The sequence below is a fragment of the Haliotis rufescens genome, unplaced genomic scaffold (genome assembly GCF_023055435.1).
Source record: "Haliotis rufescens isolate VD_foot unplaced genomic scaffold, xgHalRufe1.0.p SCAF_17, whole genome shotgun sequence".
NCBI classification, from domain to species: domain Eukaryota; kingdom Metazoa; phylum Mollusca; class Gastropoda; order Lepetellida; family Haliotidae; genus Haliotis; species Haliotis rufescens.
Genome location: NW_025963857.1, coordinates 28,787,967 through 28,860,055, shown reverse-complemented (window position 1 = coordinate 28,860,055; position 72,089 = coordinate 28,787,967). Strand labels below are relative to the sequence as shown.

Sequence of the window (72,089 nt, the reverse complement as noted above, 5' to 3'; positions counted from 1 at the left end):
GTCATCCTCGTCCACGTACACCCAGTAGTCACTCATTGTCACTTGGTGCAGGGTAGTGTTCGACATAGGTGATGGTTACAGAACAGGCCCAGAAGGTTGTCACTTGGGGCAGGGTAGTTGGTAGATGACCTAACTAGCACATCTTGTGCCCCTGAGCTGGGAAAGAAATATTAAGTTTAGTCATGTCTACAATGACAGATCCTGTTTTTACGTGGTTCGCTTAGTCTGCTATATAAATCACTGACGTACATGAATAATCTGTGCCCACCACCAAGCTGTGGTCATCCTCGTCCTCGTACACCCAGTAGTCACTGCCTTGGTTATCACCGGGGCAGGGAAGTTGTCGATGTAGGTGATGGTAACGGGAGCAGAAAGTGTCTCACCATTATCAAACTAGAATCTATCACTTAAAAAAAAAATTACTCATGTCAAAATGTAACAAATGAATTTAAACAATTAATACTTACTATTATTATATTGTGAGATTTATGTTTAACAAAGAAAATAAGATAGTCCCTACTTATTCCTATCAGTCAAGTAAATCTGTAAATATAAGAATTCAATTTGATCAATATGTATATATTCTAATTATGAGGCCTAAGTACTCATTCATTGACTTAAGCAGTCGCAGACGTAACGTGTACGCGAGACGGGTGCGGTCCGCAGTACTCAGTGAAGCGCTTGATACTAATTAATTCAATCACCGTGGCTGTGCTTTCACCCGCGACCTCCGCGAAAGTAATTAAAGCGCTATGTAAAATCACCCACTGCCGAGAGGGACAACAATCCACCCAAGGTCGTGACTGGCGGGTCACGCGTGCATCGAGGCATCCGCCTTCCAATCTTCACATACCCTATTTTTTAACCTGTTAAGACATGTTAACATGTCATTCTGGACTGGATACACTTGAAAGTGTACATGTCGAAGCTAGCGACCAGTTATCGCCATTTTGTTCATGTTATTTCTGAAATATTCGGTGTATACTCGGACCTCGTGATACCGCGGCATTCTTCGTATCGCGGCATTTGCGATTTCGGGTCGCTCACGCCGGACACACCTTTTAGCGGGTGTCTGTTAATGACAATCTGTAACCAGGAAGTGCTCGCTCCGTAAACAATTTCAATTTCCTCGGAATGTTTCGTCTGCTGCAAGTTAGGGGTCATTATCGCATTGATACTTATATCTGGTATCTTTTTATTTTATTATTATCAGATTATTGCCCAATCTGTCAATGGACAGCGATATGATCGGCAGTTTCCTAAATAAACTTTCTCTCGACCTGAACTAGATCATCTACATATTCATGGCGACTAATAAGGAAACGGAAGTTACGTAGCCCGCACATTTTCCCGCGCTGTGGCCAGGATATATTAGGAGATAATAAGGGCCAAAATGTAATACTTAGCAGAACTTTCTTCACTAGTAGCCAAATCATAAATACATACTTGAAAGTGATATGGAGTGCTTTATATATATTTTTCACATGTTTCCATTTTTTTACAATTTATTTTCATCCAATTTTTATCACCAAAAATCTTAAAATATCATTTCTGATATTTTATAAGTTTAAAAATATTTTGTTCTAACTTTTCAGTTACTTTTCAGGAAATATGCTTTGAATACTTATTAATGATAACACATTCAGAATTTTACTTGTGTTGTCTTTGAACAAATCACTGAAGTCTGACATCAACAGGAACAATCATAAATGTTAGTGAGTGCAATTTGTTCCGTTTAGCGTATATGACAAGTACCGTGAAACCCGAGGCTGCAGGCTACAAAGTTGAATGTACCAATTTTTGTGAAACTATGAGCATATGCGCTTTCTTGAATAAGATTCAGTTGATTTCGGTTATACCGTTACGATGTCTGTCTGTGCTACGATAGGGAACAGTGAAAACTTTCCCAGTGACTTATTGTACCAGTGTTTTTGTTGTCGATAGTGATACACGATCATTATCATATTATGCGCAGTATCCTTTATTTTCTGTTTTGCTTGGCATTGTTTTATATGCAGATATTAAAATTATTTGTTCGGAAATTATAGGCAAACAGCTCTACCTGTTCGTTAGCGGTAATTTGACCGTGTTTCTGGAAATAAATCTGTTGATGCACGGTTTAGACACAATTTACATCTGAGTATTGAATGGAATAGTGTTAATAGTGTAAACGTGTAGAAATTGTTGTTCACTGAAAATCATAAATTCAGTCGATGGGATAGCAGTATTGATTCTTAAGTGAATAACACTATTGATTAAGTTAATTTGTTCAGCTTCGAGCTGGACACAATAGAGTACTAAATAACGGGTATAGCGAAAACCCGTGTGTACTAGCAACAACAGTACGGTTGTTAATACGCTTGGCCGCTCACGTGTCAACGATCTGCCTATCAAAATGCGCGTCTGTCAAACGACAATAAGCAATAGCACCGTGTCCTCAAATTACACCCTGAACTACTCAGGAGCAGTGATTAGCTATAAGACACATAGCTATGCCCCCTCCCATATATATGTTTTAGTCTGTTTTCAGTCGTACAATTGGGTACAATTGGGTATCTCATACCTCTAGTCGCACGTTAAAAGGAAGCCAGAAGCTGGAATGTAAACAATAAACTTGTTTCCGTCCGGTTGCGCACGCACCTCCCGATGACATGCCACAAATCTCTCAGCGCGCCTCTGAGCTGGTCGCTCGAGAAGGACTTTCGCGATAGACTGCTAGTTTGTATTCTACTAGTACTTATCGTGTGTCTACAGTTGTTGTTCTAATACAGTAATAATACTATGTCTTACCTGTAGACTCCTGGAATGTAATCCTTGGTAATCCATTGTTTGGGTTCAACACGTGTTTCACTTGATTATACACGTGGCAACATGTCGGGCATTTGTGCCTCATGTCAAGGAAAACTGTCTAAAGTAGATCCTCACAAGTATTGTCCTTCCTGCATAAATAAGGACGGGTTTCAACGTGTTCGTGGAATAAACGTTGTTAAGAATGTGAGCATTTGTCTTCTATCAACTTTAACTTGTATCTTCGTGCGTTGGCGAAGCGGGCTACTGATCAGCGCTACAAGCAGAGGAGGTCATCGGGTGGATCCTTGGACTCTGCACCCCCTACATCTGGCCCTGGGGGTGGCGTGTCGGCCACACCCAAGAAATCAGTTGAAAAAGACCCGCCTCAGTCAACTTATGTTTTCGACAAGACACGGGACCGTTCGCCTGCTGATGATACTACCCGCACGACTGATCTTCGTCAATCGGTTGATCGAGAGCGTCACTCAGCCACCCCCGTTACGACGGGACCGGGTGGTGACGAGGACCACGAGGGGACTACGGTCCCCAGTCGGTCCGTCTCTCGTCCTACCAACGACGATAGGAACGTCGTGCGGGTCGACAGTGAACACAGATCCCTCTCTAGAAGTCGTTCCCGTTCACGGGACGACAGGTCGAGGGCCTCGTCGAGAGACAGTAAACGACACAAGGACGTTCGTCGCCTTTGAGGTCGTCGGGAGTTCGATTCGGACGATAACTACGATGGGGATCCTAGTACTTCTACAGTTAGAGATCGTAGCCCTCGTCCCCAGGGAGTTTTTGGGAGATCAGCGTCGTAGAGATAGTGATCGATTGTCACCCTCGTCTCACTTTCATATCGACCCGGCTTTGATAGGCCAGATGACGGCGGCGGTACTCGCCTTGACGGCGTCTACCGAGAAGGGTTCGACTACGTCGGAGGTCCATGGACCATCGTCCTGTACACCGGTTCCTTCATCTACGCCTACACAATTGACGTCGACGATGGATTGTGACGACAGTGTCGTAGAGATAATGACCGATCGACACCCTCGTCTCACTTTCATATCGACCCGGCTTTGATAGCCCAGATCACGACGGCGGTACTCGCCTCGACGGAGTCGACCAAGAAGGATTCGACTACGTCGGAGGTCCATGGACCATCGACCAGTACACCAGTACCTTCATCTACATCCACACAATCGACGTCTCCTCCCGATGTCTTCAGAGCCATGGCTCGCGATATGGACCAGAACTTGCCTCTGCTCTGCCGGGATAGAGTTTCAGCAAACCACCTGTTCGATCACGTTACCCGATCTCTGGCATGCCGTTTTCGTCACTCATTCGTGTATCAACAGAACTGAAAAAGCAATGATAATGTATAGTATTTCGTATTTAGACGAGTGCATATTTTAACACCATTCAGTTGTATAATGATCGGTCACAAGGGGATTAGCCAATGTGAGACAGTCGGCGTTTAAATAGGCCGGGGCGCAGTTTGCATACAGAGAAACAACAAAACAATGACCGGTCACGAGATTAATAAAAATGCGCATTAATAAAAATGACAAAGCATTTCTCCAGTGGCACCAGCCCGAATTGTATGTCATTTTTACTAATGCGCCTAAATGCGGTTCAGCGCTATTCTCGCTGAGCCCCAGCGTCACCTATCGGAGAAACCGCAAGATTGATGTGTTTTTTGTAGTCAGTGTGTGTGTACATGTTCCTTATCATATTATGCGCAGTAAAAAAACGTGTCCCTTATTTTCTTGAATGATAGTGTAAATGTGTAGAAAGTGTTGTTCACTGCAAATCATAAAATCTATAAGAACTGAATGAACTTGTGAATACTGTTTTCAGGTGCTACGGTATTACGCTACTTTGCATCTTGTGATTATTGTTGCCATTTGTGCATATCATAAAGTTATTTAACCCACGCTGGCTTGTATATTGCCAAGGACAGATTCACGATGATCCCGCGTAAAAGTGCACACGTGACCCAAGGTACCAGTACCAGATATTGCGTACCCCGTACATTTGAGAGTGATCATCATGAGGGATCATATTTGTCCAGCTTATAGCTACCTCAGACAATGAATACACCGGAGACGCTAACAAATTTGCGGATGAAACGCGTATGTACTGGGTTCTGTCAACGACAATGTTGATGATGATCACTGAGCGGAGCTGCTCACGTGCCACCAATCTGCCTATCAAAACGCGCGGCTGTTCAAAGCGGCAATAAACAATTGAAGGCAATGGGCGTTGACACATTGTCCTCAAATTACACCATCAATTACACAGGAACAGTAATTAGGCTGTGGCAGTATACTTGCTGTAAGAAAACAAACGCGACCATTTGTTACCACTCATTCCTTGCTACTAAATGTAAGACTGTAAGGGGCGAGTGGGGAAATATGTGAACCAAATTTCAACGAGTTGGGGTTTGCCCGTTTTCGCCAAAATGACCATGAGAGGGGCACATATCACGAGTGGAATGACTGTGGTGGTATATTGGCAGCAGACCAAATACATTATAGTCGTGAATCACGAGAACATAAAACAGAATCAGTGATATAGCATGTATAATGTATTTCGTATTTAATACCGTATATCTGAAATAATAAGAAAAAAGGGTGCGTATTATACACGAGTGCTTAATTTTACAGTTTTTTTTTATGAATAGATCTAGATTACAGAGTTTACAATATATACAAATCTACAACAAAAATACATATAAAAATCTACAACACAACACATATACAAAAATCTACATTAAGTCTCTAAATTCTGCATAAAAACGGGAACCAGAAATCTATGTTTCTGGTGCCGCCAAAACCTTGATAATATCTTCGCTGTTGATGGTGTCCCTGTCATCCTGCTCTGGGAACCTCCAGGATCCTTTCGCTTTGTTGGGCTGGAGGTACTTCACCCTGAGTGGGTTCTCTGAAGTAACCTGTAAAGAAAAAATCAGCACATGTTTTTCAGGTAAGATTTGGTGTGGTAAGTGGTAAGTCGAAATCGATGTACAGACTTGCCATACAATGGTATCTAGTTGTAATGATTGTAAAGACGATGTAATATTTTCGGAAAATTTAAATAAGCTATATAGATGGGTAACTAATTTGTTAACCAACCTCCGTGACAAACGGCACAGCCCTGTTTGACTGGGTTGGCACGGAGACATACACGAATGCCCCGGGTCGTATGCTGGCGACACTGAAACACATATAATTCATTAATATATATATGAATATTAATATTTAAGATGAAATATATCTTGTTACAAATCTTTTCTGATGCAATAAATAATCACTTTAATGTCTTGTTAATTTACCTCATGGATCCAGTCGGCCCTTGGGCAGGATTATCCTGGGTTTCTGAAATATGAAAGTGAATTGTTTAGAAAAGGAAAAGGAAATGTTTAAATAACATATAAAAAAATGACCAAAACTAGTGGAAAATGTGGTGGTGTGAAAGTACTCACGTGATGCTTGGACGTCCTGAGCAGCGGCTCTCCTGGTAGTCCTGGTGGCTGCAATGCATTACGGGTATTGTATGAATAGCCTGCCAATATGTATGTTCTAGTATGAATCGAATGTAGTTGATATCCACGTAGGGGTCGACATTAGTAACTATCTTAGTAGAATTTTTTTTTAAAAGAGTCACACTTTCGTTCGTATTAACAGGAAAATGAATAGGTTTTACAATAAAGGGACCATGGGAAATGTGGTGGTGTGAAAGTACTCACGTGATGCTTGGACTTCCGCTGTGATGTCCCGAGCAGCGGCCCTTCCTCTGGTAGTCCTGGTGGCTGCAATGCATTATTGGCATTTTAGAATAAGTTGTGTTGTAATGTTGAATAACCTGCTAAACGTATGTTAACGTATGAGTTATTGTTATTGTGAGGAGGATGTAAGGTTACTCACGTAGTGGTTCTATGCCGCTGATGTTCCCGGCTGAGCTGACGATATCGTGGGCTATAAAAGAAAAGAAAAAAATATATAGCAAATATATAGAAAAAATAAAATATAGAAAACGTGGTTTGGCTATATTGATGCCGTAGTCCATATCTGGACCCAACAAACTAGTAACTAATAATGGTAGTAGTACGAACCTTTTCTGACTCTTTTAGGCTCCCTCGCTGCTGGTTCACTGTAACAGACAACACGATATGATTATAGCCTGAGAAAGGTTGGCTAAAACAGTTTAAAGTCATGTCGATGTACGGTAATGGTTATCAAAACTTACGGGTTATCATCCACGTCCAGTTGGGCGCCCTGTGGGACATCAGGTATTAATCTGAAAGTAAAAATGTTCAGGTACCTTAGTTGGCTGACTGGCCGATAGAAATGCAAAGCAATTGTCGTAATTTCGAGAGAATATACAGTACATATGTATGATGCTGAAGGCTCTGATCGAAAACCGGACATGTACATACGACACGACGTCGTGCTTAGCTTTCTTCAATATGCTTCAACGTGGGGAAAAGGGTCAGACATTGCGCGCCTGTCTTGAAGTACTGTTGTAACTGGACTCTTTATACTTACTGTCGTCTTACGCTGTTATACATCTCCTGTAGCTGTTCCCCTGTCGTCGCTGTCCCAAGACACTCAGGGGTGGCCACTTCCACGAAGGGTGGTGTTAATGGAAAATCTACAACTTCACTTTGGGTGTCTGCGGTGTAATTGATACGGGCTGGCTTACCAACTGTCAAGGGCTCTCCTTTCTTGAAGCAATCGAGCATTGCTCCCGAGCCGGCAAACTTCATACTACCTGGATACGAGAGAACAACGATAAACTCCATTTCGGGGACCTCTTTCTGAAGCTTTTCCGCAGCACGGACCATGGCCTTCATCGTTCTGTGCATTTTTCTCCATCCGCCTGGCGTCTTCGGTGACAACTTTCACACCAGGCTTCACACGAGAGTGATCACTGTCCATTATCTATAAGTGAGTAATACAACGGAATTAGGAGGTTGTGAAGGGATGTGAAATGCAGCATTCCAATAAGATTTGTTACATTCTATCATAAGACATTATATAATTGAGCTTTATCAATTTGAAATGTACGAATATCGACAGATCAGGGTCCCTGAGCACGATGCACCCGTCCCCTTTCATACAGGATTTCCCACATTCAATGGGGATCCCGGTCCGAGATTAAAAGAAACCAAATTTCTTTTTAAAATGTTTTGAGCTATAATGCGAATGCTTGAGCCCAATCAGGGGATATCAGATCATCAATCCGGGCTTGAACAGGGTGATTAAAAACGTTAATGTACTAATATATACATATGTACATGTTATGGATATAAACAAATAGACAGACATCTTGAACATGAAAACGAGCTTTATTTACCATATAATTATATTACATGCAGCTGGAAAAAAGAACAAAGCATTATATGTTATAGTAGGGCATGAATCTCACTGTATATAGTGAGATATATCTCCTTCTTCTGCCCCCTAGCCTTAAGTCGCTGTTCGAAGGCCGCACGGTGTGACTGGGTCAGACGAGGCATTAATTGTTTAATTTCTCGCTGTAAATCCCGTATTGTCAATGATTCTGGCCCGGAGTGCAGAATCCTTTCATCGCCAGTAATAAACAGTGGCTGTCTGAGCTGGGGCAGTATATCTTCGTATTCCCCCAATATTTTCACCTTAATGTAATACTGCCGCCGCAGGTTTGCTTGTTCGATGAAATCCACCAAGTAGGGATCGAGGGCACAGCCGATCATGCTTGTATGCACCTCAGTGCCCTCAATATACTCGCTTTGTCGCAGACAGGGCTGCCAAGAAGCAATGGCGTCCTCTACGTTGAGCGGTCTGAGCCGAGTGCCAGTTTGGGACATGCCCATCTCCGCCAGCGTCTTGTCCCGAATCTCGGTTAATAGCGCCTCATTGCGACATGCCGTCAGCCAAATGTCGTCAGTCGGCATGCCCTTCGGAATAAGATCTTTGACTCGTCTGTTTTTTTCTTCTAAAACAAAGTCGAAGCACTCCCCCAAAGATGGATGGCCGCTGGTTGTAATGGAGCTAAACCTATCAAACAAATCTTTGACTTCCGGGGGCATGTGCATGTATTGTACTACATCAAACACCTCTATGTCCCTATATTTTGGGTGGTTCCTACCATGGAACAACTCTTTTGTCATAAATTTGGCGCTATGAAGAAGGGGGTGGTTATTCCTGCCAACTGCCATTCGAAAGTTGATTATCCCTTGCGAATACCTAAACACTTGGTCCAAAAGGTAGCTCGCATTTGGGGAAGTGTATTTTGACTTTGCATATTTTAATAAACCTGCGGCCGAATGGGGTGCGGATTCTGAAGTAACATAGGGGGTGACGAGCTCACAGAGAGTGCCCAGATGGAATGCAAGTAACATGGCCCAACTTTTGTGATGGTCGTTTGCGTTTTTGGCTGTTTTTTTTGCTACCTCAGTTTCAAACCCCATTATCTCACAGAAATACTCCAAAAATGGTGTCCAATTTAGCTCGAAGAAAGATTTGATGAGATTCATCTCATAATGTCCAGAACCGATTTTCAGATACACCCAGTCAAATTCTAGTTTTGAGAATGCGTCTACACAGGATGTTTTGTGCGTTTCGAAAGACTTTTTGTTTATGAAACTGTTGTGACAGACCTGGCACACACAAGCTTCATCCTTCAATTTCTTTATGATAGAGAAGGGCAAACCATCACAACATACCACAGTCCAATGCCTCTTACCCCCGCCGTACTGAACTACATTGTTTTCCCTACCTATTTGCCTCAACACTTCCCTGACTGTCTCCGTGCTATTGGGGTTCATGTATACTGGGTCAGTGAGCACGATGTTGTGCGTGGTTGTGTGCCCAGATGGTACGTGGCCGTATCTCTCATCCTCAGTAACAACCGTGCAGGAATCGGAATTTGTAATGTTGAGAGTTATTTCCGTTGCGACGGGTCCCCGCTCGAAATGGTTTGATGGGACCTTAGCGTTTTTGGAAGTTTCTTTGCCCCTTCGTAATCCCTCCCTATCACCACACCCTACACATATCTGTTTCCTCAAAGAATTTCGAACCCCGCATCCCTCACAAACGACCTGTTTCTCTGATAAAATCTTCTCTAACGCTACGTCTATAAAATCCCCATTACTCCTGTGTTCCTCTTTAACTACCTTGATTGCCTTATCTATAAACAAATGAAGTTGTTCCCCGTGTAACAACTCGTATTCCCTGTTTAGCGGATTGGATGAGGAGGCAATGTCATTGATGGAATCGCAAATGCGTTTGCGAGCATCTGGTTCCAAACTGGTGGGACGGGTTGACTGTCTGGGGCTTCAAAGTTGGGTCATTCTGAATAGTGGAGGTGGCATCCAGTAAGACATAGCCCTTGTTGGTGATTACGGATAGTGGAGTGGCCTGATTAGGAGCTATCCTATTTTTTTTCCCGATGACTTGCTCATTGTCGAACACATTCACTACGGCACCATCGGGCACCAGCTGGATACCCGATCCATGCTCTTTGAGCCACTGTTGCACCATCTGGTAGCAACCAGCTGGACCTCCATGCCCTATGACATCTACCGCAAGGCGACTGCCCGTCACTGTATAAACAGTCAAATTTTGTAAGAAGGAGAAGGGGGAGATCAAACTGGGCACGTAAAGTTTATAAATTTGTTCTACTGCCCTTACTGTCAAAAATAAGTTTGTTTTGTTTGCGTCGATTGCGGTTTCCAAAAAAGATACCAATATTGGGTTTCTGTCCCCTATCCATTTTCTTGTGTTTACATTGGCCAAAAAGGTCCTGTCTTTGTACTGGTTAGCAAACGACATGGCATCGGGGTGTGGGACAGGCAGTCATGCCTACAAGTGACTCTCTCTCAGGCCGTGTTTCACTGCTGTGGGACAGGCAGTCACGCCTACAAGTGACTCTCTCTCAGGCCGTGTTTCACTGCTGTGGGACAGGCAGTCACGCCTACAAGTGACTCTCTCTCACGCTTAACGGGGCTGTGGGACAGGCAGTCACGCCTACAAGTGACTCTCTCTCAGGCCGTGTTTCACTGCTGTGGGACAGGCAGTCATGCCTACAAGTGACTCTCTCTCAGACTCTCTCTCGCGCGTAACGGGGCTGTGGGACAGGCAGTCACGCCTACAAGTGACATTCTCTCAGGCCGTGTTTCAGGCTGTGGGACAGGCAGTCACGCCTACAAGTGACTCTCTCTCAGGCCGTGTTTCACTGCTGTGGGACAGGCAGTCACGCCTACAAGTGACATTCTCTCAGGCCGTGTTTCAGGCTGTGGGACAGGCAGTCACGCCTACAAGTGACTCTCTCTCAGGCCGTGTTTCACTGCTGTGGGACAGGCAGTCACGCCTACAAGTGACTCTCTCTCAGGCCGTGTTTCACTGCTGTGGGACAGGCAGTCGCGCCTACAAGTGACTCTCTCTCAGGCCGTGTTTCACTGCTGTGGGACAGGCAGTCACGCCTACAAGTGACTCTCTCTCACGCGTAACGGGGCTGTGGGACAGGCAGTCACGCCTACAAGTGACATTCTCTCAGGCCGTGTTTCACTGCTGTGGGACAGGCAGTCACGCCTACAAGTGACATTCTCTCAGGCCGTGTTTCAGGCTGTGGGACAGGCAGTCGCGCCTACAAGTGACTCTCTCTCAGGCCGTGTTTCACTGCTTGTTCGGAGAGCCGTCTCTCATACGCGTAACGGGGCTGTGGGACGACTTGTTTAGCAGTGTCGAGCAGTTTGAGGAAAGTAGATATGTTTCAACGCGCTGGCACATTGGTGTGCCCAAAAAAGTATAGATATGTTGTTACACTACGACGAATAAGCTTTAAGAAAATACTGAAATTATGTTTCTGAAAAAAATGCACATAGGAGAAAATCGCTGTCCAAAATTGACAAATTTTGTCTCTTTAATTTACTTTTCAATATTTTATGTTGTTCGATACCAAGCATTACTCATTATTTCACAGAAATACTTTGTTTTCCAACAATTTTACTTCCACCTAAAAATATATTACCCACTGCAAAACTGTTTTCCTAATACGTGATCAAAATACATGTCCTCCTTGTTCTAACCACGAAACTACGCGCTAAATAAATATCTTGCATATATACGCTTCATTCTGTTTCAGACACATTTAGCGTAACCAGATAACAAGACGCATGTTCTGATTGAACATTTTAGTCAGGCATCGGTTACCTCCCTTTATCGGCTTGTCGGCCAGTCACTTGTACGCGATGGAAAATGGGTGTGCGTTGGTGTGCGTTGGTGTGCGTGAGATAATTTATATATTTTGTAACTCTACGATGAATAAGCTTTTAGAAAATACTATGTGTTAGTTTCTGAAAAATATGTACATAGGAGAAAATCGCTGTCAAAAACAGAACATTTTGCTCGATTTTTCCACATTTTTCTCCTAATTTGACCGTTTATTATTTTTCTTATGACATTTTTTTCATGTCATTCGATAACTAGTAGAATGATCAATAACTGTACTTAATTTTGTTTTATTATTTTCACAAATAACGCTTGTAGAGACATTTTTGTGCAACATGCAGAAATCCATGGTCCACTGACAGGCCGTCACGCATACGAGTGACCCCCTCTCAGGTGGTCACTTGTACGCGAGACGGGAGAGCCGTCTCGCGTACACGTTACGTCCTCTACTGTTAAGAGGATAAGGAGTCTTAAGTGAAAATAAAGGCAGTGTCTTTTTCAAGGGATGAATCATTTCTTCCTCCACAAGGTTGTCATCCTCGTCCACGTACACCCAGTAGTCACTCATTGTCACTTGGGGCAGGGTAGTGTTCGACGTAGGTGATGATTACAGAACAGGTCCAGAAGGTTGTCACTTGGGGCAGGGTAGTGTTCGACATAGGTGATGGTTACAGGATGGGCTCAGAAGGTTGTCACTTGGGGCAGGGTAGTGTTCAACGTAGGTGATGATTACAGGACAGGTCCAGAAGGTTGTCACTTGGGGCAGGGTAGTGTTCAACATAGGTGATGGTTACAGGATGGGCTCAGAAGGTTGTCACTTGGGGCAGGATAGTGTTCGACGTAGGTGATGGTTACAGGATGGGTCCAGAAGGTTGTCACTTGGGGCAGAATAGTGTTCGAAGTTGGTGATGGTTACAGGACAAGCTCAGAAGGTTGTCACTTGGGGCAGGGTAGTGTTCGACGTAGTTGATGGTTACAAGACAGGCCCAGAAGGTTGTCACTTGGGGCAGGGTAGTTTTCGACGTAGTTGATGGTTACAGAACAGGCCCAGAAGGTTGTCACTTGGGGCAGGATAGTGTTCGACGTAGTTGATGGTTACAGAACAGGCCCAGAAGGTTGTCACTTGGGGCAGGATAGTGTTCGACATAGGTGATGGTTACAGGATGGGCTCAGAAGGTTGTCACTTGGGGCAGGATAGTGTTCGACGTAGGTGATGGTTACAGAATGGGCCCAGAAGGTTGTCACTTGGGGCAGGATAGTGTTTGAAGTAGGTGATGGTTACAGGACAAGCTCAGAAGGTTGTCACTTGGGGCAGGGTAGTGTTCGACGTAGTTGATGGTTACAGAACAGGCCCAGAAGGTTGTCACTTGGGGCAGGATAGTGTTCGACGTAGTTGATAGTTACAGAACAGGCCCAGAAGGTTGATGGTTACAGGACAAGCTCAGAAGGTTGTCACTTGGGGCAGGGTAGTGTTCGACGTAGTTGATGGTTACAGAACAGGCCCAGAAGGTTGATGGTTACAGGACAAGCTCAGAAGGTTGTCACTTGGGGCAGGGTAGTGTTCGACGTAGTTGATGGTTACAAGACAGGCCCAGAAGGTTGTCACTTGGGGCAGGATAGTGTTCGACGTAGGTGATGGTTACAGGAGGGGCCCAGAAGGTTGTCACTTGGGGCAGGGTAGTGTTCGACATAGGTGATGGTTACAGAATGGGCTCAGAAGGTTGTCACTTGGGGCAGGATAGTGTTCGACGTAGGTGATGGTTACAGGACGAGCCCAGAAGGTTGTCACTTGGGGCAGGGTAGTGTTTGACATGGGTGATGGTTACAGGACAGGCTCAGAAGGTTGTCACTTGGGGCAGGATAGTGTTCGACGTAGGTGATGGTTACAGAATGGGCTCAGAAGGTTGTCACTTGGGGCAGGGTAGTGTTCGACTTAGGTGATGGTTACAGGACGGGCTCAGAAGGTTGTCACTTGGGGCAGGGTAGTGTTCGACTTAGGTGATGGTTACAGAATGGGCTCAGAAGGTTGTCACTTGGGGCAGGGTAGTGTTCGACGTAGGTGATGGTTACAGGAGGGGCTCAGAAGGTTGTCACTTGGGGCAGGGTAGTGTTCGACGTAGTTGATGGTTACAGAATGGGCCCAGAAGGTTGTCACTTGGGGCAGGGTAGTGTTCGACGTAGGTGATGGTTACAGGACGGGCCCAGAACGAAGAGAAGCCACAGCTACTTGGGTGGATTGAACGTTCACAAAGATGAGTGTCCCCTTTGAAATTCCCATGAACAATTCAAGAATTTATAAAGAATTGTCCATGAACTGTTCTTGAACTGTTCGTGAACATTAAATGGCACAATTAGTTCATGAGCAGTTCTTGAACTTGAGTTCACGAAAGTTACATTTAGTACATGAATAATTCAAGTACTGAAATACAAATCTCAAATTCAAAGTTTATTTCTTTTGTTGTTGCCATGGTTACAGCTTTCCATGTTTTGGATGTTTTACAATTTTTTTATGAACATTCCCCTTTTGAGGAAGGGGCATTTTTCCAAAACTGACGTTTCCAACGAAAGCAATTTGTTGCCATCCAGGGAAGGTGACAGGTGTCCCAACTCTTTTCCGATCTTTTCCTAGATCATGGCAACGGCGGTAAACAAACAAATCCACATGCAATGCATACTGATCCCGTAAGACTATTACAATAATTTTGTTACATCTAACTTAATTTTCTAGAATTATTGACACGGGTGTATAAATCTTTGTAAAAAAATATCTCATTATTATAGAGTTTGCAAATGGTTTCATTTGATAAACTTTCGGAAACATTGACAAGCCGACAAATGTCAGTGACACATTTTGGCGAAGCCTAACTCGCGAAGCCTATATGTGAACTGATTTACCCCTGATTTACATTCTAGGTAAACTGGATGAACTTGATGATAGTAAACAGTTTACAAAAAATAATAAAAATACTTGCAATTTTAGGCATTTTAGCTATCATTTCTGAAACCGGAAGCACGTACCACATGACACACATCGAAGCAAAATATGCAAAAGTTGGTAAGCTGTCATGAAAATAATTCCAAAATAGATACAAATTCAAAAGAAAATACATAATTTACTATTTTTGTCAACTGTTTACTATTCATTGATCTGGATAGCAGTCTTCACTTCTATTTGTTTCATATTTATTCGTGATTGCCGCCGGTGCTTAACATCAAATTTTTAAGTCTAAATCCGAAACCGTAAAGGATTTCACACCGGTTGATTTTAAAATTATTTTCTGAAAACAAAGGCAGCGGAGAGCGATATAACATATTGATATGCCATAATAATAATATTGTTATTTGTCTATCATTGGAAGAAAGACAATTTAGAATATTAAGGATTGTTTTTAAAACGTTTACTCCCCTTCCCCAATCTTCAGAACGGATGAAAATAGGTACATGTTAACTGGATGAATGTAGGGCCTATGTGATTTTGTATCCAAAGTACTTGGTGATTTTGTACCCAAGAAAACTAAACTAAATCTGTTTGATCATATTTATTTTTTTCATGTTTATTGCAAAAAATGAGCTGAACATTATCATGATTATGATTGAACAATTCATCAAGTTTATAATATGACTAAACTAAACATATGTGGTCCTTGAGTGAAGTCAGTGCACATTGGCACTGCTGAAATTGATTGATTGTGATAGGAAAGTAATAAATTCATGTCATTGAAGAAGAGGCCAGTAAATTGGGGAACTGTAAGCATGGTAAGTTAATTGTAGTGTTTTGACAGGAAAGTGATAATAAATTAAGTTTTTCATACAAAAAGTAATGTGTATCTTTGAAACTACAAAACTGTAATTCAAAATTATTCTGGGTACAAAATCACATACCTGTTTGAGTACAAAATCTCCAGAAATTGTATGTACAAAAAGCACATTTCAAATGGACTTTGTTGTGGAACAATGGGATAAAAAAAAATTTCATCAGAGGAATTCCATTACACATTTTAAAACGAGTATTTGTTTACGTAACCAAACTCGGGTAGACGGTTCATGTTTTGTCCTAAAAGTAGAAAAGGAAATCTTAAAAGTATGGACACCTCAGAAATGAGGGCTTTTAAAGTTTTAATTCTGTCTAAATTGTCAGATGGTTTGCTGTTGGTCTATCAAAGAAAAATCCTTATGAAATATTTAGAACATAATTTATGACACTGAATATTTCAAGCACTAAACCTAAGATTATTCAAGGAAAGACGTTTTTTGTATTGCAAATACTTTTGTTTTTGGCAATTCTTGATTCATGATGGCAAGGGCACTTTTATACACACCAACTGAGGAACTTGTGACACACCAGCTGATGAAGTTGGATACTGTGACTGCATACAAGGGAAAAACAGGGGAAAAATACTGACAGGATATTCAGAATCCCATCAAATGATCAAGGATGTCGGATCCAAACCTGGGGATGATCTGCATTTATTCTGTGCTGATGCATTGACCATTATTGTGGGGGGGAAAAAAGCTACTGAATATAAAAAATATATCGTATTTTAGAAGATGTGAATGGTGCACGACTGTCCACAGACAGGGCAGAAACAGTGGTGTCCTTACGGCACGTTTTGCCCTCTTTGTCTGACTTGCACCCTCAACCCTTTTCTGTTTTCTCTTTGAGCTGGTTCCCTTTGCTGCAACATTCAGAAGCACCACAGTGTCATTTTTGCTTTTTGATGTCATAGATATGGGTACTGTCACAGCCAAAGCATCTTTCACATCCTTCGAAAACAGTTCTTGCAATACAAACTTCAACCAGAATTTATCAATTTTTGCAAGCATATCTGCCCAATACACATTGTCAAATGGTACTCTAACAAGTTGATGTCCATGAAATGTAAATATGAATACGTCACAGCACATCCTATTCAGAATTCCTATGTGACCCTGTGTCTGCACACATCTGTCTGTTTTCTTAATACATAGCTCCCCATCATTTAGTTCTATAAAGTTCACATTGTCAACTGTGGGTATCTCAGATTTGATGGTTGCTGGGCATTTAATTCCCTTACGACAGCAATCACAATTGATTATTATATCAGGGCTTGGTGAAATATATGGCTTGTTGGGTAACACAACAATCCCAGAGTCAGATGACTTGAATTTCTTTTGGCTCTTTTTTCATTGCGTTTGGCTCTTTTTCATTGCTTGTACATATCGCCACTTTGCATAGGTCGTTCATTTGTATGTTCTCTCTGTATACCATGACATGACTGGTCAGTGGTGTGGGCAGAATCTTCCCTGTCAAGGGTCTCCATCCTGGTATAGACACGCCAGAAATTGTTTGCTGTTATTCAACCCTTCCTCTGCATCTTCCACTCATCGCCACCCTGATTCTCTGTAGCCGATGTTAGCTGGTTACACTGGGTCGACAGAAAAACTAAGCTGTGAATTCTCCAGGGGTCCTGCAATTGCCAACCACTTGTTTCGGATCTGAACTTTGTCCTTGACAAGATCTTGTTGCTTCTGCACAATGGGGTGAAGCTTGTCTTGTTTTTCACAGGAAGTTTTGTTGTCTTGCCATGCTTGTAGAAATGGTCCTTTGTCCATGAAAGGTCGACAGCAGGCGCAGGGTTGAGGGACCCTCTGTTTGGTCCATTCAGATTGCTTGCCTGTACATGTACATACAACTGCTTCTTCAACACGAAACAGAAGTCCGACAATGTTGTTGCATTTACCCAACATACCTGCAGTGCATTTACAGTATGCACTGAGGACTTTCCCACTCATTGCTTGTTTCCTGCAAATTTTATAACATGACATGTTAGATTAACCCAAATGTTTGTATTTCTGCAAACATCATGATGACCTCGAAAATTATTGTTTTTTTCTATTTAACGTTTGGATATTGAATTAACTGAAATGGTTCATGATTTACCATCATGCTGTTATTTGCCGATAAGAAAAATTGAATTTATATTCAATTAAAATTAATGCACAAATGTTACGATATATCAAGGTTCTTTGCATTAAACGCAAACCACCTTCAATAACGCAATTCAGGTAAGTTCAAGAAAAGTTACAAATTTTGTGTTTGCATTGGTCTTAACCTTGGTATGATTGAAAACATCAGGATGTTTTTATATAGTAATGTGTAGGAACAAATGTGCAAAATATTTCTTCAATTGTCCTTTGGCTTGTGAAGAACAAACTGTTTGAAATCACCCACCTTCTTCAGAGCGCCTTTTGCTAGAACAATTCGACAGGCTGAAGGTTAAATGTAAATAAGGTTGACTTGGTTTGACCTGGTTGCAATTTCAAATTGATTTTTGTGCATGTTATGCTTGCCATTCAACATTTGATTTTCAAATATTTATTTATTGCTACGTAGTTTAAAAGTGTTTAACCTCCATTTTCAAGTGAGTGAGTGAGTATGGTTTTACGCCGTTTTTAGCAATATTCCAGCAATATCGAAACATCCCCCCCCCCCCCCCCCCCCCCCCCCACACACACACACACACACACACACACTTTTTGGAACAAGTGATATAGGGGGCGTAGATCACGAGAGGCTATAACCGCACTGAGCCAGAGGGTCTCCGAGGATCCGAGGAGTGCGTGTGCAAATACTAGTATTATCGAGTAGTAAGGACGGACATTTTATCGACCGCAGAAGATAGAATCCGGACCGTTACTGAGCAGTATAACCGGAGGGCGGTCTAAAATCTCGAAGGCTCAATTGGCTAGAGATGCAGAACTTTGCCCAGTTCGGAGAACTGACTGACCAAACCGAGCATGCTTGCTTGAGTGTTTGTCGAGTTGGTAATGTTTGATGAACGTGTTCGGCTGGCTCCAAATAGCTGCAGAGCAGATCTCCTCAATGGGCAGAGCCGCGGCGTACGCTTGTGACGTAGCCACTGCTCTAACCGAATAAGCCTTCAACCTGGTAGGGGGGTTCCTGCCTTGAAGGGTGTACGAAGTACAGATAGTAGACACTATCCACCTGGAGATAGTTTGTTTGCTCGCAGGTGAGCCAGCCTTCCTACCGCCATCTTTTATCAACCCCCACCTTGAGTAGGCTCTTATAATGTAAGAGGTCGGCATGCCGCCACTTCATTGTCTTAGGCGTAAAGGCCCTGCAGATGGGGCATGATTGGTCATCATGCCCCTTTTCCACCAAACACTTTAGGCAATAATCATGCTGATCCTGGGGCGAATGTTTAGCCAAAATCCCGTACAAAGTTTGAAGGTCTGTAAAAAAGACCGTAAATACTGAGTTGGGTTGGGCGAGAAAAGTGTGTCAGTGTGATTAAAGATCGGAAAGATACGTGCTTTTTAAAATTGTGAAAACAGAAGCAAAGGAAATAAATGTACCATACATACAGTTTGGTCAGTCATGTTGTCTCAGTGTACGATCATGTAGTTTGAAACTTTTCTCACTGAATATTCACACGTCCTGTCAGGTGTATGACATAAAGAAAAGTGAGGGTTGCTTCCCTTGGCTTGACGCGCCGTGGAGGTGAGGCCCCGTAAGGGTGGTCGTATATCATACAAAAATGAAGTTTTTGGTGTGGTAACAATTTTTATTAAGGAAAATGGTTACAACTATGTCATGTAGATTTTCTTGAGCAAGGAAAATGCAATAAGTGCCCCAAGGAGGATTTAATCTGAAAGAGAATTCCTCCCTTGTCTTCCTCCCTTGCTCTCGGAGGTTAAACCTCCCTATGTGCTGTCGAGCCTGTTGGCCGACGGGTTCAAGCAGCGTCCGGAACCCGGATCTCTGATGAGCAACGTTTACATCTGGTCGAGGCAGGCCAGGGAGTTCACAGGCACAAGTTGGAACTGCCTGGGCACTGGCCACCTTTGGTGCCAGCACAGTGCCCGCAAATCCTCTGAGGCTTTCGGCAGACAGCTTACTATCCTCCGGGATGCGTGGGCTGACATTTGCCCTGTCCGTAAAATCTTCTAGGATTGCTTCTGGGTTGATTAATGTCTTGGCCAGATGTTGCAAGGCCTCTGTCCTGGGCCTCTTCCCTAGTCTCCCCTCGGTGAAATATAGAGGCAAGTGGGCCATCTGCACGTGTTGTTTCAGCTTCCGGGACCTGACGCCACATCCCGGTACTGGACAGGCAGAGGTTCTATACTTGGTCGCCCGACAGGAACGCTGGGCAACGGCAGGGTGGTTGGGCCGGCGCTGATCCTTGTCCAGATGGCTCATGGGGGCTGTTGGTACTTGAAATTCCTGATCCGCCATCCGGCAATGGGTGGAGTCAGTGTCCTGTAACCACTTACTAAGGAAACACATTTTTTGGAGTTTTGAACGTGACCACCTCAGTAGCTAGACAATCATAAACGATTTAACAAAGCCTGGGGTGGTAAAGACACAAGATCCTGACAGAAGAATAAATATACTATTTGGTCGAGTTTTCACTTGAATTAGATGGGATTGCAATGATATCTCATCGTTTGGGCAACTCAACCCTGATAGATAGGAAAATGTACTAAATATAACGAATAAAGTATTACAATAAATTTTCGAAATAACTTTCTGAATTATGCGCCTTATTACTGCAGCAGCCTTTTCCCATCCTCATATCATGGTTTAACAGTGATATCAAAGGCAAGTAATGCCGGAATATTCTAGAAAAGTGTCCTGAAAACGACAAAGTTGGCCTTATTGTCAATACATGTACTTCAATATTCTGTTAACAATGTGTTTTCCAGCTTTGAAGAGATAGAATCCGTAGCACATGAAAAACAACAACACGTAGACAGGATCCTAATGACAAGTACCAACGATAACCTCAATGTTATTTAGACATGCCTTTAATAATTTTGATTTAAATTATTAAACATTTTCCATTTAAACTTTTTCCACACATATTTCGGAACTGAAGAATGAATCGCTGTCGATATATACAAAGATACGAATTATAAAGAACCATTCTAAATATATAACATTGGTTTAGGAATTCACGGTTATTGTCTGCGTTATTCTGATCAGAAACAAAATGAATGTTTGACCATTAAAAACAACAACAATAATATTTATACAATTTCTATTTAATTTCAAAGATTTTAACTCATATTTCAATGGTATCATTCTGCGATGAGGACAACTATATAAAAATACAAATGAACTAGATCATAATGACTTATAACAAAGATCAAATTTCGAACCACTGTCTCATTCTACCTGGCGAGATATCACTATGACACTAGATACAACCAGATATACCTCTCAGCAGACCCCTATCTGGTTCTATCTGGTGAGATATCACTATGACACTAGATACAACCAGATATACCTCTCAGCAGACCCCTATCTGGTTCTATCTGGTGAGATATCACTATGACACTAGATACAACCTGATATACCTCTCAGCAGACCCCTATCTGCTTCTACCTGGTGAGATATCACTATGACACTAGATACAACCAGATATACCTCTCAGCAGACCCCTATCTGGTTCTATCTGGTGAGATATCACTATGACACTAGATACAACCTGATATACCTCTCAGCAGACCCCTATCTGCTTCTACCTGGTGAGATATCACTATGACACTATATGCAACCAGATATACCTCTCAGCAGACCCCTATCTGCTTCTACCTGATGAGATATCACTATGACAGTAGATACAACCTGATATACCTCTCAGCAGACCCCTATCTGTTTAAAGTCTACCGTATATCGCTGTGTATAAGGCGACCCCATGTATAAGACGACCCCCCCCTTTACAGGCCTTCGAAATCAACCCAAAATCCTATACTCCATGTATAAGGCGACCTGGAATGAAACGCATCACAAGTGCGCGCACAAACCTTATATGCAATAAAAATATGTTTTTTTCTACGATGACTGTCGCGTGTGTAACTCCAGCACATGTCGCCATTTTGTGTTTACACGGTGCGACACCAAATTGGTGTCCGTAAAATAAAATTCATTTATGAAGTAATAACATAAGAACATATTTCAAGTTATGAGCCATTTATTTACGCACGCCCATTTTTCTTAATTTAATTAATTCACATCTTTGTTTACATACATAGACCCATTCATCATTCAGAATAATACATACATCATTCAGAATCATAAACACGATAAATACATACATCATTCAGAATCATACATAAATACATACATCATTCAAAAAATCATACATAAAATCACAAACGTATTTTCCTGGCTTATATACAAGTTTGCTGTCATCAGAACAGAATCACAGATTTGCCTCGGTGAACCCATCAAATTCCGAGTCGGATTCTTCCGCGCAGAGAATGTCCAATGCTGTTGAATCCGTTTTGTCGTCATAATAATCGTTCAATTCATCCTCAAAATCATCAGGGATGTCTGCATGTGAAATATGCAAATGCTTACTGGTACTTCCGGCTCTCTACTCACGGATGTTGATTGTTTTACCGTGTCAGCTGGCTTGACATTCTGGAACGAGGCGAGGGTCATTTCGACTTCATTTGCCAAGGACTTTATTCAAGGAAAACAGATACAAATCATGTTTATGTATGGAAATAGTTATTGGAACAGTTATTTAGGACGAAATGCGAAGTTTTATTGTCAAATGCTGGGCTGGCTATCGGACGCCGGTTGACATCGTCAGTTGAAGCTGAAAGTGACACACCTGGAAAAAAACGTGAGATCTTCGACTCCGTGTATAAGACGACCCCCCTTCGACTCCGTGTATAAGACGACCCCCCTTCTTAACCCCCTCATTCTAGGTACGAAAAACTCGCCTTATACACAGCGATATACGGTATTTCTGACAGGCTGGATTGATCTTTTGTTTGTTCTTTCACTTCCATTTCCGACACTCTCAGCTGAGATATAAGCTTCTGTTTTCGGAAATGCATGCTGCCTTTATGACGACACTTTTTGGTCAAGGAATCCAGTTTAGTCATGACTGAACGAAGGCGCTTCCTGACTGAATGAATACAAGCCCCCGCAAGATGTGTGATCTTTGCCTGATCTGATCAATAATCGTACCTGACCGCTGACTGAGATGCTTATTAACCTGATGTTCCAAAACTACAAAGTGCTGTTGAAGATTTGCTGCCAATGGATTCAGAATTTTTTTCTGCTTATCTCATTTTGATACAGACTTCAAAAAGTCAACCAGCAGCAGATGAGTTCTTGTCTTATCATCTTCCGTCAGTTCAGGAACTTCTATAGCAGGTGCCTGCTCAACTAATGGTTCAGCTTCATCATCCGCATCCCTATCCTCACCATCACTATCATCTCCACTTTCGGTTTCCTTCATTTCATTGTAGTTTCTGTCCTTCTTGCAGCATGTTGGGTCAGCCATTGTTGGAAAAAAGGGCTCATGATAGAAATGATAGACTTCATCTGTGTGCTGTTTTGATGCAACGTCTTCCTTGTAATTCTTCACCTGTAGACCCTCTTTGCTGATGCATCTCCCTACAGCTACACCAAGTTGTCCCGGAAGGAAATAGCTTTCACAATCAACTATGAGAGGGTCGATGGTCATACCCTGAGCTCGATGTACTGTCAAAGCAAAGGCAAGGCGTAAAGGGATCTGTTTTCTGTTGGCTCGCACTTTCTTCTGGTTAGAGTCATAAATTTCAAAGTTCAGGGGTTCAACAAGTACACCGGCCATCAAAATCAACAACTGGACCCTTGTCTGTGAAAGAAAGAACAGTTCCTTTTGAACCATTTACCAAAGAATGTTTCACATTTCTTATGAGGATAACAGGTGCTCCCACTTTCAACTGTAAGTTCTTCTTCGCTTGACATCGCTGCAGCAGCAATGTCTCACCTGAGTCGAGTGCTCTATAACATCTTATGTTTTCCTGATCTTCATGCAGTGCCATCTGATTTTCATATTCTACATCAAAATTTGTCCCAAAGAGCAAGGTTGGACTTTTGTTTCTGTTAAGTGGTCTACTGAGATTCTTCATTAGTGTATGAGTTTCCTCCGATGGGCGTCCATTACAAAAGTTCATTGATGGCAACAATCAAATCCGCTTCAGCCTGGCGAACCACTTCTTGGAAATTTAGGTGGTGAAGAATTACATGTTTGAACACACAAGACTGAAAGCAGAAAAGTCCTGGATCATTATGAAAGTGGAAACTGGAGGAAGTTGCTTGAAATCTCCACAAGCGATGATCTGTAAGCCACCAAACCAATGTTCATTACTGCGGCATTGACTGCATACATATTCAAGTGCCTCAAACAGTTTAGCACTGAGCATTCCTATTTCATCAATGATGAGAACTTCTGATAAGGTTATGTTCTTGAGGCAATTCCCATATGCATCATTGCTGAGTACCTTTGTAAGGACCTCCTCCTTAGAAAATCTTCCGTCAAACAGCCCCAGTGATGCAGCGTCTCTCCTCCCAAATCCTGGTACTGTTTGCTGGCCAGACCTGAGACAGCAGTTACCCCCACTTTCCGTCCAGCTGACTTGAGAGCCTTGATGATATTCCTGTAAAGCAAACAGAACTTTAGTTTCATTCATGCAGATAATGAAAATACAAACCAAACCAAAAATGTTAATGTTTTTCAAAATAATTCAAATCTCTTTCTAAGCTGTATTCATCCTGAAGTTTGTACCTGATTTTGTATTTGAAAATTAAGACTAATGTAAAACCTAAAGACTGAAGCTCACCCCTCTAACAAAGAAAGCTCTTTTAACATTTACAAGAAATAACATGTTAAGTGTATATACTACCAGTGATGCTGGAGGACATTCTGAATGAACTCTTGATTTAAACAATGTTTTAATAAGTTTAGTTATGCACAGTGGCTATTCAGTTTTGCTTAAAACACACATTTTTACTTTAGGTCTGACAATTATATTAGTTTTCATTAAGACTCTTTGTACTTTTCTCTTTGCTTTTAGGTTAACAAAAACAGTTGAATATAGAGAAAGCTGCATATCAGTTGATCAACTACATCTTTATTCAGAAAGTTGTAGTAAAGACTCAAGTGTGAGATTATTGCGAAAGACAAATTTTCTAATGTAATCAGTATAAAAAGTATATATATTTACTAGCTACCTATTGTTTGTAACGGTGTAAAAGTGTAATATGACAAGACTAACTAGCTACAATTGTACGATACATGTACTACAATGGTAATGTCAATGAGCATGATGATCATGAAAAATATGGCTACTGTTAACAATCCATAGTTGGTACAGTCCATACAGAAAATAGAATACTCACTGGCAATTATAATACATAAACAAAATTAGTAATGATGGAAAAACTGACATTACTTGTGGACCAAAATGACTGATAAAAATTAGCCGGATGCCATCAGTTGGCTCACCCTTTGGTTTTTTTATCCTCAACTCGTCTGTGTTCTTTTCTTTTAAGACAAAGTCAAAACACTACACCAAGGATAGATGGCCACTTGTTGTGCTGGAACTAAATTTGTCAAATAGATTCTTCACTTCCAGGGGTTCATCAAATACCCCAATGTCCCTATATTTTTGGTGGTTCCTGCCATGAAATAATTCTTTGGTCATATATTTGTCACAATGAGGAAGTGGAAGGTGATTCATATGAACTGCCATTCTAAAGTTAATTATCCCTTGTGAAAAAGATAGTTAGCATTTGGGTAAGTGTATTGAGATTTTGCATAACTTAGGAAACCTATGTCCGAATGTGGTGCTGATTCACATGTGGCATAGGGGTTGATGAGTGCCGAGATGGAAAACAAGCAGTAAAGCCCAACTTTACTGTTGGTTGTTAATGGTTGTTTGCGTTTTGGGCAGTTTTATTAAGTTTCAAAGTTCCTTATGTCACAGAAATACTCCAGAAAGGGTGTCACATTTAGTTTGAAAAAGGATTTAATCAGATTCATCTCATAGTGCCCAGACCAGACTTTTAGATACACCCTTTTAGATACATCAAATTCTAATTTTGCATTAGCACAGGCTTTTTTTTTGCGTTTCGAAAGAATTCTGGTTTAAGAAACTGCTGTGGCTTCATCCTTCAATTTCTTGATGATCCAATAGGGCAAACTGTCACGACATACTACAGTCCAATAATGGTCCAGTGTCTCTTATCTCCACCACAATGAACTAATTTGTTTTCCCAACCTATTTGTCGCAACATTGTCATGTACATTGGGTCAGTGAGAACAATGTTGTGCATGTCTTTGTCCGGATGGAATGTGGCTGTACCTCTCATCCTCTGTGATAACTGTGCAGGAATTCGCAAAGTTTAGAGTCATTTGTGTGACATGTCCCCCCTCTAAATGGTTTGATTGGGCCTTAGCGTTTCTTCTCCGTTCGTAATCTATCCCTATCACCACACCCTACACATTTGTTTTGGATCGTAGCCATCCACACTGTAAAGATGTTTACCCTCTCCGCACGTGAACTCCTTTTCACCTCCATTCCTAGCGTGCTGGAGGTGCAGATCGGGGTCGGTCTCCATGAAATAACTGAACCAGTTCATACAGACCTGGGAATAGTTTCTCTTGGGTTGGTAGCCTTGAGGTGGAAGAATGGCTATGGTATCGGGTTTCAGATCAGGTTTTCGGAAGGATTTCATGGTGAACGCAGAGAGCGTCAACACCTACAAAGGGATCCATGCGAACCGTCTTGATGGAGTTCTGTCGGAAGTCAGCACATCCACGTCTCAAAATATCGACATCGCTCCGACAGTAGGCTAAGAGTTCTTCTTGCAAGTCAAACAAGGCTCCTTCTTGAACTTTCTTGGTATGCCACTGGAGGAAGGCAGTGTGTTCCGCGGGAGACATGCCATCGGGATCGTACATGACGGCTGGTGGATAGGAACCTCTGTAGGTCTGGTTGGCTTCGGTATTGAAAAAGTGAGGAAAATACCCTTTCTTCAGTTCATTCAGTCCAAAGGTCTTTGGAAATGCTTTCAGCAGGTAGGGTATGAAATTCAAACTGTCTTCAAAACACAATCGTCCCAGGGTCACCTGTAAAATCTGTTGTCCATTCCAAATCTTGGTGGGGAGTTTCACCAGATGTGGGTACAAGACCTTCATGATCAAGTGCAGATCATAGGCTCGCACGTTGTGTGCAATCACATAAATGAGCTCCTTCTCGGGCGGCTGGACGGTGATGTTCTTCTTCTTCATCTCCTTCTCTTCCTCCCTCCTCCAACGGGATGGGTGCCTCCACCTCCATGGCATCCTCCCCCTTCCCCTCCTCCTGGCGTGATGGACGTCGCCTACGTTTTGTCGGAGGATGGCCTCTAGAGGGTTCCGTCGTGTTTTCTTTTGCCAAGGTGTGCTGTTGTCCCCTTGCGTGCACCGCCCTCCTCCTCTTGGTTCTTCTTCTTCTTCTTTTCGGCCAGAGTCGTCAACCAGACACACACATCGCGTAGCGTGGTGGGGCCTCGAAAACACTTTCTCGCGGCTGGGACTGTAACCTTCTTGTCTCCATGGACAGTGTTAGCACAACTCCTTTGTCTCTTGACCGATGCATCGTCCACACCCTAACTGCACCACACACAAATTTGGGATATGCTCCCCCATGTCTTGCCTACATACAAAATCATAGAAGACATATTTGACGTTGTCTCGTCAGTTTTGGTTGTAGCATTCATTGTAGGCAGAGAAGCACTTTAATCTGAATAGGTAACTATTGGAATAAATGACAGCTTCACTATTTTCATGTACCTTTCTACACTAGGATAATACAAAAAGATACTTCATATACCGCATCCCATAACTTTGAGCTATGAATACTACAAAGAACACTACAAAGAACACAAACAAATATAAAACTACTTTCAGCCCTGACTACTTTTTCTCCTGCCCCTGCCTTCCAAAAGAAGTTGGTCCCCTTGGCAACCTACAAAGAACTACAAAGAACAAATTCACTAATGCATGTATTATAAGTATGTTGAAGCATTTTGAAAAACACTTACCTTATACTTATTTACATTTTGTTAAAAAGAAAAAAAACATAAGACGTTAATACAACATTTATCCCCGTGTTTTCGGACGCTTAAAAAACATTCATAGTTTTCTTACTAAAGTACTGTCGGAAAAGCTAGAAGCTTTTCTGGCTTCATTTAATAAATACGAGTCATAGGACTATAAAAAGAGCATATATCAAGACAAGCAAATTGCCCTAATCTAGCCTGTCCTAACTGACCCGACCCATGAAGATTCCGGGGTAGAATAGGTCTTCAGAAACCAATGCTTGCCGTAAAAGATGAATATGCTTGTCGTAAAAAGGCGACTAACGGGATCGGGTGGTGAGGCTCGCTGACTTGGTTGATGCATGTCATCGATCCCAATTGCATGGATCGATGCTCATGATATCAATCACTCGATGGTCTGGTCCAGACTCGATTATTTACAGACCGCCGTCATATAGCTGGAATATTGCTGAGTGCGGCGTTAAACATCAAACCTACCTAACTGACCCTGTGATTACCTTTAAAATGTACTTTTACAGGTAAAATGATGATCAAATTAGAAAATATTCGGGTGTTGTCATGCATGTATGAAATGGCCTATAACCTGAGGTAATTACCTAACACCTGTCCCAAGGTGATGACCTCACACCGTCCGTGCATTCTCACAGGTGCAAATGTCACCGAGTTGGGGGTGTTCTCAAAATATTGCTGTTATTGTACCTAATTGACATGTGCGTTGATGGAATGGCAATTTAGGATATGTACTGCATTATATTTGCTTGGAAACATGGTGGAATAGTTAAGAGCTATGAAACAGGATGAGTATTGGAAGGTTGCGGTTTTGGGATCCAGAAGTATTTGTTCTACAGATGATTTCTCTCGGTAGCATTTATCTCCTCTGATGCTTTTGAATGTTGTGTTATGTCTTGCCACGAACCCTTTACACTTAGCCAAGATGGGCACAACAGGGTTGAGCACACAATGTCTGACTGGCGTACGTAAGACAACGTAACTGTGTTGTGCCGCCAGCACACACGTCTTGTACTTTACAGGGTCTTATTCAGCCGAATTTTCTCCATGAGTTGAACTTTCGTTTCAGATGATCTGAAGTCGACAATGTCATATATTCCTGTATGGGCGCCTTCAGACTACTCATGGTTTGGGCGACAGTATCTGATTTCCGGACGTTATATTAACTGGCCTTATAATCTATGACAATGACACTGACAATAGCTAAATGGGCAATAGCTGAAAATCCAACCAGTCTATGAACATATCACCTCCTATAATTTCCTTATGAAAATCACCAGTTTTCTTTTTCACCTCGAAAACTAGCACATATCTATCAATGAGCCCCATATCATGGGTTGTAGCGTGCCTTTACCTGATGGTACCATGGGGGCTTTTTGTCCATCTGCCACATGTAGTCAGTGGAATGATTCATCAAGGTAAATTCTGGACACCCTGATTGTGATAGTTATGAATGGTTCGGAGATAATGTGACCTCATAGACAGGATGGAATATTTTCCCCTGAAAAGTGCTTGGTCATTTCCACGCGCAGTGTATCGAAATCCCATGGAGAGCAGTAGTTAGTGCAGTTAACATTAATTGTATCTCAAATTCCTCCCCGATTCTACTACAAGTCATGGTTACCTTCTGCTCTTAAAGCTTGTACAATGTACACTATACGCCTAATCACCCTATATCAAAGCTCTCTAATATTCTTTTACGTCCCAGTTTTGTTTTTGAGACCACCCCTATACCTGTTTTGTTTTATTTTATTTATCATACCGTAGACTTGATGGTATGAATTGAAAATCCAATAGCTTGGGCAGTTCGGTAATTCACCCTATCTAAATTAATGAATGGTTTCCCTCTATCTCTCTTAAGTGTAAAGAACTTGTATACATTTCCCAGTACAGACTGCATATCGTGTACCATAGTTATGGCTATGCAAGTGTAATGTAACATGCACCATGGGAGCAATGTTAATAAAACAAACGCAGCATCATTTTGTCATTTTAGAAGATGCACATCTAGAATTTTCTCAATGATTTTTGTGTGTGGATTAGATGTTTTATGAAGACTACATTATTATCATTATAACGGAGTCACATGCGCATATTTCTATAGTCCGTTTCAGACTGCCATCATTGGACATAGAATAAATGTAAACTTCCTGTTTTTGTTCGAATTTGTCTACTGTAAACTTGTCGATGGGACTCCTTGTGACTGAAATACTTCAAACCACAGGTAGGGCAATCAGTAGTTACTCAATATTTCAATAACAACAGTCTGTGAAAAATTATGTCCTTTTTTAACAGGCAAAAAGCAGTTTTCTAGCATTTCCGACAGTACCTTAATCACATGAACAATTGTAAACCTTCTCACTCATTTATGAAAGATAACTTTATCTTGAAAACAAGCCATCATCTGAGTATTTACAATTTTCGTGTGACGCAACACTCCTCGTTATAGTGCAAGTAATTGTGATAGAAAACGTATGTCCGAAAACAGATGATCTGATGATAATAGTATTGTGTCGTGAATAATTATGAAGGCATGATGCTGAGAACTCTGTGTACTGTACATTCTCAGAATGACCCAAAACTTTATAAGAGCATTTCATTTGTCATTAAAATCGATACCATAAGTATAATCCTTTCTATTTACTTTTTTATCATGAAAGTATGACACATATATATTTGTTTATGTATGTATATTTGTTTATATATGTGTATGTATGTATTGACAGATTAACTATAGTAATATGAAAGAATCAGGTGTTCTTTGACTTCTTTTGAGTAGTATACATTTCTTTCCCCAGTCAAAACTTCAGAATGGAATATATTGTTTATGTCCATAATGACTTCTATGATATCCTTTTGTTTCTTTTTATAGACCTGCAATGTGTCAAATCTTTCCCCAGACCTGCAACGTGTCAAATCTTTCCCTTGACCTGCAATGTGTCAAATCTTTCCCTTGACCTGCAATGTGTCAAATCTCTGTTGGAATGATTAATATGTTTGTGATTGTTGGCATTATGACGTTTCTTCAAGATGTCTGTTATGTTTTCAACTTGACTAGATTTGACACCTTGTGTCACATGCCTAATGGATACGTTTTGCACTACTCTCTTTGGGGATTTAAGTCATTTTGTTTTTCTTAACATATTATGATGTTTTTGTTGAGCAATTGCATTGCAAATAAATGTTTCTCCTACCATGGTTTGTTTTGTTTTTTCTTGGAATCTGTGACACACTGTAACAAACGTGTCTATTTTGTACCGACACTGTGGCCCAGTTGTGTCAGCCAATGCAATTCACTGTTTGGAGTTGCATGCCTTGGCGTACCAGGAACCTTTGATCATGGGTTTGAGTCTTGTTTTTCACCAAACTGCTAAACACCCAAGACCTGTATCACTTGGGGCTTTCATGTGACATGACAAGCATTGATATGACTGAAACACTGTTCACACCGGTGTTAAACCACAAACCAGTGATTTAGGGGCAATGTTCCACACTGCCAAAGCGGCATTAAACCCAACTCACTCATTGCTTATGCTATCAACCACTGGTTTGTTTGATGTTTACTTGATCCACTATCTTAAGTGTTGCCACTTAACTACAAACTTTTGTTGAACGCAGCAATTTGCAATATTCCAGCTATATGACGCCAGTCTGTAAATAATTGAGTGTGGACAAGACAATCCAGTGATTGACATCATGATCATTGTTCTTTGCAATTGGAAAACGATGACATGCATCAACCAAGTCAGCAAACCAGACCACCTGATCCCATTAGTCGCCTCTTAAGACGAGCATGGGTTGCTGAAGATATATTCTATACTGGATCTTAACAGGCATAACCGGTAATGCTTTAATCTTGTTTTACATGGTAGCTCAGGCTTTGCATAGATTTTAGAAGTGCTTGAATTTAACCATGCCTGAAAATTGCATGATTCTGTCATTAAATTTGCAGGATTTCGGTGTTGTTAAACAAGAGCCCCGGAAAACATGTTTTTCTCTGTAAAGTGCTTAAAGAGTGGTTGATTAGAGTCCAAAGATGTGTATGAATCCTGTAGCTGCACTTATTGTCAAGAGTCCAGCTCCCTGGGGATTAGAATATGTCACCAGTAACTTTTGTTTGTCGAATGAGGCCAATTAAAGATCAAGCTCATGACTGTTGGTTGTTGAGTATGTGTCATTGTACCTCATATCAATCACTGGTTTGTCTGGTCCAGATTGAACTGTTCATAGGCCTCTGTCTTATAGCAGGGAAACAGCTAGAAATTAGTTAAAAATACAATCAGACTGTTAATTGAAACATTGACACATTCACATAATTCATAGACATGGTAGATACATTTTTTTAGAAACAATTTACAGAGGTATAATGGATCAGGTGTTGAGGCTTTGGACTTGGTGGATTACTTGTCATCTCAACTAAGGTGCGTTAATCATTGCTCATTATATCAATCACAGGTTTGTCTGGTCGAACGTGATGAATTCCAGGCTGGTGTGAAAAACTGGAATGATGCCGAATGCTGCATCAAACAACTAAATACAACAAACACAGTTAAATAAAAGCCAATGTTTATTTTACTGTTATGTACAGTTTGAGCACCAGTAATCAGAAGCGGACATTGCATTGGTTGTCAAGGCAGTGAAAGCAAGTCCAACACAACACATGTCACATGACACAACCCATGACAGGTCACATGACAACATGGAATGATATGAAGTACACAACACGTAGAATTCACATGAGCATATCAAAAAAACATTGACAAATACACTGTTCAGGTTGAAACATAAAAAATGAATTCGATGGTTACAAAACTGTAAATGAAGTAATAGTAAAATACACCAATTATGTCAATGTGCCCATAAATCGATTTGTTTTAAACTGAATAATTTTATGTGGATTTCTTAATATGTCTCAAGAACAAACTTCAAAGGTCAAAGAATCAATTCTGGGTCTTGGCATGACCAACAAACACTTTATCCACTTGGCTACAGAACCGCCATTCAGTAATTTTTGAGATGAATGATTTTTAAACTCAACCAAACCATGATCAGTTCTAATTTTATTGTATTGTTAACTAAACGTTTTAAAACAAGTGTTTGAAAGATATCAATGGATCAATTTCCACAAGATAACACTAAATTGATATGGAAATAGAGACAGATCTCAGTTTTATCTCATATTTTCTATTTTACACAGGCCAGTGTGCCAAGAATAAACAGTTTCTCACTGTCACTAATGGCTCTGTGATTGGTACATTGTTCTCTTCCAGTTTATAAACAAAGTAAAAAATATACATGGATTTCTGGCAGCAATACACTGAAGTAAGTGTAATTACTGAGAACAAAATATATATAGAAATGAAGGACAAAATCAAGGATTATTTGGCACAATATGTAGAATCGTTAAAATCGCACAAACTACATAAATATATATTCTATAGACTTAGCAATCCAAGTACATCAATTTACAAAACTTAAAAAAAATATAAGATGCTAAAACTGGAGCAGTATTGAACACTGTGCAAGGGAAGTAACTATGTTCATTTTAAGTAACCATATCGCTCAAGGGTTTATCTCCCTTTACTGCTGGGGTGATTATTTTCCAGTATATCATTTGGTTTTGAGTTTTGCATTATGTATTTGCATGTAAATGGATATGAATTGCTAAGCAAGCAAAATAACAATATATATGACATAAAATCACAGATGAAATAGCACTTTTCATTTTTAAAAATACACCCTGCCATTTTGAAGCTAGAAATCAATCACTTTTCAATCAAGAATTGATCTGCCATTTTATCACAAAATCAAAACATATACAATATGTAAATTTGTTAAGCTATCTTTCCAATAACCATAATTTGAATCACAATGGAATATTGTGGTCAATGCCAAGCAAACAATATCATAGAGGTATCTTTTTTAAGGAACCCACAAGCTACTCTTATTAACTCATATTATATCAAAACGATTATACAGTTGAAACCCTATTAACTAATACAATGACATGACCGGATTGGGAAATTTCTGGATTTCTCCGTGAAAAGATTAAAGTAAACTCCTTTGTGTACATGTAGAGGATCCCAACAAGAATTGCCCATAATGAGGAGTTTCCGGAATAATGGGGTTTTACTGAGTACACCGTCAAGACAAGACAAAGTTCATTACAGACAGTGCTTACAGGCACAATTCATTCTCAACAATTCAGGTCACAGAAATAATTATGGCAGTCGTTTGTATTTCAATAGTCTTGGACTCAAAACAAAACTAGACTACATGACAATAATGATCTCACGTTGATAGATTCAGACTGTACAAAGGATTGTTTGATTTAAGGAACCTTGATTATTCTGTCCAGTTCGATTGTTCAGTTTACTGATATTATGGTCAATCGTTGGATAATATAGAACAGTATTTTACCATGGTCGCCCGGATTAGCAGGTTTCGGATTAACGAGGATTTGCAATTTGCAGGTTTTGTGATATCGCGATGGTACCTACTTTTGTAAGCGCCTTCACATGCATCGTCAACAGTTTATATGGACATACGGGCGCGGGTACACACAAATGCATCAGACATTATACCTTTCGGCAACACGAGATTTCTTCCAACTGCCAACACAAGGCCTGAGATCCATTCCTCTGTTAGAGTACGTAACATGTTAATGTTGAGACATAGTTTAAACCTCATAAATGACATGCTTAAATGTCATCGATATTAATAATGAAATAAATGCACGTCGGTAAATACAAAATAATATTCAACGTCCGTTTGGTCTTAATCTACAATAAGACTCAGGTTTTCCAAATATACAAATTTCCGATTGCATCGGAAAAAGAATGTCAGAAAATATTCGGATTAGTTGGGTTTCGGATAAACGGGGTTCAGCTATAGATTACGGGTCATTTACTTCCTTGGCTAAAATAGTATCAATTTTTTTTTGGTGAATCGCTCCGGATATGTCCTTGACAAAACACAATCTTCACGATGAAGTTAATAATAGACGACTTTTTGTGTCGTGTTTTGTGTTTAGAGGAACAGGTTCACCTAGCCGGGCCGGGAAGATATTTTGATAATTTTGACTCATGGAGAAGTTTAGTAATCCCCGAAAAGAATAATGTCACGGTGATGTGGACTTATTTTAACACATTATAGGTTAAAAATTACATTTTTTTATCCGAACAAATCGAAGTATATGGGCAAAAGAATGTCCTGTGACGTCTAAATTGGATACTATAGGCCAGTTTGGATTCAATGTCAGACACATTTCTTCATGCGTAACCTGCTTGAATAGTTTCATACCGCTATTAAAAATCGTCTGGCAATATCACGGCGGGGGCAATAGAAATGGGCTTCACACATTGGGCCCATGTGGGGAATCGAACCCGGGTCTTCGGCGTGACGAGAGAACATTAGGTTAAGCCAGATTTCAGAGCTTCTGAATTATACGAATACTGATGGACATTTTGTCTTCATCAGGAATTTCTCTGTGAGTGATTTTGAACAGTATTCCAGCTGCATCACGGCTTGTCAGCTTTATGTGTAAGGAAAATCCAAAGTGATACAGGTCTCAAATGTTACATGATCGGGATGAACCGGCATTCGAACCAACAGTCATAGGATACTGGCGTGTCCAAGGGACGCAACTCTGCATAGCGAATTGGGGCGCTTTACACGACTGGGCCACCCGTGCCCCAAGAAGTTCCTTAAATACCAGGCATGATAGTCAGAGCGAATTCTGGATTTGAACCAAGGATGAAAGGATATTGACACACCTCATGGACGCGACTCGTATCCCTGTTAATTTGAAACAAATGCATATAATATAGAACGAATGAATTAGTAAGAATTGTTTACAAACAAAAGTACATTTCAGCGATTGAGACTCAAAAGAGGTTCACTGCAGAAATAAAAGACTTTCTTTGTGAACGAGACAAGCAATGACCTCAAAAACATTCATGAATAACGCGGTCTTGCATTATGGAAAGGACCTACAGACTTGAATATAGGGAACAAACAACCTTTGGTAAACAATTGCATTGAGTACCTATGTCAAGAGACGCTTTGAACATCACATCAATGAATATGAGACATATTAATACTGAACACACACAGACATAGCGATGATTTTGGCATACTGCATAGCTGCATTCTATATAAACGATACAAATTGTGCTTCGGCGATAGCTGCGCAGTGTCTTATGCATATATTTTAGGGAATCTTGCAATAAACATGATATGTGCTATATATGATATGATTGAATATAGAGGTTGGATGCGCATGTCATATTTCGTATTCGGGTATTGTCGTTGCAGGTCGTTTAATCTCTGTAATTGTCCGATGATCTGCTGATGTGATGGAACAATGTTCGTGGGGGCGATATGTTGTCATTTCATATTCGGGTATTGTAGTTGATGCTCGTGTTTTCTCCGGAATTGTCCGATGTTCTGCGAACAATGTTCGTGGGGGCGATGAACTATATCAGATGAATCTTTAGGCTGAAATTGGGTGATGGTAGTTGGGTTGATAGGGTGTGGTTTTTTGGTTGAAAGCACATGCGAGGCGAAGATCGGGATACATTTGGTATGGCGGTGGTGAAGGGAAGTTGAAGTACTGCCCGAACGAGTAAGGTGAAAACTGATCGTATCTCGGCATCTGGGAAACGTCGAACTCGCCGCCATAAGCGAGATCGGGGTCGAATGGGGCTGAAGGCTCGGCGCGATCTGAGAAATGTCGCGGCGTGATGAATTCTCTGCACAGGTCGTTACAGACATGATTCGCAAACACCATCTTGATTCCCTTTTCTCCCAGATCCCACCCACCGTACTCTTTGGTAACCGAATGGATGGTTGGAGTCTTCAGACACGTCTTTCCCCTTTCGGAGCTCCCTTCCAATCCGCAGACGACAAGTTTCCCGGCAGAATTGTGGTACGTGAAGTGAACAAATGCTTCAAGGATTTTGGTTGCAGTGGTTGGATTGGCTTTTCCGGAATGGCTGACAAAGTTCTGAAAGTTCTTGCCAATTTTCTCCTCGATTAAAACCCATTCCTGCTTACAGAGCTTCCTCCCGCTTGATAACGCGTTCTTCATAAGACATACATCATCCATGCATGCTTTCAGGAGACTAGTGAAGTGAATCGGGAATTCTGGCGAAATCACGCCCGTGAACGGCACAACAAACGACTGGGCTGTTTTGGATTTCTTGATTTCAATATTGCACATTGTTTCCGTCCCGGTCTCATCCCGAAAGATTTTAATGACCGTGTGGTCCCCACTCCGCGGTCCTTTCCCGTTCAAAAGGCCGACGTAGGCCTTCAGGCGTTGACCCTTGGCGAACGACGTTAGGTCGAAACTGGACCAATAGCAGCAGCCGTTCTCATCCGGGCTAGATGACAGCGTGGTATTAGCAAACATGGCGTATCCTTTAGGACAGCTCACATCAGTCGGGCGAGAAGGACAACTCATGAAAGTCCTCAACTGTAACAAAAGAACACACATATTAGTGTTAGTAACAACTGAGATAGGAAACAAACTAAATAGAAACAATATCATCCTAACAATTTGAATCGGTTCTGTAAGTTCTCTTTTGGAAAGAAACTTTTCTCATGAATTGTGTCGTATTCTTAATCTTTACACAAAGTTTAAAAAAACAACAACTCTTTATTCTGTCCTCAGGATTACGTTAGGGAAGGATACTTTATTACTGGGATGTTAGTCAGATGTTTCTGATGCATTAAGTACTAATAATGATGACCCTCCCCTAATGCTTGTCATATTTTTCGGATGCCCCTCCCCATGTCCTTGTACATTGTCTTCATGATCCTCACCCAATATTTGTATTATTTTTTTACCCTCCTCTTCATTTTTGCTGACCGTCCCCTGGTGCCCCAATAATTAGGGTACTTAAAAACAAGGGAATTGTCATTGTGATCCATCTCGTCTAAAATGTTCCCAAATATACATTTTGCTACATCTCACAAGATAATTAAAAAATGAATGGAATGCTAATCATTCACAAAATAATTCGTTTCCCCACAATCTCATTAAATTCATATCATAGTTCTCGCTACCGCTAAACAAAACTTTGTCTTGCGGTAGCGAGAACTAAGATTTGATTTTAATGAGATTAGTTTTCCCCAGTTTATAACAAATTAATTGCTGTCTTTGATGGACAATCAGAAGTTTAAGGAAACAGGGATGTCAAGAGATATCTCTCAAACGTTGCAGAAAACTAATAACAACGTTGTTACGTACAAAGAGTCATGTCTTCCAAAAGAAGCTCTTTTTTCAAATTATTTCGGCAGGAGGAAGTTTAAGGATTTGACAACGTTACGAAGAAATACAATGAGTGATAACTGCATTAGAATCCATCTCCTAGTCGGTCTGTCTAGGCGAAGGTAAAACAAGGATCTTACTGAGACTGATGGAGATCAAAAACTATTACACACACATCTCTTAAATAATCACGACGTCAGGGTATCAAAGGAGTCGGACAAACTTCCTCATTCACTATATCAGAACCAGGCACTAAGGTTGGTAAGGGTCAGGAGCGAAGGTCGAGGTTGGATGGTCACGTGAGTGAGTGAATATTGTTTAACGCCGCAGTCAGCAATATTCAAGCTATTTTAAGACGACCTTTTAATAGTCGAACCGGGAACAGCAGCTCAGTGATGGACTGAATGAACCACCGGACGAACTGTCGAGACATGATGACACCTACTACATCCACCCAATCCTCATTTACGGCTTCACTTGCGGCAAACATTGGATGCCAGAGACCAATCTGCACCCCAAATCCCTTCATGGCGGGATGGTTGGTAACGGTATGTTGAGACTGAATTGTTGAGCGTTTGTTAAATAGGAGGCATGCATAAAACCACCACCTTCATCATCATCATCATCATCATCATGGCAGCCCTCGCCCAATATCGGAATCTACATCTTATAAAAAGTATTATCGTCGAGCCTGCATCCCACATCACGCTGACACACCGTTATATAACTTACATACTTTTCAAAGAAGTGTTAATCCCAACGCAATGATACCTGGGGCCCATTTCTCTGAGCCATTTAAGAGTACAACGATAATCGTAAGTGTATGTTATTACCAGACCTTCATTTTTAAAAAATATATACCGATCTTTGGCCCAAACTTTGGCTCGCTGACTTGGTTGATACATGTCATCGTATCCCAATTGAGTGGATCGATGCTCATGATGTCAATTATTGGATTGTCTGGTTCAGACTCGATTATTTACAGACCGCCGTCATAAAGCCTGAATATTACTGAGTGCGGCGTTAAACAACGAACAAACACGGCCACTACATCTACGGAATCCGTCCCGATAGTGACGAGGAAAATTACTTTTGAACATCCGCAGGTGTATCTAAATGTGTCCGGACAGCGACAGTTGTGTCGACGTTTATCCCCGTGAGTCGTATAACAGTGGCATTCCCTTTGTTAAATTCACATGGGATTAATTCAAATTGATTTGCTAAAATAATATTTCAATCATTCGCGTTCGAGATTAGCAAAAGAAATACCCAAGTGTATGTTCTTAAAAGAATGCAGTCGTCCTCAAGGTGAAGATTTACTACCCAGGGAGGGAAGACAAATTGTTAAACATTCTCAACTGACAAGTCAAGCCGATACCCCAGGATATTGTACCCCGTACTCCTAATTCTACCCCACTCTTGTCGCTGATCCGGGTAGGAGGCTGGTTGGGGTTAATCTGCAGGTGCATATCGACGCTGGCGGGAACACACTGTCGGGTTAAAGCATGTCAAGGGTGTGTGCATAGGGTGGATTCCTCTAAAGGGAGACTGGCCGAATCGTTATCAATGAAATACGGCATGACAACATGACAAATAATACTGACGTTGCGTGGTGCAATCTCAAGGGTGTTGAGGGGGTAGATGAGAGTGGGAGACCTCGTGGGGTACAGTTTGGGGGGTGGGCGTGGGGGTGGTGTGTAACTCAGACGTCTGACCTCTTGTGCGCTGTGTTGACTTGAAACGCAATTGGCGGCAACGTTTGAATTGATATAGGGTAAAACAACACGTGTTTAGTGACAACGTGCTGTGAGCTGGGTGGGAGTGATTAAAACGATTTCAAAAGTCAGGGCGCGGCGACCTGCTCTGCATGGAGAAACGGGGAACCAGACGATAGATGGTCAGCCTTAGCGGGTTTGCGTTTATTCACTCATGCACCGCTTTGTCTGTGGCGTGATGACATGAACGTGCGGGTGCGGGTGCGGGTGCGGGTGCGGGTGCGGGAGCGGGTGCGGGTGCGGGTGTATATAAGTGTGTGCGTGCGTTCGTGCGGCTGCTTGTACTAGCCCGGACTAATGTGGGTTTTATAGTGTTAGTCCATTGAGATACCATGCCGCAGTTTAACATGCACACCCAACTAAGACACAGTAAACTCTTCGAACAGTCCTTGTTTTATCCCCTTGATGCCGAGCCTCAGGCAGAGTAACAACAGTACCATCATTTTACGTCTTTTGGTATGACGCGGCCGGGGATCGAACCACTGACCTGCAGGTCTACCAGCAGTCAACAGTCTCCTTGATACTACAGCTTCCATAATGCCACTTACAGATATAACACTCTTAGAGATAATGTTACCCTGAGCACACTGAAACAACGCTTGTTTCACGCAGGACACTAATAACAGTGATCAGAACTATACCCAGACTGACATTTAGTTCCAGAAATAAAGTGATCTCATTTGAAAATATGTATCTACAAAATAACAAAATATACTCCAAATGGAGCTCAGCACAATCATATATGACCCGTGAAGATCCGGGTAGAGAACAGGTCTTCAGCAACCCATGCTTGCCGTAAGAGCCGGCTAACGGGATCGGGTAGGTCAGACTCGCAGACTTGGTTGATGCATGTCATCACATCCCAATTGTGTGGATCGATGCTCATGATGTCAATCACGGGATTGTCTGTTTCAGACTCGGTTATTTACTGGACGCCGTCATATAGGTGGAATAATGGTGAGTGCGGCGTTAAACAACAAACACAGAACACAACCCTTAAGCTCAGGAGCTGAGGCAATCTAGACTTGCCAAATCATGCTAGCCTTGCGTTGGACTCCTTTTTAATAAATTCCTCGGGTCTGGGAGACTAACCTATACCGAAAATGGGCAACACATCATCGAGCATAATCCTTCTTTAAACATTCGGGCCTGGTCGGGGCTATGCGTGAATATGGGTTTACGCCGCGGTTAGCACTATTCCAGCAATATCACGGCGGGGAAGACAAGGAATGGGTTTCACACAGTGTACCCATGTGTGGAATAGAACCCGGTCTTCGGCGTGACGAGCAAACGAGTTAACTTCTAGGTCTTAAAGCCCCAGTAAATGTATCTCGCCTATTCGTTAAATTATTTTTGCCATTATAGCAGTCTCTTTTACTGTTTCTACGTATAAAACATAATAAAACATAATTAACGCAAGACTTTGTCAGTTCCACATAACACCTCATTATCATCAATATTCAACTTTGTCAGCATTCGTGACTACTCGTGTCATTCCGGAACAGGCCAATGGCGACGATACGGAAAGAGACGAGTCGTAACGGATGCTTTGTCAGATGAAACATCCCTCGAAGCATTCAGGAAGGAGTGGAGGATGTGTAGAGTTACAAGCGAGCCTAAGTTAAACGGAAACAAGTCTTTGTACACGCGCGACCTTGACACCACGAGATTTACTGCTCGGGAAACTGTGCACAATGACCAAATCTGGTAAACAGCGATAGCGCTGAGTGGATGAGAATAATGCCCTGCATTGCGTGCTGTGTCGCAACCCCGGGGTAGGGCTTTGATAACAAGATATTCGCTGCTTTTCAGGTGTTTGTGTTACGGCTGTGTCCCCTAAGGGAGGTAGCGTGGGGATTTACCGTCATCCCATATAATGGTAGGGTGGTGTCGCCTGTCGCCATTAATTAAAAATACGACTGTCGGTAATTCTCGGGGCTGAAATCTGTGACCTGATTTTAGTTTAAAATCTTAACTTATATTTTGTTCTTCGTTTATTTACGGCTGTGCACAAACAGAACAGACAGTAATGTAGATAGATGACGGAGAAGGTTTAGAAACATTTAAGTAAATTTGGATTATGGTTAATTCGAAATGAGTAAAATACATTATAGAAATTTCCGACGTCTGTGTAGAAGGTCCTCATAAGTCGAGAAACATCTGTTATGTCGAAGTCAGTTCTTGCCCCGATCAATCTCATTAAAATCAAACCTTAGTTCTCGCTACCGCTAAACAAAGAGATCTTTGCTTAGCGGTAGCGAGAACTAAGGTCTGATTTTAATGAGATTGTGCCCCGATACACTTGTAGTTATATATTATTAGTTATTACAATTATCAATTCTTTGACTTCCAAATTACCTTTTTTACAAAGTTGTTTAAGCAGTTTCCCATGACGTCGATATATCCAGAAAAAAAACTGTTCGAAATGACACCTAAAGGGTATGTCGCGACCATATCGATATTAGCACAGGTTCAGCGCAATATTAGAATAATGCATTGCGACCATATTTACAAATATAAATTTTATATACAACCAATACACAAGGCATGACACTGGATGATTCAAAGGACAACAAGAGTTTGCCACTAACGTGGCTATATCCCCCGCCCCTGTTGCAGAATTTATGACATAATTAAATCAAAACAAACCCTAACCTTTTTTAACCGTGGAACTTGTCATGGAAATTGTAAAAAAAAGAGTTTGGAACCTAAGTCCATCTTGTTTCCATGGAAACGTAAAAAATATAAATTTCTAAATAGCAAAAGGCACCAGTTCAGCATGTACCTGACAGACCTGCAAAGTTTGATGAAAAAATATTGTACGGTTTATCGGAAACGAACCCTACCCTCACAGAACCTAAGTACATCTTGTTGCCATGGAAACGTAAAAAACAAAATTTTCTTAAATTTCTAAATAGCAAAAGCGACAGTTCAGCAGTTACTTGACAGACCTGCAAAGTTTCATGAAGAAATATTGAACGGTTTCTGAGTTATGCTCCGGAAACGAAACGTGATAGACGGACGGAGCCGTTTCTATATCCCTAGTCCTGCACCATGACCGTGGAATATATTTATTTTATGAAAAAATAATAATCTAGAAATGCATACAAAAGCAAGTCTAGCCAGCTCAAGCTAGCTCTATTCCACAAATCAGCATAGGGAATTTTTTTAATTTTTAGAGTCAAGAAGGATATTGTGTAATATAAGATTTCAGAGACTAAATGTCAGTCTACTATATCCCCCGCCAACTCTGTTGGGCGGGGGGTAATTAGTCGGGAGGACGCCGACGGAATATGTTCGGTGAGTATTTACAATCAACTCCGGATGTAACGAATTCGCGTATCGTGCCTCATCGGCTGAAACGAACATAAATTTAATCTAGCTGTTGTTCATATGAATATTATACCCCTTTTACTCGGAATATGGCGCACATATTATGCATGACCAAACACATACACTTCAAGCGGCTTTGAAGTGAAAGAGCTGAAAATTTATCATAATTTGTATTCAACGCCCTGAATAAGAAGCACCACTTTTTACAACATGGCTGCGTCTCCGGTCATCTTAGAGCCTGGTGCATGTTATCAACGTCCCTGAAGTGTAACGTCGCTGATGGTGCAACAAGGTTTGAGGCACGATTATAACACGAACATCAATATGGACGCCACTATAACCGTATTGTATTAATACTGAGTTTGGCACACCAACTGTCGTGAAAGCTAAACAAAGCTTGCTGACGGCGACATCAGTTGTCATACCTTGGCATAGGCAACACCGGACAACGTCCATTCCCACGGTATCTCAGTCATGACTAATAGTCACTTAAAACAGGAACAATTTCAGGCACTAGCCACAGCCCCCCCCCCCCCCCCCCCCCCCCCCCCCCCCGAATAATTTAGTCTTTTTGGCAAAGTTTCAGCCATATCACACAGGGGGCACCACCAATAGGTGTCATTGTACCAATGTATGGAATCGAACCCGTTCCTATGCAGGCAAGCCAACGCTTTAACCACCAGGCCCCACAGCATAGGCCAAGGTATTCTACATAATCATATATATGTTAAAGGGGTGTAGGAGTAGTCGAGTGATTAAAGCATTAGCTCGTCACGCCGAAGTCCCGGGTTCGATTCCCCATGGGTACAATGTATGAAGGCAATTCCTGGTGACAGTACAGGGATATTTCTAAAAGCGGCGTAAAACACAACTCACACACCCCATACATATATGCAGCATAACAGATTATTATCAGCGTTTCTTATCGTGACTTATGCTGACGTTTTAATAATGAGTATAGAATACAAAAAGAATCAATTCTTCGATTAAAATTTGTGGGAAATATAATTGTACTTTGTATTGTGGACCAAGCGGCTGACATTTCACATAACTCGCCACGATGCGGATCCAATGACTCCCACATAAATTTGAAATATGCACTTAATGTTACTGTATGAGGTGGATGTTTATAAACCTGCACGACTGTTCCACCGTGATAAGGCTTAAATTACACATTTTCAAATTGTGTAAATTCGTGTCAAGGTTCTCGCGACCATCCCCACCAAACAATGAATGAAATAGGACACAATTTCCTTTTCAACATCGAAATGAGGTCAGTATTTCCTTTCAACTGGGGCCAAATACGTCGTGTGCAACAGGGATTACGAGGGTGAGTGAGTGGATGTTTCTATTATGCCGCAGCAATCACAATATCCAAACTATATCACGCCAGCTTGTAATGTCCTTTCTTAGGTCCTTATCTTATCAAGTCTTTGGGTCTGTGTTCGAAATAAAAAATGAGACTTTTTCCATGATTGTTCTGTTTTTGTTAGTAGTGAGTGAGTGAGTATGGTTTTACGCCGCTTTTAGCAATATTCCAGCAATATCACGGCGGGGGACACCAGAAATGAGCTTCACACATTGTACCCATGTCGGGAATCGAACCCGGGTCTTCTGCCCCTTTTTGTTAGTATATATAGGATCGGTAACATAGATAAAATAACAATTTCCGATTTGAAAACTTTGCATTTTTGTGAAAATATTTTTTTTAAATGTTAACACTTATTTATTTAAAAAAACAAAAACATTGTTGACACATTGTTGTCGATTCCCGACATGGGTACAATGTGTGAAGCCCATTTCTGGTGTCCCCCGCCGTGATATTGCTGGAATATTGCTAAAAGCGGCGTAAAACCATACTCACTCACTCATAACATTTTTGCGTCGCTTAAACACTTGTTCAGAAAACTGAATTACAATTGCCAGGAACTGTGCCTTACTTCGACACATCCGATCATTCATTATACCCGATTCCTTATATTCGTGGCTGTTGCCCAGTGTTAAAAGACGAAATATGTAAGATCGTGCAAACAGGACTGTTGTCGTCACCCACGTGGTCAATGGTGTGATATGCATAGCGTCTACGTCGAAAGAGAAAGAAAATGTGCGAGTATTTTTTACCCATTTTTGGGCTTGAATTTTGTAAAGACATGAAAACGACATGGAAATCAAGGACTGACAAATGCACTCCATGATCATGCCAGTCATTCAGATTTGAAAAATCACATCCGTAGCAAGTTGCATCATATTTATTCCCAGTCCACAAGATAAGAAAACTCTTTGTAGCAGCGTGCTTATCACTAACTTCACCCTATCCAGTCTCTGTGTCCTCATACTCCAATTTTATCCTCACAAACTTGACAAAGAAATCAAACAGCTGCTCCAAGCCCGACGCTAAACAGATTGTGTTCTACCATACTGGTTTTACCCAGAAGCTGCTGCCCAAGACGGAACAAAGCTTTTAGGTCGGAGCGGCAGCGTGCGGGAGACGAAAGGGATGTTGCACTCGAATGACAACAGATAAATGGAGTTCAAGCTTGACAGAAACACGTGCCGAATATACTGCTACAGGGCGGGGAGCATTAGAATTGCGTTGTACGAGAAGAGTACAATCTAAATGATAATATATGGTTTAGTGACTGGTGTTCGGCAAGGTAGAGACATATTGCCGCGTCGATTACTGCTGTGGACATAACATTCATGCGGGTCAAATAACGAGGGCTTATTGTGATTTATGAACGAATATAATAACAATGCAGAGAGAACAATGCTTTCTTTGTCTCGCGTGATTATTTAAAAAAAGTTAGACATGTTCACGTAAACAGTTACCAACTAGAAATTATTGTCATTTGTAAAAACATACACACCTCGATAACTTAAATCAGTTTATGTTGCATATTCATTTGTGTATCTCTTTTCTCTTTATATCGTATCAGATTTAAAATCTGTATCGTCACCGAGCACACGTGAAGATCTGGTTAGAATTGGGGCGGTTGGGTAGCCTAGTAATTAAAGCGTTCGCTCGTCATGCTGAAGACCCGGGTTCGATTCCCGACATGGGTACAATGTGTGAAGCCCATTTCTGGGGTCCCCCGCCGTGATATTGTTGGAATATTGCTGAAACAATACTCACTCACTCACTCTGGTTAGAATTGGTCTTCATCAACCCATGCATGTCGTAAGAGGCGACTGACGGGATCGGGTTGCTATGCAGGCTCACTTGACGTGGTTGATGAATGTCATCGTATCCAAATTGCGTTGATCTGTGCTAATGTCAGTCACAGGATTGTCTGATCTAGACACCATTATTTGCAGACCACCGTCATATAGCTGGATTATTCCTTGGTGGAGCGCCAAACAAACAAACAAACAAACGTTGAAGGGTGACTAGTCTCGGGGTATTTATCCCAGGAAATTAGATTCAAAACCCATAAACACCAATTTCTTTTGTCTGACAGCCCAGTTAGCTCGAACATAGAGGGACCGTGTTGTAACTTCGAGATATCCGGACATGCGAGATAACGAGGCATGAACATCTAAATCAAATAACAATGTAATATAACATTGTATATCGATTTAGCAGTTTCTGATTTTCTAATAATAAAGAAACAATGTCAACATATAACACATAGTATTAATTACAATGTCGAGGACTATAGTCAAAGATTGGCACCACACAATGGAGCTAGGCTACCTTTAAATTGATCAACACATTTTCACTGAGAACAAGGAGCATGTTCTGTTGAATATCAGGTTGCAAAGCCTTAAATGAGATTGGAATTCTAGGAATAGCAATCGGTTGCTAGGCTGTCATGAACAAAGGGGATCAATGGAGGAAGAAGGGGTGGGTGTGTAACGCGAGGTCGGCTATGATTCACAAAGTCACATAAAGAGACAATTAAGCGACCTTTGGGGCTTCTGTGACACTGCTGTGAATAGTTACCGTTATCATGAACTTCACGAGTCCCCGATAGTGTTGCTTGATACGGGATGCGTCACTTCTATTATAATTAAGCCCTTACTCTGTTAGACTAACATTTAGTCTCTGAAATGAACATATCGTACATAAAAAAACAGTTGTTCAGTTATCTTAATAAAAATATAATAAAAAGGAGCCCAGTGACTCTCTTCATTTTCAGCCTGATACTGCAGTGATCTAGACTTGCCAAACATTATAGACTTGCATGGGCTATTTTTGATATATATTTGTATCAGGGTCTGTAAGACAGACTATTACTCTGTATGTATGAGCTCAAATGACACATGGCTAACTGTTTCTCATCGTAGTTTGAACATGTGAAACTTAAAGGAACTTTCTAATATTTGCCTGAACTTTAGAAAACAAAGCATAATATATCGTGTGTAAACATAATGCATTTGAAACAGTCAAACTATTCTTTCAACACCTAATATATTCCTAGACTGGCAGAACTGTAGTTGTCAAGGAAACAAACTGACATGCAGTGCGGGATGTAACTATGTCTCTCTTACAGACTCTTGTGAAAGAGCATATTTGTTATGAAACAAACACCCCCATTCCATTCCCACCCCCATTATTATTTCAAGCAGCCCCAACTCACGTCATTGTCTTGAAATTAAGAAACTTAAGGGTTTCCTTATAACATTTCATTCAGCCTTAAACGTGACAATTTAGGAGACATGATAGCCTAGGCTGTAATGTAGACTAAGATATTATCCCTGAAATAAAGTTTTATATAAGGTTAAAAAATAACTCTACAAGGGAACCCACGTATATTAACCATCAAGAACCTTAATGTCAAAGCTAATAGGAAGTGAGAGCTAAAAAGGGTGTTGGCGAATACATACATACATACATACATACATACATACATACATACATACATACATACATACATATATATATATATATATATATATCCTCTGAGGTCTGTGAGAGAGATGCTGGCGATCTATAGCCCATTTTTATATTGTGCCGTAATTTATAGTACTATCTTTTTATAGTTGTTGACTAGTTTTACATATTAATCTGTGATATTCTAGTAATTTTACTGTCCTTTGTCGACAGATTTTAATGTCTATATTTCTGTATTATTAATGTACAACTTGATTTAGTCACGATATGGCTGCAATATTGCCGATGTGACTATAAATCCTAACTCACTCACTCACTCACTGTGAGAGAGACAAGTTGTAACGATGTATCGGCGATATAATGCGATTCTTTATGTCACGATACCAGCCGCGTTTCGATACAAATACAAAAAGGTGATTCTCTCATGCCATTGCAAGTCACATGGCGTCAAACATGATCTACTTTGGAGGTCTTCTGACCCGGAAACCGTATTGGGACTATGCTATGTCTGTCTTACCATTGATATACATACACTATCGCAAGCAAACCACGACCACTCGACCAACATCTTATTAAACATTCCTAGACTATTTCATGGATTTACATGATATCAAAAAGCTTTTCATTTTCCCCCAACAAAAGCTAGCCATTGAATACAGCCATACAAAAGCATGGCTTTCCCATGCATAAAACATGAATCAGGAATGACGTCATATACGTGGGGTTGTCCGCGAAGGACATGCGCTGCATAATGATCACCAAGGCCCGTCATTATACACCTGAAGACATAATCTTGCCTTTATGCTTCCATGACTTCTTATACAGTATCTCCTTCCTGTCGTATCTTATGCACATATGACGATGATGAGTTTATAGTTACACAATAATGAAGTCAGTGTGCGAAATTGTGTCGTTAACGCAGCGACGCCTACCGTCACACTTAAGTTGCTCACTTCCCGACGGTCTGGGTTTCCCTGTCAGGATTGCTGTGCACTATGTTTTGATCCCTGATTCCTTTGTTTGCTGTTTAACGCCTCACTCAGCAATGTTCCAGCTATATGACGGCGGTCTGTTAATAATCGAGTCTGAACCAGACATTCCAGAGATTGACATCATGAGCATTGATCCACGCAATCAGGATACGATGACATGCATCAACCAAGCGGCAGTCCTGACCCCCCCATCCCGTTAGTCGCCTCTTATGGCAAGCATGGGTTGTTGAAGACCTATTCTACCCCGGATTTTCACGGGTGTAAGTCTCGACGACGGCATGAGATGGAATAGTGTTCGGTCATCGCTTTGAGACGTTCACAAGAACATGTCCAGAGAAGGAATTTGTGTGTGACAATGTTGTCTTTCCTAGTATTTTCAGATACGAATTATTATGTCAGGACCCATTCAAACATAAATATCAAATGTTCGAACCCAAATTGAACTTTCCTGACACAAAGGGGACGACCATTAGGTATTAAGCTGTTGTAGGTGGGGCTGTTCCAAACTAAAAAAAGGAAGTACGTGTTCTCTGTATATAATGATTTTTTTTTCTGAAAACAAGTTTGTACGGTTCTATCTTTCACAAAAAATAAACAATTTACGAGTTTTGATGCAGTTAGGGGATCAACAATTTCTTATTCTGCGGGGGACCAAGGAGTTTATCGAAACCAATAAATTGTCCCTGAAAAATCTTGTAAATAATAATGATGCTACAATCTCATTAAAATCAGATCTTAGTTCTCGCTGCCGCTTTGTTTAGCGGTAGCGAGAACTAAGATCTGATTTTTAATGAGATTGAATGATGCTAATGACTGTTAAAAACATCGCCTGCCACAATCCAAGCAGCCCTTTCCCAGAATATCAAATGGTCGGTCTTTTATAAAAACACAACCTGCTGGAAAAAAAGGAATATTACGATTACGGCGTTAAACAACTAAGAAACAAACAAACTCAAGTCATTTGTTATCTAGGGCGGAAAGATATCTGGTGGTTGCAATTTGTGACCTTGCTGATTACATCGTGCCACGTCAGCGTGGATCGGTGCTCACACCATCGCCCATTAGTTATACGGTACAAATCCGATTATTTACAGGCTTTCGCGGTGTAAGTATAATATTGGTAACTATGACGTAGAGCAACATTAAATTATACATTCTTTTTCAGAAAATAGTTAAATAACTCCTTAAACCCAAAGAGACGCATTACAGGGCTAGGTGCCATGAAATACATCAAACTTGTCCACAATGACGTTGCTTATATAACATAACCAGATCTTTTAAAGCATGTCATCCCCAAAGTAGATAAAATTGTGAAATATCCGAATGCCATTTTTCTGTTTTCCCCATTCTCGGGACTACTGCTGTCTACGTTTGAAATGTCTACTTCATTAGTCATAAATTACCCCGATCATAAACAAAAAAAACCGCTACCCTGCAATAATCATATTTCAGACTCTTGATGTATAGGCTGTTATTTTACCACCTGGTGTGTGCACGTCATGAGTATAATGCTGCTGGCATTTTTCACAGAGTCATTGAAACATTCAGGAGAAAAACGTACATCCTCATTGGGAGTTCATGGAATGGTATTCAATGTAGGCATTGACATGAAGAATTTTAATCAGACAGGCCAGATCAACTTACCACATTGAAAAATTGAAGAAAGAAAATCATCACAGGGTATTTTGTATGGAAGCCTTTACGGACCACGTATGTGTGAAAGATCAAGATAAAAACTGAAATTTCAAGATACTTAGTTTCAAGTTTCTAGAATTTCAAGATAGATACGTTGAAATGTCAAGTTTAAATCTTGAAATTTTAACTTAGTATGTAACTTGTGAGGTGAGGTGAAATTGGGTTTAACGTCGCCCCTTAATGCCGAGCGCCAGACAGGGTAACAACAAGTACAATCTTTTAACGTCTTTTTGTATGACGCGGCCCGGGATCGAACCCTGGACCTTCCGCTCTCCGGGCGGACGCTCTACCACAAGACCACGGAGGCGGTCAGTATGTATCTTGAAATTTCAACTAAGTGTGTATCTTTCATAAAGGGCCCTAAAAGGTTTCCATAACTTTCAGTGTGCCTTGAGAGGGGTCTTTTGTTGGGAAAAATCTTGGTTTATGTAGGTCATCATGTGTCAGTGACGTCAGAAATTATGACAACCACGGCTTTTTTGTTGATGAAGAGGGTCTGGTGACACGTATTTGATAGGAGCACAAAGACGATCATTTTATACGCTTCATAGCATCATAATTGATTTAACTGCGGTGATTATAGGCCGTGGATGGACGTATATAGTTGAGAGTATTAAATATCGCGTTGAAGTATTATCCTGATGCTGCAAGGTAGCTATTATCAAATTCTTTCAAGGAAGGTATAGAACGTTATTTGATTGCTCTTTGGACGCTAGAGCAGTTTGATCTTACTGAAGAGTTGAATTTCCAGTTTTATAGGATGGTTACACACAATTAATTTCCTTAAACCGATGCCATATTTGGGTTTGGAACGAGAAACTAGACATTCCTTTCTCAGACTTACTGAATGAATATGATGTTACGCTGTTTTGAGCTGTAGTGCAGCAATATCACGGTAGGGGACACCAAGGACGGGTCTGATCTATGCAATTCGGATACGATCAACAAAGTCAGCGATGCCGACCACCCGGCATCGTTCGAGAATGGGTTGCTGAAGAGCAATCTATGATTATTTACAGACAATGATATCAAGTTCGGACCAAAGGCGTGACGAGCAAACACTTATCCACTTGGCTATCCCTTCTCTTAATTTGACAATAGATACATTAGGGAGCATCGTTTCTCCGACCGTTCAGTGCATCATTACAAGTATTGATCGATAGGTCATGTATCGATACGAGACAGGTGTACACCAAACACCATCCGTGGTACATTCTGATGATGAATGACAAATTTACGCAAAATTCAGAAATATTCCATCTACATGTATATCATGGCGGCAGGTTTGTTTGTTTGTTGTTTAACGCCGCACTCAGCAATATTCCAGCTGTATGACGGCGGTCTGTAATCAATCGAGTCTGGACCAGACAATCCAGTGATTGACATCATGAGCATCGATCCACGTAACTGGGATACGATTACATGCATCAACCAGGTCAGCGAGCCTGACCACCCGATCCCGTTAGTCGCCTCTTTCGACAAGCATAGTCGCCTTTTACAGCAAGCATGGGTTGCTGAAGACCTATTCTACCCCGATCTTCACGGAGCCAAATGACTTGAGATACAGGGTACATTCTGTGTCTTGCAAATCTAGTAGAGTCGTAAGCGTGTGAAGCCCATTTTTGGTTTTCCCCGCCGTGATATTGCTTGAATATTGCTAAAAGCGGCGTAAAACCATACTCACTCACTCACTTGACGCGTTACACTTGTCACTTTGAGAAGTTTCCTCGATGTTGATACCCCAATTATCAGGATTTTCTTACCAGCCACTCACGAAATTGCCCTAATTTGTGTGGCATTAGCAGTAAATGGCTCAGTTTCCGACACAATCCAATCTATAAGTGCCTTTGATGGCTGCATGGTTCACTTATCAACTACGGTTTGAAAAACGATAAAATCACAATTTCCTTTTAACACTTTTTGTTGGCCATTATGTACTTAAATTGGATTCTTGTGTTGTAATAGATTTCAATACTTTGGAGTCACGCAACACGTCACTTGTAAAAATACCTGGCCTAAAATGGAGGTCCCATCAACCCGTCAAACACAAATATACATTTACTTAAGAAAGTTGTTTGTTCAACGTGCACATATGGCTGTATCGTGTTTCTAGATGTTTGATGACAATTAACTCACTGTCAATAATATAAGCATATCCCTCCCGCTGCTTAATATTCAACCAAAACATATCCACAAAAGTGAGTTCAACAAAACATTTCGGCAAAGGTTTTGGATAATGTAATATGGTCTCAGGTAATGTGAAGGACAAGTCAATGACAATGGTAATGTGAGTCTTAGGACATGTATTCACGAAGAATCTATTTATATGACTGAATGAATTCATCCATGCATGAAATGCTATAGGAAAAGTGGAGCGCACATTCAAACTACGTTAATAAAAGTGAGTAGGGTATTGCAAGGATATACTCTATGCCCTATGCTATTTTATGATCATCGTCGCATGGTGGCTATCCGGTGGATTGGGTCAATGTAAAACGAAATAACCAGTTGAAATAATATATTATAAAATATATATTTCCATAACTACAAATATGATATATGAATTTGTAAACTATATGACACCTGATGTATTTCTTCATATAAAAGGTGACTATGCTTGTCGTAAGAGGCGACTAGCGGGATCGGGTGGTCAGGCTCGCTGACTTGGTTGATGCATGTCATCGTATTCAAATTGAGCGGATCGATGTCCATGATGTCAATCACTGGATTGTATGGTCCAGGCTCAATTATTTACAGACCGCCGTCATATAGCTGGAATATTGCTCTGAGTGCTGGGCAACAAACAAACAAATATTTCTTCATAGATCATATTCATGTATAAAGCTAAAAGAATATTTATGAAACTTGTTGTAAACTTTATTGTCTGTTCATAATATATTTTCTCAACTTTTGACAATAAATTTGAAACTTTGTATGTCACGATTTATGAGCAATTAGCCTGTAACTTGTAAACAGATGGTAAATCAATTTAGATTTTTCTGAAGAAATGGAAAAGTGATAAAAATCCAATAGTCATTGCTGACCAAACAAAACAGGCCCACACCAATAACAAATCACCAGAATGTTGTTTTGCAAATCCGAAATCTATAAAGAAAAAGACTTTCATAGTCCTTTTGATAATCTTACAATGGAAATGCACCCAGAAACTAGCGAGCTCAGCGACAACCCAACACCCCTCCGGGCTAACCCATTCGCGTTTGCCTTGAGTAAACATTTCAGGTCAGCGGAACTAGCTATTATGTCAAAAAGGGTAACCGGCTTCTCTCAAAGTAAATACCGGGCTATTCAAATTCGGAAAGTAGAACAAGCAGAAAAAAGATATAAGTCGATGTAGTTTTCATCCATTTTCACTGATATCATGCGTAAACCTAATGTTCCCACAAATATTAACTCATAACATTACAAAATAACATGTCGTCTGCCTCCAATCGTCTGCTACAGCGTTTGAAACGATCAAAACAAACAACCAACCGCGCTTTGTCTTATCGACATGCGCGGGAAAAAGAGCATGGCTATCTAAAATTGTTTAATGTAATCAAGTCAGATTAACGCAACCTGGTAGATTTAAGAGAGTGTTGAAATGTCCTAAATTTTAAAATAAAACGCTCGACTGCCTCTGGGCTGAAGTGGAACAGAACACGCGAGGCGGCTGATTCGAAGTCAGCAGCCGTTACAAGGGAAAACTCGTCTGTTATTTGTTCGTTTGAGAATTTCCTTATCCAAGCTATATTAAAACATGAAGGTTTATCTAATGAATATAAGAACTTACCTCTCTCGGAGTTGAATTTGACCGGAATGAAGTACTTTCCTCAATTCTACTTCTCGGAGAGAGTTGAGACGAGTCGCGATCACATGGGGGGACAAAAATAGTACAGGGATTCCCTTCAGTGACGGGCTTTGTTGTGAGCAGCGTCGGTCACGTGATACGGGACACCGGTTCCCGCATCAAGAATCAATACACGAAAACACGCGATGATTTGAAAATTGAAATAGAAACACGTGTCTAAGGGGAGTGTGTGTGTGTGTGTGTGTGTGTGTGTGTGTGGGGGGGGGGGGGGGGGGGGGGGGGGAATTTAAGTACCATGGGGTTAATATGCCGCATCATTTCCTCGAACTCGTGTAGTAATTATTAATATGCAGTGCCATTATATTTTAATCATGTGCTATATGAGAACGCACGTGTTTACCGATTTTGACATGTTAATATATGTTAACGACTAGTATGAATTGTCTACTTACGTCGATCACCTTTCCCAAGAAATGGAAAGCACTAAGTTCCCTCTGGTTACTGAACATGTTGATAAATTTGTACATGACAAAGTAGGAATGGTCTGTTTGTACATGCTTGGTTTTTCTTTCCCCAAGAATTAGAAGGGACCCAAGGTCACTTCCACCGTTTAGTGGGGTATGAGTGAATGGTAACTATATGCCATTATGATAAATTTGTACATGACAAAGAATGAATGACCCGCCTGCATTTGTTTTGTTCCTTTTCCGGGGATTGGAAGGGACCAAAGGAAAATCACCGTTTACTGGGAGACTGCTAGACTAACATATAGTCTCTGAAATGAACATATCGTACAGAAAAAAACAGTTGTTCAGTTATCTTAATAAAAATCTAATAAAAAGGGAGCCCAGTGATTCTCTTCATTTTCAGCAGTAATCTAGACTTGCCAAACATTATAGACTTGCATGGGCTGTAGTTGATATAAATGTATCAGGGTCTGTAAGACAGACTAGGAGACTGGTGACTGTGCCATTTTGATAATTTTGTTCATGACCAATATGAATGGTCTGCTTATGTCGACCCTCTTCCCTAAGAAATGCTGTGTCTACGTTGTTCTTTCTGGTGTATGTTTGGTCCTGCCTGTACATTTTACTTAGAATTGGAAATTGAACGTCTACCTGGAGAGGGCAGGGGGGACTTTGACACATATTACGGCCCTCAATAGCAGAAATGGTCTCTCTCTCATCATGAACATCGATCCACGTAATTGGTATACGACTCTCTCTCTCTCTCTCTCTCTCTCTCTCTCTCTCTCTCTCTCTCTCTCTCTCTCTCTCTCTCTCTGGGAAAGTTCAAAGTGACGCAGGTCACAGATGGTTACGAAGTTAAAGGGGACAATGCAGTCAGACAAGGATCATAATCAAAGCGGGACAAAGTCCTTTGTTATATAGCCGGGCGTTAGCCAGACGTATTTTGGTACAATATTAACGCTGCCGGGGATCGAACCCCCGACCTCCCGCTCTCCGGGCAGAGGCTCTATTCACTACACGAAGGTGTCGATATCCGTAAATGTATATAACAGTTATAAACAGAAGGTATTATTTTAAGTACAGGGCGGTCGGGTAGCCTAGTGGTTAAAGCGTTCGCTCGTCACGCCGAACACCCGGGTTCGATTTCCGACATGGGTACAATGTGTGAAGCCCATTTCTGGTGTCCCCCGCCGTGATATTGCTGGAATATTGCTAAAGGCGGCGTAAAACCATACTCACTCACTTACTTAAGTGTAAATTTAAGCTTGTTCCCTTACACATTCACTTTCGCGAATAAAATATGCTCAAGCTATAAATACTGGGTTTCAGTTTTTACTGTAACATTTATGGAGTATATAGATTGAGTGAGAATAGTTTTACACCCCTTTGGGCAATATCACGGCGGGGACATCGGGAATGAGTGTCGCACACTGTATCCATGTCGGAATTCGAATCTGGGTCTTGGCGTGAAGCGCGACCGATTAAGCTACTGGGCTACCCTACCGCCCCTGCAAATACTGATGTGTATTTCAGTCTCCACATATTGTGCCGGTATATATATCCACATTTTTCATTAAAGAATTTAATCTTGTCGTGAAGATCCGGAGTAGAATAGGACCTCAGCAACCATGCTTGCCGTGAAATTCGACCATGCTTGCCGTAAAAGGCGACCATACTTGTTAGAGGCGACTAACGGGATCGGCTGGCCAGTTTCACTGCACTGGTTGATGCATGTCATCATATCTCAGTTGCGTGTATCGATGCTCATTTATATCATGATATTGCTTAGTGCGGCGTAAAACAACAAACACACAAATCATATCGTACCTTAATCGATCTCGTAATGTTGACAAGTTGACTCTCAGAGACTTTAATACTATATAAAATATGTGTCGGATGCTAAGGGGTATGGGGTTGGGGGGGGGGGGGGGGGGGAGGTATTTAAGTACCATGGGGTTAATATGCCACATCATTTCCTCGAACTCGTGTAGTTATTATTAATATGCAGTGCCATTTTATTTTAAACATGTGCTATATGAGGATGCATGTGTTTACCGGTTTTGACATGTTAATATATGTTCATGACTAGTATGAATTGTCTACTTACGTCGATCACCTTTCCCAAGAAATGGAAAGCACTAAGTTCCTTCTGGTAACTGAACATGACAAAGTAGGAATGGTCTGTTTGTACATGCTTGGTTTTTCTTTTCCCAAGAATTAGAAGGGACCCAAGGTCACTTCCACCGTTTAGTGGGGTAGGAGTGAAAGGTAACTATATGCTATTGTGATAAATTTGTACATGACAAAGAATGAATGACCCGCCTGCATATGTTTTGTTCCTTTTCCGGGGATTGGAAGGGACCAAAGGAAAATCACCGTTTACTGGGAGACTGGTGACTGTGCCATGTTGATAATTTTGTTCATGACCAATATGAATGGTCTGCTTTTGTCGACCCTCTTCCCTAAGAAATGCTGTGTCTACGTTGTTCTTTCTGGGGTATGTTTGGTCCTGCCTGAACATTTTCCTAAGAATTGGAAGGGAGCAAAACTTTTACTGGGACAGGGGAGGGGGGACTTTAATACATTGTACGGCCCTCAATCTAAGAAAATCTCTCACTCTCTCTCTGGTGTCCCCCGCCGTGATATTGCTGGAATATTGCTAAAAGCGGCGTAAAACCATACTCACTCACTTACTTAAGTGTAAATTTAAGCTTGTTCCCTTACACATTCACTTTCGCGAATAAAATATGCTCAAGCTATAAATACTGGGTTTCAGTTTTTACTGTAACATTTATGGAGTATATAGATTGAGTGTGAATAGTTTTACGTCCCTTTGGGCAATATCACGGCGGGGACATCGGAAATGAGTTTCGCACACTGTTTCCATGTCGGAATTCGAATCTGGGTCTTGGCGTGAAGCGCGACCGATTAAGCTTCTGGGCTACCCCAACGCCCCTGTAAATACTGATGTGTATTTCAGTCTCCACATTTTGTGCCCGTATATATATATATCCACATTTTTCATTAAAGAATTTAATCTTGTGAAGATCCGAGTAGAATAGGACTTCAGCAACCATGCTTGCCGTGAAATTCGACCATGCTTGCCGTGAAAGGCGACCATACTTGTTAGAGGCGACTAACGGGATCGGCTGGCCAGTTTCACTGACCTGGCTGATGCATGTCATCATATCCCAATTGCTGGTTCGATACTCATGATGCTGAGTGCGGCGTAAAACAACAAACACAAAAATCATATCGTACCTTAATTGATCTCGTAATGTTGACAAGTTGACTCTCAGAGACTTTAATACTGCACATAATTTGTGTCGGATGCTAAGGGGTATGGGGTTTGCGGGGGGGGGGGGGGGAGAGATGGGGGGGTGGGGGGGGTCACGCCGATTTTAGAAATATTCTAGCAATATCACATTCTCGATATCTCTTGGGAAACGTGTAGGCACCTCTCATACTCTGTCAGGTACGAATATTTCAACGTGTCCAATTATCAGAAGGATCGGATCCTGACATTTGGCGTGACGTGCATAGCTTCCCCACCGCCCAATCATTCACAGAGACGAGTTACTACGCTTAACTAGAAAACATGAATGAAATGCGTATTAGCATGTATATAGGGTACACCTATCAATATACATGCTACACATGACACTTGCAGCCATGGCGACACACGAGTGACATTTAGTGTTGTTCATTTCAACAACTGTGTTTACTCACAATGGAATATTGTGTCACGAGTGACTGCCGACTGACATTTGAGCCTCGCTAGGTACGTGATATGAATGATGTTCATATGATATATCAGTGGGGGATCATATGATCTGACGTATGTCGCGGGAAAGGTGGCAGAGGGATCGACAACTTTATAATGAAGAGTAAACATATACAGTATGATGTAGACAAGCCACAATCCGACCTTGTTACGTGATGACATCGCTGAGTGTATGAGGTGAACATACTACTGTACATGTGTAGGATGATATTGTTTAAAATGCGTTCATGTATATAGGTGTGATATACACTGGGAATACCAGTCTCGAGTGTCCGCGGAAACAGCTTTCATTGGGCGTAAAAGACAAAATAGCGGTGAAAATTATATGAATTGATCACTGAAAATTATATGAATGGATCACTGAAAATTATATGAATGGATCACTGAAAATTATATGAATGGATCACTGAAAATTATATGAATGGATCACTGAAAATTATATGAACGGATCACCGAAAATTATATGAATAGATCACTGAAAAGTTTTAAAATACTTTCATGAAGGTGTGATTTTCACTGGGTATACCAGTCTCGATTATCCACCGAAACAGCTTTCATTGGGCGTAAAAGACAAAATAGCAGTGAAAATATATGAATGGATCACTGAAAATTATATGAATGGATCACTGAAAATTATATGACTGGATCACTGAAAATTATATGAATGGATCACTGAAAATCATATGAATGGATCACTCTCAAATTATGACACGAGGTGGCAAGTGGACACCGTGTGTCTGCACCTGTCTTGTCGGATTGAGCGAGATGTTTACAAACAGGTATACGGCACTGTTAAAATGTTAAGATATTTAATCTGGAACCCTCGTTGCAATTATTGATGTGAAATTCTGTCTTTCGGTTGTGTTGTTTTGTTGTTTAACGCCGCACTCGGCAATATTCCAACTACAGGACGACAGCCTGTAAATAATCGAGTCAGTGATTGATATTGTGAGCAACGATCCACTTCATCAGTGATTGATATTGTGAGCAACGATCCACTTCATCAGTGATTGATATTGTGAGCAACGATCCACTTCATCGGTGTACGATGACACACAAGCCACCAAGTCACCTAGCTCGACCATCTGATCCATTTAGTCGCCTCTAACGACAAGCATAGAATCAGGGGTTGCAATTCAGACAAGACATTATTGTACTATTTACAAGAACTGATTAAATGAAACTAAGTAAAAAGAATCAAAATACGTTTCGCGACAAAAATGTGAAATTCCGTTGATTCAGGCATTCGCGTTTTACGAAGATTTCCGTGTACGGATTTAAAAAGAACATTTGTCCGTTAAAGGATCGTTATTCAAGTACAATCAGTACGTCATGTAAACTTCCTTCCCGTACTATTAATACTTAGAACGGGGAGGGAGGGGGGAGTGTGTGTCTGCAAGGATACGTGGCAATGATGCACACGTGATATGATATTTCCACGCAGCCATGACTTGTTAATCTGTTGGGAGAAGTGTAATCAATTGGACTGGGACATATTCCATATAAGGTAACATATTTATCAACATTCACAATTAAAATTAAATTTAAACACGGCTCAGATTGTTAAAGTTAAACTGACGTTTATAAACACGCCTTCGTTACTGAAAAGACCTTCCACCCAAACGTGTAAGGGACACCTATGTAAAGGACCAGTAACACTCCCGTCAACTGTTACATTATTAAGTTCCCTATCGAACTACCAACTGTATTTTCCATGTACCTATCGCTGGTGATTCAGATTCGATCAAGTTTCATTTGTTAAGCGGCTGTAAAAGCCTGCAGTTGGCTATCTATAACACTTCTGTACGGGCGGTTTGACGCGCGAACAAAGCCGACAGTGAAACTTTAGTACAGTCAGTGGATTGAACGTTTGAACAGAGCCAGGAAACGGGGTGTGGATAACAGACGTCACCGTCAAGTCAACAAAGACCTGAATTTCCTTCCAGGGTTTGTTTTACAATAGAAGCAATAACACTCTTTCCTCAATCATTCGAAATCTTTGCTAAAATTTGAGTCCAAAGCAGCGGCTATCAGAGGCGGTAATAAGTACAGTACTGCTGGTATGAGACGGTGGATGGGTGTGTCAGGGAGTGAGTGGCGGGGTCGTAGGTGAGTGAGTGAATGGGTGAGTGGTTGGGTAGCTTGGTGGATGAGTGAAAGAGCGCGTGGCTGGGTGGTAGGTGAGTGAGTGAATGGGTGAGTGGGTAGCTTGGTGGATGAGTGAGTGAGTGGTAAGGTCTTAGTTGAGTGGGTGAGTGGATGGGTGGATGAGTGAGTGAGTGAGTGATTGGGTGGTAGGTGAGTGAGTGAATGGGTGAGTGGGAGGGTAGCTTGGTGGATGAGTGAGTGAGTGGTTTGGTGGTAGGTGAGTGAGTGAATGGGTGAGTGGGAGGGTAGCTTGGTGGATGAGTGAGTGAGCGAGTGGCTGGGTGGTAGATGGGTGAGTGAATGGGTGAGTGGGTTAGTGAGTGAGTCAGTAGCTTGGTGGATACACGGCTGGGTGGGTGGGCGAGTGAGAGAGTGGGTGAGTTGGGTTTAATAACGCTTGGAACACTACTTTAAATGTATTTATCTTCATGTTGATTGAAGCCTCAAGCGATATTTTGTCTCAGACGTCTACCACCTGGATGACACACGGGTGTGATGGTGGCAGACCTAGATACATGACCAGGACGAATTACACATGTGAAGTTGTTTGAACGGGAAGCAGAATAAATGAAATGTGAGAATACTCGGAGAATTCTCAGTCGTGACGGGGAATCAGAATATCTTCAGAATAATTTGAAACAACAAACTTTCTAATACAACCGTTAAGTATAACACTATATAAATTAGTTACCATTGTAATTACAGAACAGGACGTGTATTGCTTTCAGGTTGGTAAGCAAAGAGAGTTAACATAATACATTGGCGACAGAACATTGCAACCTACCGTATTTACCGTAGAGAGCGCTCTGCTCTCATAAGCGCCCTCTGTCAAACTTCTAGCCGAATCTAATAAATCTTAAATACTTTTTGCCTATTACAGATTTGCATACAGAAAACAAAAGCGCCGACGGGGTATATTATTGCCTGAAAACTATTACCGAAAAAACCTCTAGTTTCATTCACGTTTCATTGCTCGACCTCTGAAAACAAATAGGTCTTGCTGTGTATAGTTTTAATAAGCGCCCCTCCTTCTCAATGTTATATGCAGTCCTCTTTATCATACCCATGCTCGTGGGTTTCACCAAAGTGGTAAACGTCTGAGACCTACATCACTTCCGACTTTCCTCCCACATTAAGATGACATGCCGTGATATAACTAGAATACTGTTCAAAGCAGTATTGTGACTTTCCCTATGCATTTGTGCACAGCTTTTCAAATACTACTCTTATCATCACCCGTTATCTATTAATGAAGAAAATGTCACATTGTGCTTCAACAATGTAGCGAAGCTGTATTAAAAAAACCGCCCACTTATACCAAACAGTCTTGTATTTTCAATATGCATGTACCAGAAAACAAATATTCTGCATGCGGGTACATTACCCATTTAAGCTGACGATCAGATGATCCTTGCATGCGTAATGGACGCACCCCGCACGGCGAACTGACACGCCTAATACAACATTGCCAACATGGACTCCCCACAATGAGGCTTAGCATATTAAGGAATCTGTGTAAAATGCATATATGCATGAATACTCGCATTTGCCTTCAAAATCGGCGGATTTTATTTTGAAATTTCATTTTGTAGGAATGCGGAGATTTGAACTGGGGATGAGGGTTGGTGTAGACAACAAAGGATGCTGTAACGCTACTCCTTTGTATCCATATTTTCCAACGACACCGTCTCTACAAATTCACTCGAATTAGACATATCTAGTTAAATCAATTGATGTCCACTTCCTGGTCATCTAGCAACCCGGACGCAATAACGCTGGTTCACAAGGACGTACTAACTAAATTGCACTTTCAAGTGACTGACGATAAGTAAACACTCATGGCTGGCTCTCCGTTGCTACACACGCAACGGGCTGAGCAGGTCTACCGACGCTGATGAAACGAGTTCATGTTTAAAACGGCAGATTTGCAGTTTGAATGACGAGTCGGTTGGTGAACTTTTAGCCCCATGATTACAGAAAACGCTCGTGAGTGATCATGAGAAGGAGATAGTTGCCTGGTTCTGTTCGATGTCAATTTCAAAACGTGTTGTAGATGAATGAAATACACGCTTGTTCATTTCATCTATCGACACATATGGTGAGAGTTGGGAGGGCGGAGTCGTTCTGTATCTCCCATGTACAGTATTATCAGTATGTTGGCAAACATGCTCCATGTATTATCTACAGATTAAGGAAGTAATATAGATAAAATCATGATGTATAATTCAATTTGTATCCTTGTCACCAATATCGTGCTAGCCTTTGAATGCAACGCTGGTCCACGCAGCGTCTTCTCTTCCGAAACGACAACGCAACCGGTATCAGAACACCCCACCCCCATCGGACAATTGCCCCCTAAACACCCCAACACTCCATCACAGATATCTGAGGACACTCCCTATCCATTACACAACAAAGTTCTTTTAAACAATGAAGCGCAATATACTAGTATTCAAATTCACAGTTCCGAGGAATAAAAATTTGTATTAGAAATGTAGATTTTGATCAATCCCTCTACGATGAATGTGGGATAACTACTTTATACAGGTATATGATGAGCGTATCATACTAGGTATGTACTATTCATAATTTAAAAATATATCATTAGTATGACGTGTTTCAAAATACGCAAGCTATTTACATCATATTCTTCATTACATGTGCAAGTTAACAAAAACAGATTTCAGGATGTGTACTAGATATCTAGTCTCTGAAATGAACATATCTTACAGAAAAAAAACAGTTGTTAAATTATCCTTATTAAAACATAATAAAAAGGAGCCCAGAGACTCGCTTCATTTTCAAACTTGCCAAACATTATAGACTTGCATGGGCTTTATTGGATATATTTGTATCAGGGTCTGTATGACAGACTAGATGTGTACATATACCCTATTGTCCTCCTTAAGACGTCAGAGCGTCAATTAACCTCGCCCAACCCGCCGACCCAACGACTAACACTACAATAACTAAATTTAATTTTGGATACCGCTATATTTTCAATGCTATTTGATGACGTTAAACCAAAACCACTTACTTACTCACGTCTAACACTACAACATCTAATTTTGGATCCGGCTATATTTTTAATGCTATTTGATGGCGTTAAACCAAAATCACTCACTCACGACTATTACTGCTGAAACCTATTTTAGATACCCCTACATTTGTTAATGATTTTGATAGTCTGTCATACTGGGTTGAATAAAATGTTATCCATAAAATTCGATGGGGATTTCAAGTTGAGTTGGCACAGGATACTTTGACCAGGACCTGTAATGCTCATACCGTAGTCGAATCTGATAGTCACGACTTCAATAACAGAGTACTTTCTGTCTCACAACATCAAACCATTTACTTCCTCCTGACAGGAGCCTACTTCCTCTATTAATCGCCTTAAAGGAGCTCCTCGTCGGTCCATCCTCTCTAACCTGACACACCACGGTACAACTGGAATAGTGTTAAAAACGACGTTTACACCAACTCACTCACTCACTTGAAGGAGCTCCTCGTCGGTCCATCCTCTCTAACCTGACACACCACGGTACAACTGGAATAGTGTTAAAAACGACGTTAACACTAACTCACTCACTCACTTGAAGGAGCTCCGCGTCGGTCCATCCTCTCTAACCTGACACACCATGGTACAACTGGAATAGTGTTAAAAACGACGTTAACACCAACTCACTCACTCACTTGAAGGAGCTCCGCGTCGGTCCATCCTCTCTAACCTGACACACCATGGTACAACTGGAATAGTGTTAAAAACGACGTTAACACCAACTCACTCACTCACTTGAAGGAGCTCCTCGTCGGTCCATCTTCTCTAACCTGACACACCATGGTACAACTGGAATAGTGTTAAAAACGGCGTTTACACCAACTCACTCACTCACTTGAAGGAGCTCCTCGTCGGTCCATCCTCTCTAACCTGACACACCATGGTACAACTGGAATAGTGTTAAAAACGACGTTAACACCAACTCACTCACTCACTTGAAGGAGCTCTGCGTCGGTCCTTCCTCTCTAACCTGACACACCATGGTACAACTGGAATAGTGTTAAAAACGGCGTTAACACCAACTCACTCACTCACTTGAAGGAGCTCCGCGTCGGTCCTTCCTCTCTAACCTGACACACCATGGTACAACTGGAATAGTGTTAAAAACGACGTTAACACTAACTCACTCACTCACTTGAAGGAGCTCCGCGTCGGTCCTTCCTCGCTAACCTGACACACCATGGTACAACTGGAATAGTGTTAATAACGGCGTTTACACCAACTCACTCACTCACTTGAAGGAGCTCCGCGTCGGTCCTTCCTCTCTAACCTGACACACAATGGTACAACTGGAATAGTGTTAAAAACGGCGTTAACACCAACTCACTCACTCACTTGAAGGAGCTCCGCGTCGGTCCTTCCCCTCTAACCTGACACACCATGGTACAACTGGAATAGTGTTAAAAACGACGTTAACACCAACTCACTCACTCACTTGAAGGAGTTCCTCGTCGGTCCATCCTCTCTAACCTGACACACCATGGTACAACTGGAATAGTGTTAAAAACGGCGTTAACACCAACTCACTCACTCACTTGAAGGAGCTCCGCGTCGGTCCTTCCTCTCTAACCTGACACACCATGGTACAACTGGAATAGTGTTAAAAACGGCGTTAACACCAACTCACTCACTCACTTGAAGGAGCTCCGCGTCGGTCCTTCCTCTCTAACCTGACACACCATGGTACAACTGGAATAGTGTTAAAAACGACGTTAATACCAACTCACTCACTCACTTGAAGGAGCTCCTCGTCGGTCCATCCTCTCTAACCTGACACACCACGGTACAACTGGAATAGTGTTAAAAACGGCGTTAACACCAACTCACTCACTCACTTGAAGGAGCTCTGCGTCGGTCCATCCTCTCTAACCTGACACACCATGGTACAACTGGAATAGTGTTAAAAACGGCGTTAACACCAACTCACTCACTCACTTGAAGGAGCTCCGCGTCGGTCCATCCTCTCTAACCTGACACACCATGGTACAACTGGAATAGTGTTAAAAACGGCGTTAAAACCAACTCACTCACTCACTTGAAGGAGCTCCGCGTCGGTCCATCCTCTCTAACCTGACACACCATGGTACAACTGGAATAGTGTTAAATACGGGGTTAACACCAACGCACTCATTCACACACTTAAAGGAGCAAAGATTTCCTCACTGTTTGAGTTATAGTGAGTGAGTTGAAACTTTAAGTCACGTCGGCAGTAATTCAGCCAGTGACAGATATAAAAAAAAATGTTGACATGATAATAACTAGATTATCACAGATGTGTATTTAAAATTGGTATAAGAACATTAAACATGATCTAATGGTGACAATACAATTTACAAACCAGGCTTTAGATCACCAGCAACAAAAGTTAGGCCACCATACTAGGGACCATAGGGTTGGTTGGTTGGTTTGTTGTTTAACGCCGCACTCAGCAATATTCCAGCTATATGACGGCGGTCTGTAAATAATCGATTCTGGACCAGACAATCCAGTGATTGATATCATGAGCATCAATCCACGCATTTGGGATCGATGACATGCATCAGCTAAGCCAGCGAGCCTGACCACCCGATCCCGTTAGTCGTCTTCTACGGCTAGCATGTGTTGCTGAAGACCTATTCTACCCCGGATCTTCACGAGTAGGGACAATAGGGACTTAAGGTACATCTGCTACCTGCCGCTGAAACTACTGCTACTACTTTTACTGCTACTGCTTCTACTGCCGCTGCTACAACTTCTACTGCTGATGCTCCTGCTTCTGTTACTGCTGCAGCTACTACTGTTATAAGAATGTCCCTTTGATATAAGTAAGAAAACCGTATTGGTTTATGGGAATTATTTCAAGCAGTTATGGGTTCCGGCAAGATCAGTAATGCATTTATAGTGATCCACATTTATTTCAATATTGTAAGGCAAAGCGGGTGGTGCATCGGTCTAATATCCCGCACCCCTTAACCGTTCCAGGATCAACTAGTTGCGGGTTCGAATTTCACTCACTCACTCACTCACTCACTCACTCACTCACTCACTCACTCACTCACTCACTCACCCAGACAAAGTGCAGATATCTTTGTTATTCTTACATATCTTTATTGCATTGTAAACAGTGACTGACTGAAGCAAAGCTTTATCTACCTTCCTCATGAAACATGTTCCTGCTGTCCTGGGCGATCCGTTTGTGACGCAAATTCTGTTGTTAAAATTGTCAAGTCTATCGAGAATTAGGACAGTAAATAACACCAAATCATCCCAAACCAGCCTACTTCCCTGCACAGTGCTCTTTCTTCCGCATCGACCATTACGAATAAGGAAGTAGAAAGACGGGGGATACCAAATTAATAAAAATTCCCAACAACAAGGAAAACATGAATTCGTTATGAGTAATTCTAGACTAGAATAAGTCTCTTTTTCCAAAAGATAATCATTCAAAAGAAGTATGTCTTAGTTCATTGGTGGGATCCAAATGCACTCGAAACCTCTGAAAAATGTAAATTTACTGGACAAAAACTGGTGCCATCAGGCGTTGACTAATAAGTATAACAATTTGAAAGTCACACTGACCAGACGGTGAGTCAATGTACGCTTTGACCAGCGTTGACTTTAGGTTGAAATGCCTGGCTGAGATGCGAGACAACGCTCATTTACTATTTCTATCTGCCTTCTAGATTAATAAACAGATGTTTATTTAAAACGATTATTATCACTATTGTACTTAGTTCTTTACCTTTCTTTTAACTTACCAACCATTTTACTTCTGACGTCACACATCTACATCACGTCACTACTACTACTACTACTACTACTACTACTACTTCTACTACTACTACTTCTACTTCTACCGATGCAAGGGAGTTTATTGAAATATAAATGTTTGGCACACACAGCTGCATGCGTGTTGCTTTATAGGTGCAATGATATTGAACGACACGTTAAACACCATTTCACTCAACCTTCATCTTCTACTCTTTCTTCTCTTACTTCTCCTGTTCCTCCCTTACTTCTACTGTTCCTCCCCTTAATTCTTCTATTCCTCCTCCTACTTCTCCTATTCCTCCCTTACTTCTACTGTTCCTCCCCTTAATTCTTCTATTCCTCCTCTTACTTCTCCTATTCCTCCCTTACTTCTACTTTTCCTCCCCTTAATTCTACTATTCCTCCTCTTACTTCTCCTGTTCCTCCTCTTACTTCTCCTATTCCTCCCTTACTTCTACTGTTCCTCCCCTTAATTCTTCTATTTCTCCTCTTACTTCTCCTATTCCTCCCTTACTTCTACTTTTCCTCCCCTTAATTCTTCTATTCCTCCTCTTACTTCTCCTATTCCTCCCTTACTTCTACTATTCCTCCCCTTAATTCTTCTATTCCTCCTCTTACTTCTCCTATTCCTCCCTTACTTCTACTTTTCCTCCCCTTAATTCTACTATTCCTCCTCTTACTTCTCCTGTTCCTCCTCTTACTTCTCCTATTCCTCCCTTACTTCTACTGTTCCTCCCCTTAATTCTACTATTCCTCCTCTTACTTCTACTATTCCTCCTCTTACTTCTCCTGTTCCTCCTCTTACTTCTCCTATTCCTCCCTTACTTCTACTGTTCCTCCCCTTAATTCTACTATTCCTCCTCTCACTTCTACTAATCCTCCACTGAATTCTATTATTCGTCCCCTACTAAAGCTAGTTCTCCTCTAACATCTAATATTCCTCTTTTTACTTTTACGATTCATCCTCGTGCTTCGACTATTCGTCAGCATACTTCTACTATTTCTCCTCCTCTTGTAGTATTTCTCCTCCACTTCCTCCATTCCTCTTCTTCAATCCACTATTCCTCATCACTACCACCCACACTCCACAAGCCAAACCGGCACTTCATATGCTTCTCCCACTACCACTACCATTCCTGCTGTTGCTGATTTATTTAGATTTAAGTCGTTTTCGGTTCGTAATAAATTATTTTAAGCTTTTAGTTCTCACCACTCGTTCGAAAAGTTGCAACCCTTTCCAGTCAGGTGCTAATCGCCATTATCATCATCTGAACTCCATTTAATGAGAACACACATTTCAAACTATGACATTTGTATTGGACACACGAAAAGAAAAAAAATCAACATGACCGTTGACAAAAACTAGAAGATAATACATTCCAGAAAGATGCCGTCTCGACAAATGGCGCGAGATATTGAATGATGGCGCGGAGGTCATACATAAATCTAATTGAAAGTGTTTTTGAAACGAAGTAGCTTGCCTTACAGATAGAGCATGGAAGAAATTGTACTTATTGCGCCTAAAAAATCAGTCGTATTGATACTCGGTGGTATAAATCAAATCAAATTTAATCAAATTGTAAAATAAACAAGGACTTCCTTGTCTCGTGTAAACGGGTCTCTAGATGTAAATTAACATTAAGTTCTTTCTTCGTAATACCTACACAAACAAGGTCCATTTGTGGCAGGCCATTTTAATAGTATTCCCAATCCCCCACTCCAGTCGCTCTACCTAAATCTAAGAGGCATTCAACATGCTTGACAAATCCAATATAACGGTGACTATCTTTCTCACTTGAACATGTACTCATGGTTTATAGTTTTATTCAAAGACAAATCTTACTGAAACTCTCATGTATAAATACACAGTGGGGTAGTGTAGTGGTGAAAGAACTTGTCCCGTCACGCCGAAAGACTCGGGTTCGATTCCCATGGTGTGTTATGTGTGAAACTAATCCTTGGTGGACCCCTGCCGTGATATATCTTTATTAGTGCCCAAATTATCATAAATAAAAGCGAGAATCCCATTCTATAATGATAAGAAATTTCTGCTCAAAGTAGAATCCATTGTACGATTCCGAGCATAAGCATGTGTTTATGAATCACTATCAAATAGTGATGATACCAAGCGTTCGCTCAAAGGTGTATCATGCCCTACCAGTGGCACCCGTCACAAGCAACCCTAAAAAACCCAACAAAACACTGGAACATATGGTACAAGTCATAATAGGGAATTATGAAAACAGAGTCGCATGAAGCTCCTTGTAATCTTTGTAGAAAGAGCATTCTCGATTGTACCTCAAAAGTTCTGCAATCTGGAGGCCTGAGGCTGGAGCTTCTGAAATAACTAAGTGTCAGATTGACGTTATCAATGAGGTAGTCCAGCATTTCACATATTTTATTTATCTCCGCGAACTTCAGATGACATTTGCTTTCATTTTTGACAAATAATGCAGACAGAAATGTAATTATGTCAAGCGACACCACGTTTAGTAACACATGCTCTATGTATCAAGGACTACACATGCTCCATGTATAAATAAATGAAGTTCTTCCTTTGGTTAGTCGTGTGCGATAGTGGTTTTCAAAGTTGAAAAATCAAATGTTTTAGAGTAAATGAACTTGGTTCTAAAATGAGTTTCCACAAATCCATGCAACTCCCATGTTTTTGAGAATCCATGTGATATTAATTCGACTTGTCTCTTATACTTTCAGTATAAAAAAGAAAGTCCTTCCTTGAGTTAATTTCTATTAAGGATTATTGTAATCTTTGAGACAGGGATTTTGTGGTACATTTGCTGGACCCAGCGACATGCCTCTCTTTGTCCGGACATTTATGGAGCTTTGGAATCCAGTATAAAAGAGGAATGGACATGTCTTCATGTTTTACCGTCTCCCTAAGATAAGGTACTGGCATGATAGGTAGCATAACTTGATATGTCACTTATAGAAAGTTCCTTGATTCTTACATACAATCGTTATGTTGATTGAGGCCTCGTCAGTATGAACATGTATAAACCTTTCATGTAGGACAGCCGGACCTTGGATGGCAACTGGCTGGTACAGAATGGGTTTATGCCAAATCTGGTTCCTCCTTTTCAATTTGTGAATTCTTATAAATAACAACATCAGTGCGTTGCCACAAGGCAAAGACAACTACAAACATGCTCATAAATATGACAGAAAGTTCAAATAAGAGTTGTTGGCTGATCATGCGTCGATACAGGTAACCAGGAAGTGATCAGATCTCTTTCAGACATACCTAGTTCGGTGATAGAATCAGTCACAAGTGTATTTTGTCATGATTTAAGATACTGATCATCTCTCAGACGCATTACATTATATTATTCTCAGCGTCATTATTGAGGGGTCACGAATGAACCATTGTTTATCCGCATTGGCTGTTGCTATGTATTGCACGTACATGGTCTGAACCATGGTTCAGGCGATGTTTTGGCTAGCTTTTTCCATCACCTACAATCTTACACTTTTCAATGGTTTTAATAGTCGTCCATTCTTCCAGTTTATATAAACATGTAATCAGTGTGACAGAGGCATAAACAACATGTTCTTCAACTGTTAATCACATTGTGAACATACTCAGACCTATATGTACATGTTTCACACCCTACATACCAAGGTGACCCTTCAATAATGAGGGTGAATATGCATACCACCTGGTAACCAGCACCAAAGACATTCTTGAGATATGCATGTACACTGTCTAAAGGGCTAGTTTTGTGCAGGAACGTAACTTCATTCATTTTACAATTTACAGTGAAAGGTAACCAGATACTTCAGTGTGTAACCTGTTGATACTTAAGTGTGACAACACATCTAGGTAGGACATCTGGATGGTGTTGGGATACAATGAGTGCTTTGTGGTTTTGCTTGATTTAAATCACACACAATAGAAAGTTTCAATAAACGGTTAGATCGCCTTTCAGTGTCCTCATTTACCTGGTGACAAAAGATGGCACGTTGGTATATTTAGTGCGCCACGATTTGTTACCGCTGGCGCAGTTGACAGTTAGGTTGCATTGCATGGATCGTCGTTGCCCATAAAGACAGACGAGGAGGATATTTTAGAAGATCACCTTGTCATTGTCTGATGTTTTAGCGGTCATGAATGTAGGTAGAGCAGAAAATTAGTTGTTCATGTCAAAGCACCAAGGTTATGTAAAAGTAGGAATACGAGATGTTCTATTTGAGATATGTAAAAGTAGGAATATGAGATGTTCTGTTTGAGACATG

General features: G+C 41.2%; 1 protein-coding gene and 2 long non-coding RNA genes across 3 annotated transcripts; all 3 read right to left on the bottom strand.

The window, feature by feature from the left end:
* Positions 1 to 5,364: 5,364 nt before the first annotated feature.
* On the bottom strand, positions 5,365 to 6,269 carry LOC125381202. Its single transcript, XR_007221761.1, has 2 exons — positions 6,125 to 6,269; positions 5,365 to 6,006 (listed from the first exon to the last, which is right to left on the bottom strand). It is a non-coding gene; the product is annotated as an uncharacterized LOC125381202 (long non-coding RNA).
* A 24,317-nt stretch (positions 6,270 to 30,586) lies between these two features.
* Positions 30,587 to 30,979, bottom strand: LOC125381201. The gene is made up of 2 exons (XR_007221760.1): positions 30,840 to 30,979; positions 30,587 to 30,783 (listed from the first exon to the last, which is right to left on the bottom strand). It is a non-coding gene; the product is annotated as an uncharacterized LOC125381201 (long non-coding RNA).
* A 1,484-nt stretch (positions 30,980 to 32,463) lies between these two features.
* On the bottom strand, positions 32,464 to 54,737 carry LOC124138542. The gene is made up of 2 exons (XM_046505246.2): positions 54,605 to 54,737; positions 32,464 to 37,387 (listed from the first exon to the last, which is right to left on the bottom strand). Exon 2 carries the CDS (start codon positions 37,373 to 37,375, stop codon positions 36,404 to 36,406), a length of 972 nt encoding a protein of 323 aa, XP_046361202.1. The 5' UTR covers positions 37,376 to 37,387; positions 54,605 to 54,737; the 3' UTR covers positions 32,464 to 36,403.
* Between the last annotated feature and the right edge of the window lie 17,352 nt (positions 54,738 to 72,089).

Bases quoted from the DNA above. Each gene is read 5' to 3' on its own strand.
- LOC124138542 (XM_046505246.2), bottom strand. From the start codon at position 37,375: ATGAGTTGTCCTTCTCGCCCGACTGATGTGAGCTGTCCTAAAGGATAC.